Source organism: Gigantopelta aegis, chromosome 10, assembly GCF_016097555.1.
Source record: "Gigantopelta aegis isolate Gae_Host chromosome 10, Gae_host_genome, whole genome shotgun sequence".
In the NCBI taxonomy this organism is placed as follows: Eukaryota; Metazoa; Mollusca; class Gastropoda; order Neomphalida; family Peltospiridae; genus Gigantopelta; species Gigantopelta aegis.
Window position 1 is genome coordinate 20,483,305 of NC_054708.1, and position 72,089 is coordinate 20,555,393.

Below are 72,089 nucleotides of genomic sequence, written 5' to 3' on the forward strand. Positions count from 1 at the left end.
CCCTGCGGCTCTATAGCTACAATGTACCACCCCTGTTAAAACAACAGTAGTCTCTCTTCAGCCACCTCACTCGTCACCCTGATTTCTGTGCCAATAGACCCTGCAGCCAACCCCTTAGCAGGTGCTATACTTATACTACACGTACATGGACTGTCTTATTGACCTCAAGTTGGGCTTTTCTAATATAGTAATCTATTAAGAAACTCCATAATTAATTGTCGCATGAATATTAACCGTAATTGTTCCTTCAGTTTGAATAATAGAATTGATGTGAATATGCTGGGGTTTGGGTTAGTTTTCATGTATAAGCAATGCATATGCTGGGTTTTGGATTTGTTTTTATGTGTACACAAAGAAAACAGATATTCAATAGGTATTAAATGTGAAATTAGCGATTTGCAATGTCTTTCCCAATGAACACAACAATACTTTAGATGACTTTGACCTATATGCAGGCTCGCAAACACAATATGGGCACAATATCTAGTAGTGGGCATAAGACAGATATTTATCTTTATATAGAGTAGGACAGAAGAAGAAGAAACAACCCACGTATATTTTCGTCTTAGAGCAGGAGGGTGGCGTGGGGATTGTGTGTGTGTGTGTGTGTGTGTGTGGGGGGGGGGGGGGGGTGTTCCTATTGGTCTGATATGACATATCTAGTATATTACGTGAATGTGATCAAAAGGTTTCAAGTTTCACGATTAATCATATAGCTGTAATATTTTAAATAATTTAAGTGTAGAACCTGTCAATTTTAGGTTTCCTATTTTTACTGCTTTATATCGTAATGAACTGAAAACAGCAATATGAAGCGCAGTGCTGTCATTAGATATTTTAACATTAGAACTCTCCCCCCCCCCCCAACGCCTTCAGAGATTCATGTTCGAATGATCAACGTGTACCAGGACCAGTCTCACTCATATTCCATTGTCAATTCTGTTGTAGGCGACCCCAGGTCTGTCAGGCCTTGGTCATCAACAACCCAGGTAAACGTTAAAACTGTGAAACGAATTGTCATGGAGGATCGAAAAATGACAGCGTGACAGATTGTAGACATTACCGGTACCCCCCCCCCCCTTATTTAGGAAGGAGGGAAAATGTTTTATTTAACGACGCACTCAACACATTTTATTTACGGTTATATGGCGTGAGATATATGGTTAAGGACCACACAGATATTGAAGGAGGAAACCCGCTGTCGCCACTTCATGGGCTACTCTTTTCGATTGGCAGCAAGGGATCTTTTATATGCACCATCCCATAGTCAGGATAGCACATACCACGGCCTTTGATGTACCAGCCGTGGTGCACTGGCTGGAGTGAGAAATAGCCCAATGGGCCCACTGACGACCCCTATTTAGGTGGCCCTGTTTGCAGGACTGAGTGACTTCGCACGATAACATGGACTTGAGGTCTATCTGAATGTTAAATTTAGGCAAGACATAGAAAAACTAACATTGATAAATCATCGCAAGAAATAATAATAATAATAATAATAATAATAATAATAATAATAGTTTTAAAAAACCAAGCAGGCAAACCTAAAGACTTTTTGAAAATTACTTAATTCAATACATAACCAAATCCCTCTAACGAAGTAGATATAGAAATGAATATATTATCTGAATACGTTTTAAAGAACAAATGGAACTGAAGATGAAGAAACTAAAGTTATAAACAATTATTCGGACTCGGAGCTCTATTTCCGTGCCCATATACCTCGAAGGGTTCAGGCACGTCCGCCCCAGGTCCGGTCTCTGGCATGGCCTACCGGCCTCGGTGGCGCAGTGGTTAAGACATCGGACTACAGGCTGGTAGGTACAGAGTTCGCAACCCGGTACCGGCTCCAAAAAAAAGGAGCGAGTTCTTAAGGACTCAGTGGGTAGGTGTAAGGCCACTACACCCTCTTCTCTCTCACTAACCACTAACCAACTAACAACTAACCCACTGTCCTGGTCAGATAGCCCAGATAGCTGAGGTGTGTGTCCAGGACAGCGTGCTTGAACCTTAATTGGATTGAAATGAATGGCATGGCCAGTGACCTCTGACCTGGGACAGATTGATGTCATCGAGCAGTTACTGTTGTAAGCTGTTTTTAGAAAACTGTTTGCATCCATCTTAAAGGGACATATTCCTGAGTTTGCTGCATTGTAAGATGTTTCCGACTAATAAAATATTTCTACGATTAAATTTACATATTAAATATATTTTCTTATTTAGAATATCAGTACCTGTATATTCAATGTGTTTCTGGTCGTCTTAATATTTGTAAGAAGCCTAAACTGGATTTTGTCTTTAGGAAATAAAAAGAAATTTAACCTAGTACAAATATTAGAATGATCCGAAACACGTTTAATATACAGCCACTAATATTTTATGCAGAAAAATATATTTGATATGTAATTACCATCGTTAAAAAGTCTCTGTTAGTCGATAACATCTAAAACATTGCAGCAAACTCAGGACTGTCCCTTTAAATAAAAGAACGACCGTCTTTCTGCTTAACATTTATTAATCTCGCCTTCGGGAATAAATCACTCACTCCCTTTAGTACCATTCAAAATAACCTACCTTTTTTATAACAATTTTCGTCACGTTCCAAGATGAGTTGGGAATATTTAGTCAAAATTTTGATTATCCAAACAGGGCTACACAAATTTTAGTTTTTACACCTGTTATGATTACAAATATCTATTTCTCCCCAAGTATCCCTCTCTCTATATAAAAATGTTTAATGCAAACAAAAACAACAACAAAACCAGTTTAGTCCCGACTGACTGTAATGTATGTCTTACGATAAGCAGTAGAAAATGTGTCGCACACTATGACCATGATACAACCGGTTATAATACATGAATAGGCTATTCACCACACTTAACAGCTGGCTACACCGCTACCTGGAGAAAAACACGCCACCTAAATCCCACCGCACACGAGAGCTATCACTATTGCAAAAAGTGACATGCGACGTTTTGCTAAGGGGCTAGACTGGCTTTTATTCCAATGAATTCTGTCCTGTGCTAGTTTTGATTTAGTGAACTAGTCTGGAAGTGGCAGTCCTCTTTGTAATGGTGCTAGACGGATATATTGTTCAGTGGCTGGCCTCGTGTATAGAAAGAAGTGTTTTATTTAACGACGCACTCAACACATTTTATTTACGGTTATATGGCGTCAGACATATGGTTAAGGACTACACAGATTTTGAGAGGAAACCCGCTGTCGCCACTACATGGGCTACTCTTCCGATTGGCAGCAAGGGATCTTTTATTTGCGCTTCCCACAGGCAGGATAGCACAAACCATGGCCTTTGTTGAACCAGTTATGGATCACTGGTCAGTGCAAGTGGTTTACACCTACCCATTGAGCCTTGCGGAGCACTCACTCAGGGTTTGGAGTCGGTATCTGGATTAAAAATCCCATGCCTCGACTGGGATCCGAACCCAGTACCTACCAGCCTGTAGACCGATGGCCTGCCACGACGCCACCGAGGCTGGTGACCATGGAAAAAGACATTAAATATCCTGTGACGGTAAGAATGGGAAAGAAAGACGGTCGTTCTTTTATTTAAAGGGACAGTCCTGAGTTTGCTGCAATGTTTTAGATGTTATCGACTAACAGACTTTTTAACGATTGTAATTACATATCAAATATATTTTTCTGCATAAAATATTAGTGGCTGTATATTAAACGTGTTTCGGATCATTCTAATATTTGTACTAGGTTAAATTTCTTTTTATTTCCTAAAGACAAAATCCAAAAAATGTTTTATTTAACGACGCACTCAACATTTTATTTACGGTTATATGTCTTCTTTTTTTTTGTAGTAGCTCAAATCACGTTACCGTCCAATAATTTTATACCTACTGATATACACATTAGCACAACGAACATGCAGACGCTAATATTACAAACTAGGAAATGTTTATTAAGGAGTAGGTAACGTAATGCAACGTCAATTACTACTTTTAATGTAAATTATTATTGTAATTATTTTATGCAGATACGCCAATCCTTTAAGTATTGCAGGATATATGTTGGTAGATACAGTAAACCTAAATATGCCCGCCTTCGTATGAGTATTCTACAAGGAGAAATACATAGTGTACATGTATATTTACCTAAAGAATAGCATAAAGATCTGAAGTATATTGGAGAATGCTCATACTGTCATAAGTAAACATTATTATTGGAGCATCATGGTGTATACCCATAAACGAGTGGAAATTGAACTGGATAAGTCTAGTGAATGGTTTAACAACAAATTACAGTGTATTGCGTTCCTGAAAGAAGTTATGTAGTAGCATTATCGTTTTAAATGACTGACAACAACTACACACCAAGTATGTGACACCGGTGTTTAATGGAACTGGTCAATACTTAAAGGATCGACGTATCTGCACAAAAGAATTATAATAATAAATAACCACGCAGACACGTTATGTTTCATTAAATACATAATAAAATACAACAATCTCTAAAGTGTTCATCATCACAAACACACATTGCATTCATACTAAATTATGTTTATCACATATTTCAGATTTAGATTAATCCAATTACTGAATTAAAAAGAATTAATATTACACTGTACACTTATAAAGTTATGCAGAAATATAAAGCATTATTTAGTCAATTACATTTACTTTAAAGGCATACTGTCACAGATTTAAGGACCTCATTTCTCTAAAAAATTAATAATAAATGATAATTACATTAATGTTTGAAAACCAAATCTAGCTATCGCATCACCATAACTGAACCATGATGGAGTAAAATCCATGTCAACCCTCTCGGCAATATTAGCTTTTGAATTATGGACCACTGCCATAATTCAATTATTTTTACAAAATATCATTAGTAAGTGGAGTATGGTGGTTACATAGATGGTTGAATAAAGTACATTTAGGGACAAATCAAATTTATATTTGTTTAGGTAATACTTTGTTATGCCATTTAATAGGTCAGTGGTCTGTGACAGTATGCCTTTAAAGTAAATGTTATTACAGAGTAAGCAAATAATAAAGAACATTATAACTAACCTTAAATCTTCTTCGGGGATATCTTCAATAAACTAACCAACGTGAAGTGTTAACTCTAGATGAGCAAAATATAATGTGGGCCACAATACCAGACGTACACCAGTATTTAAGCAAACAGTGAACTATAGTAAGCCATCACTTCAGACAAGAAAACAAGAAAATTCATATCAGCTTACACTATACCCAAGCTGGAAACAATGGGACAAGCGCGGTGCATGGGTGATAGTGATATTATTAAAGGTACACAATCTGTTGTAATTCATTACTTGTTTGTAGAAATAAAATAATTAATTACATGAAAGAAATAAAACCAGTGCATTAATATAAAACAATAATACTATACAAATATCCACAAGTCAATATTATTACAGCTATTTCAAAGTGTATTGACATTCCTGATTGTTTGCGTCAGTTTTATTATTATATACACGCAAGAAGACTGTTTACTCCGTAGAAAACATGACAGTTATTACACACATGTAACAGTGTGACCTGCTCATATTTCATCAATATATGAATGTCCACACGAGTACATGTATAAAATAGTACAGCAATTAATATTCAAAGCATCTGATTTTAAGTGGATTAAATCTGTTCAGACTTCGTTTGACCAATATCCATCATGGGGTCAACATCATGTCCTGAGTATGGGAACAGATATGATAATATGCAAAGACACCGGCTACAGATGCACCAGTAAGAAACTTCTCCTCCTTCTCAATTCCTCTCTCATACCCCTCCTCCTCCTTCTCAATTTCACCCTCCTCAACGGTCTTTGTAATTCCCACAGTTAACAACATCAAGATTACCAACTGAACAATATTGAGAACCTTTTCAATTTACAGTACCATCTAATACTGTTTTTGTGGGCCCGAGTGGTTGTGGGAAGACTATGTTCATGTATCAAATACTCCAGAAAGGACTCATCAAGCCAACACGTAATGATATCATATGGTGTTACACAGAGTGGCAGCCGCTTTACGACACTATTCGTAAAAGAATGCCCCAAGTCCAGTCCAGTAGGTATCCCCTACAACCCACAGGACGACAGTTTCTTTAATGCCCGCAACAGCAATGTTTTAATTCTGAATGATCATATGACCGAGGCCAATGATGACCAACGCATCTCTCAATTATTTACAATAACTTCACATCACAAGAATGTAGTTAATATCCTCCTGTTACAAAACCTGTTTCCAAGAGGCAAGGAGTCGCGTGATATTGCTCTCAACTCTCACAATGTGACTTTGTTTGATTCATCCATTGACAGACAGCAAGTAAACTTGTTTGCGAGAAGAATGTACACAATAATAGTGATCGTCTATGAGACGGCTCTTCAGAAACCGTATGGCAATCTTACCATCGACTTGCGACCATCAACCCACGAGAATGATAGACTTAAGCCCAATGTTTTAGACATTCCAGCATGGATCCAACAACAGCAGTCCACTCCACCTAGTGACCACGAAAATAATCATTACAATAATACTTTAAAGACGTTTCTTCGCCGCCCGAAAGTCAGTAAATTTTTTTACACCAGTAATTTCGTCCTTAGTTGTTGATTTCCATAAGCTAAACTATGTAAAACAGGACAAAATACATCATCAATGTTTAGCAAAACGCATTTGAGTACTGAAATCGTATAATACATTGTTGTAAAATAATTTACTGATAAGCACAATACGTTAATTTCAAAATTACGTAGATTGCACCACTGGTGCATTTTCTTTGCTGTTCAATATATTTAAGCAGTGTAGTTTTGTCTCAAAGTAACACATACATTTTCGTTCGCCTGTTTTACGTCTTTTTTACATTTAAAACCAACCTCCTATATGACTGACACATAATTATCGTCCAATACTTTGCTAATAAACAGCAGGAGATTCACCAATTATCGCAATGTCATGATGTGACCGCAATATAATATCTTCTCAATACACATAACAGGTATGACTATTGTGCTATAGAACTTACAGATTTGATGGCATTTAAGTATATAGAACCGTGTAAATCGTTTATGCCTTTTAATTCAATGCTGATTGTTGAATCTTTTGAGAAATATTTCTTAAAGATACAGACTCTAGTTTTTTTTAAACACTAAGGCATCTTTTTCACTATTAGAGCCGTTTATGATCACTAAAATCAAACATTGCTTATATTTTATTGTTTAGATTATCCATTTCCGTACATCCGATCATACTGATGTTTCTAATACCACAAAATGCATTTCTTTTTAATATTTTTAAAAACGCACGTGTGTCTGAGAAATAACAGTTATGGAGTAGAGTTTTAGTCTACTATTTCACCGTTTCAACGTTACAGACCGATATTTCACCGTTTCAACGTCACAGACTCCTGTTTCACTCTCTTGTAACGTCATACAAATCAGTTACAGGTTTGTAACTTAACCAAACTTAAGTGTCCATGTTTTACGGATTGAAACTAGGGTGTGCCTCTTTAAATAGACGGCAAGTGAATGTATTCAGAAAATAACAACGTATTGCCTATTTTGGTGTGTTTGTTGTTAAAAGACTGTCAACCAGGTAACACAAATATTCGATCATGCATGACTGTTTAAAAGCGGCAAGTCGCTTACATGACAATTTTTTGTACACCCATTAGTGATCGTTCAAGCAGTTCATAACACGAAAATACTTATTATAAGTGGACTACCTATTTGTTAGCCATGCACAAGCATATAGACATAGCTCAGTCTGTTGAGTCCTCGCTTGGTGTGCTTGCGTCGTGTTATTCCATCACAACCGGTGTATAACAACTAGTATATTAAAGGCTTTGATATGTGCTTTACTGTTTGTGAGAAACTGCATCTAAAAGATCCCGTGCTGCTAATGGAAAAATGGTTGATGATTAATTAATCAACGTTCTCTATGGTGTCGCTAAACAAAACACTAAAACGTAAATTAAGCACCGCCCAGTTTGATCATATGACTTGTATTTCGCAAGTAATTGTCAACCAAAAAACTTCAATTTACACTATGTGCATTCAGATGATATTAAAAATGATAGGCAGCAAGTAACAAAGTAAATATATCAACATTTAAAGGGACATTCCTCAGTTTGCTACATTGTAAGATGTTTCCGACTAATAAAATACTTCTACGATTAAACTTACATATTAAATATATTTTCTTGTTTAGAATGTCAGTGTCTGTATATTCATTGTGTTTCTGGTCGTCTTAATATTTGTAAGAAGCCCAAACTGGATTTTGTCTTCAAATAATTTCGTACGTACGAAAAAATCTTTGTTTTTAGGAAATAAAATGAAATTTAACCTAGTACAAATATTAGAACAATCAGAAACACGTTTAATATACAGCCACTACTATTTTATGCAGAAATATATATTTGATATATAATTACAATCGTTAAAACGTCTCTGTTAGTCAATGACATCTTAAACATTGCAGCAAACTCAGGAATGTCCCTTTAAAATTTTGTTTGAGTTATTTATTGCTGAGTATTTCCCATGTTGTTTGCAATTCCCAAGTTACTTTTGATTAGTGCCATATCTTTTAATAACTCTATGATGGTTTACTTGGGGTTGATTGTTTCAGTAGATTGGAGTGTAGCTTTTTAAAGTTTATCTACATACGTGCATTTGGGTTTGACTTTTTCAGCTGCGATTATTGGGGCGGTTTTAGGTTTTGTTTGTTGACTTTCGGTTTTGTTGTTAAGTTGACGGACTGCTTATTTGTAGTGGTAGCACCGGTTGTCATGGGTCATGTGTTGGCACCCAGTTACGGCATTGGATTGGCCGGGTACAAGGGAAGTTTGATTAGCACTTCTCGTGTTTTTGCCCAGACAGGTGGCATGTGGGCATTTCCCTCTGGTTTCTACATTTTGGGGCACTATGTCCCCACTGTTGGCAATGATGGGATTTACTGGGTTTAATTTCAAAGGGTAGAAGGGCATATTTGTATCCTTGGACCCAGATGTAGTGGGCCCCGTTGGTTATTTCTGCGTTCATTTCTAGGTATCCGTTCGTCCATACCTTTGTACCTGTATGTATGTTTGCCCACATAAGACTGTCAGATCAAATGTCGGAATTTAACGTGCTTATATCAACTTAATGTTCAAACACGCTCACTGGGGAAACAGACTCTGACTTCCGCCAGAAAATGTGTCCCAAATGAGAAAAGGGGGTAGGGGTAAAAGAAGGCAACTGAAATTTGAAAAATTTGTTTGCGTATATCCAAATGCTTTGTTTTTGTTTCTTTAAATTTGTACGCAACTTAGATGGCTCTCGAGATGAAAACTTGGATCGCCATAAATTCAACTACTGTATATATTAGATTTATAATTAATAATGTAAGGAGCGGAAAGTAAGGCAAGTTCCACTTAAGCTTTCATCCTCAGTAATACATGGACCAGCCCCACTCCGCACCCTAACATAGACCCACAAAACATTTAAATTATTTACTAAAATTTCATATACCACTATATAACTAATACTATCGAGGATATATGTAAAGGGCGAGAAACTGGGCGGAGTTTAGCTATCTAATATTCTGTTATCCTAGTACCCGGCCCAGCCACGCACCCCAGCACAGATCCAAGATAATAATAAAATATACATACATACATACATACACATACACATACACATACACATACACACACACACACACACACACATATATATATATATATATATATATATATATATATATATATATATCTATATATACATACATCCATGGATGCCTCGATAGATCAGAGCGCATCGTGGTTAATCTCGCATTTTGCGGGCGATTCGGTGCCACAGGTTCGAGTCCCAGCAACGGCATGGACAATTTGTGAGGCCAAAAAGGATTTAATTATCCCCTGTGCCAGTGCGTTAATATCTATGTATGTAACAGTCAACCTCGACATACATACAATATATAGATATTCATACATCAGTACACACACACACACACACACACACACATATATATATTGTTGTGGCCGTGTCCCAACAGTGTCCAGAGAATACAAATAACATCCACAGATGTTCCAGTTTTCAGAATTACAAATTTATTTAAAAGTTATGAGTAAATGAAAATAAAGTTAATGTTCACAGGTAAGTTTTCAACATATAGATTGATAGATCTCTTCCTTTCAGATATAGTTATATTAAACCAGTGAGGACTGCATCTCCAATAAATGTAAACAGCTTGCAGTTGCTTATAAATATTGCTTTCATAAAACAAGTTAATTAAATAAAGATGGTAAAGTTAATAAAATTTGACTTTAAAAATATAAGTAAAAGTTATTCCAGTGTCAATTTAAATGTATGCAATGTAATAAAGTTCGAAAGTTGGACAAGGGGACATGAACTTACAAATTTGGTTGTCGGAGAATGAGTGCTGACGTCAGGTCAGGTCAGGTCATAGGGTTTTACATGCACATTCAGAACAAGCTGTTGTAGCGCACGCCTGTCGTGGGCACAAGAGCCGGCCTTGGCCGGCTCCTCCGTCCATGACAGGAAGGTTGGGGGGGAGGGGAGAGGAGGGACCGCCTGCACTGGCAGGTGCAAGGGAGCACCAGCAGCCCGATCAAATCGGTAGCAGGCGGGTGGGGGTGGTGGTGGTGCTATGGAATTTGAATGGAGCAGTTAAATGCCAAAGAGAACAGGGTGCGCAATTTTGATTGAGGAAATTTGGCGCAATTTTGAACGGTCGGTCGAAAGGTAAATTGCCGAGCTAATATAGGTTTTGATTGACGTCGTCCTTTTATACTTTTTGAGAAGTACCACGTGATGCCATAACAACCAATCAGAAATTACGTTACGCTAGGAAGAGCTCTACCTTTACAAAATAAATATCATTTCATTTAATAATTACCTTATGCACATAATTGCTCAATAAATAAAGTAATTGCTTTTTGGTCCAGCTTCCGTTTGCAATTTACAGTTTGTAAATGCACACTGTAGATCCTGAGAAACTTCAACTTTTATAAATACGTCAGTTCAGCCCATAGCAAAAGCATTACAAACTTGAAAGTGCATAGACATAAAACTAACATTTCTTAATTGCGTTTTTAGAATATTTATAAAAACGACATTATTGACCAGGCACAGAAACACGCTATTGTGCATTGCAAATATATTGGGAATTCAGGCTAATAATACAAACAAATTCTAATGTGCATAAACATGAGACTATCACTACACAATTGCTTTTTTGGTCTAATTTCAATATAAAATAGTTTTAATGAAAAAGTCTTTAAGGATATTATAAAAACAGCATTTTTATACTGTTGTTTACAAACATTGTGTACCGATATATCTGACCTTAGCAACCAGTGTGTGTAAACAGGTTCTCAGCGTACAAGGGTATAGTTCCTAAAAACACTAATATTACAGTAATCAGTTTTACAGTTATTATCTAAATTAATTAATAAAATGATTTGCCATAATGTATAAACAATATTAGGATTCGTTTAACTAAGAAAATAGCTAATCGATCGTACAAGTTTTGGAGGAAAATAAACTTTACTGAAGGGCAAGGTCGCTCTCGGCAGCCATGTCAAAACAGTCGATCAAACGGAAATTTATCCCAGGTTTATTTATGAGCCCATGGAATGTTTTCAGTGTGTAAGTACACACACTTTGCAATTATGGAAATATTTATATCAATAATATTAATGTCAACGTTGTGTCATAGCTTTTATATGCACAGGAATGTGGGAATTAAATAAAGTCGAAGACCGCAAGACCAAAACACGGACGTCAAGCATTAAAGCTGCAGTGTCTGGAATATGTTTTATTATTTAAGCATTTTGAATAGATGATCCAGTTTGGTACATAAAAGGCCCACCACATCGCTATAGTTTCGCAATGCTCGCTTATCTACATTATCTAGGTCAACTGCAAACCCAATGGCCAGCTTGTTTTTCTTCAATTAGCGGGACGCCAGTAGAACTGGGAATTTACGCGATTTGCGCAGGCGCTGAGCTTCTCACGTGATTTTGAACAAATTTAACTGTCTTGATTGAGGGGTCGTCTCATACCTCAAAAATAAATTTATATCCATAGAGGTATGGTACAATACCTTTCCAGGGGTCGGTGGGGGATTTGCCTTGAAATTTTGACAATGACCAGCGGTTGGTATAGAGGGTTCCGCGATATGTGCTAAAAATAGCAATATTACCCATATCTCTGTGCGGCCGGCCATTGTGGAAGGCAAACAATAGCGTGTCATTGTTGTATACAAATACGAGCTTCGCAGTTTAAGATTTATAACTTAACTCCTTTTAAATATTTGTTTTTACTGTTAGTAGACACTGCATTATTTTTATAACATGCAGAATTATTTTGATACACTGGATAAGATGGCAAAGAGCAGATATGGAAAAAACTGGATATATTGGTAAGCAGGATTCGTACACTACAAAATCGCCGGTGGAAAATGGCTTCAGGACCCCCATTTCTATCCATCATTTACGTATGCAGATCTGATAAATTATCTGATTTTTAGCCAAATCCTTTTTATACGCTGAAGGACTTCCAGAATTATAAAAGTTTGGATACATATGACCGTTTTATGTGTGGTTGGGTGAGGAATGTTGGTGTTTACATCCATGATTCAGTCCATGTGATACGTGCAAGGGTGATGCATTCACAACGGCTTAATAACGTACCGCTTTATTCGTGGATTATTTTCGATAAAGCTGGTAAAGTTCTTTGTGCCCATTGTAATTGTAAAGCAGGACTTGGCGAATCATTTTCTTATGTTATGCATCCACGTTATTTTATACTGAAGCCAGTGTAAGGTTAAGGGAAAGCAGAACTGTGAAACAGTAACCAGCCTACTGAATGTTGCCTGCATCACGAACTTATGTTGACTATGCACCACTTAAAAACATTAACCTCACTACATCAAGAACTTTAAAAAAAAACCCGGCTGGATGAGCAGGTAGATCAGCCTCCACCGAAAAAAGCAACGGAATCAACAGCTCATTCAAAAAAGGAAATTCATGGGGCCACATCAGCAGAGTTGGATGTATTTTTTAATGCAATTAAGGGCGAAAAACCAGCATGCTTAACTGTAAGAAGAGAGTACAATGAATGCTATATTCCACAGGGACTCGAACCCAAATATCCTGTTATCCTAACTCAGATTTATTCAGATGAGTTTCAGTCTGCATCCCAGTCTGAAATAATAACTCACTGCAAGTTACTGGTTAAGGACATTACTGTCACAGAGAAAGAAGTGATTAATGTTGAACTGGCCACCAGAGAACAGGCCAGTTAGAAACTGTGGCATAGATTTCGAACCGGTCGGGTCACAGCTTCTCGAATGAAGGCAGTTTGTAGTACCTCATGTGTGAAGCCATCTATGAGCTTGTTGGGATCCATTTGCTATCCAGTTGAGGTAAACTTCTCTACTGCAGCACCTAGATTGGAATGTCAACACGATTTGACAGCAAGACTGGAACAGGCGAAAACAGATCACCATAACGTTCAAATAAGTAGTTGTGGACAATTTCTGAGTTCAAAATAACCACATTTTGGTGATTCACCAGATGGCCTAGTCGAATGCGATTGCTGTGGTCTTGGATATATTTAAATAAAATGTCCATACTGTATGAAAGATAACGGCATAACAGATAGAAAAAAATCCTGCTTTAAAACGGTTGACGGCAGTCTTCTGCTGAAGAGAAACCATCCATATTTTTACCAAGTGCAGCCACAGTTGCATGTTTGTAATTTTGATTACTGTGACTTTATAATAATTATCTTTTTATCCAGAGGATTGAACCCTGCACCGAGCTTTGGGAAACCATTGCAGAGAAGTCAACAGTTTTTTTTTTTACCTACGTCACATGCCAGAGCTTGTGGGTCAGCTTTTTAGCAGGAAAGACACTACCATGATAAATACCACTAACCAGGTCGACGAAAGTAAACAGCTGGTGAGCAAGAAAAAAGTATCAACTGCTGTCCAGTCACTTTACACAAGTTTTAATGTGGAAAATGAAAAATCCTCAGATTACTTTGCTCAAAGACTGTGTACCAGAACTGCCGACTGATCCATCAATTCTGGTGCTACACTTGATAAATCAGATGAAGGTCCAGCACTATATTGTATATGCGATGATTCAATGATCGCATGCGATTCAGGAGACTGTCCCCACAAGCCATTTGAATGGTTTAATTTTTCTTGTATGAAATTAAACAAAGCACCCACTGGAAAGTGGTATTGTATTGGCTATAGGAAGGGAGTGGCAGTGAAGAAAGTGAAATGTTTTAATAAAACTAAAAGAAAATAACTTTTCAAATACAAACTACTGTACACATTTACAGGTATTTAGTATCACTGGTGATGGATTTATGAACATTGAATTTAATTATAAAACTATGTGTACTATACATGTACTTATTATAAATTATGACAAACTCACCAAAGAACTCACGAAAAAAACACGTCTGCAGTTTTCTTATCAATACTAATTGATATGAAATCCAAGCTGCACTGATGAGCCCTGGAAGGGCGAAACGTGTACACAGTCAAAAAATGGGATTTGTTTTTTACAGGTCTCAGTATTGCAAGTTAAATTCAGTTATGATGATTATAATTTAACAACACTTTTTTTAGTGATTAGTTATTTTGTCAGCACCTATATAGGTGTCATTACTTTGTTACATAGGGTCTGGGACGTAGTCCAGTGGTAAAGTGCTTGTCTGGTGTGGGATCGATCCCTGTCTGTGGGCACATTGGGTTATTCCGTGTTCCAGCCAGTGCACCACGGCTGGTATATCAAAGGATGTGGTATGTGCTACCCTCTCTCTGGGATGGTGCACATAAAATATTCCTTGCCAGTGATAGAAATAAGCACAATGTTTCACTAGTCCACAGGACAAGTACATCTAGAAATATACTTGTCCACCAATATTGTCACCTGTCCAACTAACTGGTTTGTTTTATTCAAGTACATGGACATTGGTTGTGATTGTTCGAAATGAAGATGCATTGAACAATACACAGAGGTACATTTTATCTCATTTTATTTCCATTCTTCAGTCAAATGGAACAACTGATGGGTACATATTTGTAACGGCACAACACACAAACACAATTTTATCAAACACTGGGTTTGGACTGTCAGTTTTTGTTATAAGATAATCAATAGGACATATCCTAGGTCCGATCGGTTTATAGCTGAAATTTAAGCCAAAGCCTCCTTCGTCTTTCACATTTTTCTTTAGTTTCTTCACCCTGGTGCGTGATAATGCTAGGAAGCCAAAAAAAAAAAAAAAAAAAAAAAAATCCTTTATTGTCTCTCCCGTAGCGGGCATTACAACTGACACTGCCACAAGTAGTCGGCATTATGTTGGTTCAGGACGAATGAAAACTAACAAAAAGGTTCGACAAAGTAGGCCTAGCTATTATTAGATGTTGATGCCTTCCAACATGGCCGACCGCTATGGATCGTGGGTAATCTAGTATGACGCGTAACCCTCTATACGCGTTACATGTAAGGGGGTGTTAATAATTACGTAGCGCTCTAGGGGTAGAGGAAAAGGGCGGTATGTTCGATATACGTAACATTTATGAAGACTATATGTTATTTCTATTCATTACATGGACCTAAAAATGTGCGGTTTTTTTTTTAATGCGCGGTCGGTCTAGGATCGATCCCCATCGGCGGGATTGTTCCAGCCAGTGCGACATGACTGGTATATAAAAGGCCATGACATGTGATATCCTGTCTGTGGGATGGTACATATAAATGATCCCTTGCTAAAAAACAAAAACAAATGTTTTTTTTTTTTTAAATGTAGCGGGTTTCCAAGGCGTGTGTGCAGGGATTTCAGCGGGGTTGGGGGTTATAGACTGCGTTGAGCGAAGTTTATATGGGGCCATGTTCCCCCAGCAAATATATTTCAATTTTTTTTATCTTTGTCAGGGAATGGTTTTGACCCCCAATACCCTCCCCCCCTGCACATGCGCCCGTTTCCTCTCTTAGATTATATTTCAAAATTACCAAACGTTTGACATCCAAAAGCAGATGATTATTAAATAAATATGCTCTAACACTGATGTTGTTAAACAAAACAAACTAACTTTACCCTTTCCAAATGAAATAATATTTATTTGAATTTGTCGATTTTACCACACGTAAAATTAAAAAGTGAAAACGGTCATTTTCTACTTTAGTATATTTTATTAAAAATATATACATGATCAGTGTTGTTATACAAACTAAACTTTGAAAGTTCTACTAACACTTTATAAAATATTAATTCTTAAATAGGAAGGTACGATTGTCGATAGTACGGTGTCAAGATCAAAACCAGTTTTAACGAAAGAATAGTACGTATCCTCAACCGAACGTTCTTTGTACAGCGCAAGAATTCTCATTTCATTTTTTGAGACGAACCCTACAATTTGAAATCCTCAAACGCACCTGTTAACTGAAATTGACAACAGGCTGTCGTTTGTGGTTTGCCGAGCAATGGCCGCACAGGCGACGAATCGAGCTTATACTTTTGACGTTCTCCATTCATAGCGAACACGCACGAATTTTTTAAAAGTGCAGTTGAACTTGTATTTCATATTTGTGCATGATATTACTATATGGTAACCAGCCACTGTATCTTTAAATTAACACATTTAGCGATCGTAATATACTAATATCCCATAAATAAATTACGGCAACTATTTACAAACATAGTTTCATACACTATAAACATATTATTTTGAAATACAACTTAATGTAGATCGCATTGTGCATCCAAACGATCGTTGTTACGCAATTTCGTTTTTGTCTATAGCGCGCGACACGACAAATGCACTACTAAGAATTTCATTAAACAATAACTGTAATAAATGGACTAGTTCCAGACATTACAGAATACAAGCAAATATGCAAATAATTACTACTAAATTACTGTCCAATATTAAAATTACTTGAGAAAAGTCCATGTCACAGCACACAGTTGAGGAAATTGTTGGGGCAGCCATGACAATATACACACACACACATACATATGTATATATATCTATAACTTAATATCTAAGGTACCTGCGATTTTCAGGTGCTTATTGCCCGCTTTCTCGGTGGCTTCTCTGTTCACTGAGTAGTGTAGTTTCGCTAACCATTTGTTGCCTATTGGCTGTTGTTGTGGGCGGGTAGGTTTACCTGATGTAGCGAAGTTGCCTGTTGTTGTTTCTTCCCGTCTAACCTGTAGGGGATTGCTTTTTGGTTATTCCATTTATTGGGTACTACTGTTAACGACTGACTGGTTTTTGCTCGTTTTGTTTTCTGGTTGGGCGGGTTTAGTTATTTTAGTTTTGACAAATTCAGCCACGGTGGGGTTTTTTTTTTTGACTGGTCGCGGGCTCTTGAGTTTACGTTTCTTGGTCTTAGCTGGGAGAAAGGGTGTGTCCGTCTCTGATTGGTGGGATTTTGATGCCCATTGAGTTACTTTGTCCTGAATGTTGGGAGAACCTGTTCACGTTGATTGATGATTAGTTAGTGTCTATAGCGAGGTAGTGGCTTCGCGGCTGGGTGATTTCGTCGCCGGTTTTAACTGTTCTGCTTTACTGATTACGGGGCTGCATCCAGCGGTAAATACACAGTTCAAAAAAGAATACCTGCTAGGACTACACCATGCAAATCACACGTAAGTTTTTTGATCATCAGTTCACTTATATATTTACCATTGTTTCACATCCAATAGCCGATGTCTTGTTTTGTGCTGGGGTGTCGTTAAACATGTTTTCATCGTTTCATTCATTCATTGTTTCATTCATTCATTCATTCATTCATTCTAAGGCGACACAGCTCAGTGGTAAAGCGCTCGCTTGATGCGCGGTCGGTTTGGGATCGATCCCCGTCGGTGGGCTTATTGGGTTATTTCTTGCTCCAGCCAGTGCACCACGACTGGTACATCAAAGGCCGTGGCATGTGCTATCCTGTCTATGGGATGGTGCATATAAAAGATCCCTTGCTGCTAATCGAAAAAGAGTAGTCTATGAAATGGCGACAGCAGGTTTCCTCCCTCAATATCCTTCACTATATGTCCGACGTCATGTAACGGTAAATGAAATGTGTTGAGTGCGTCGTTAATTAAAACATTTCCTTCCTTCCTTCTTTCCTTCTATTCTGTTATTAAATTAAAGCCATTGTAAAATGACCGGCCTCGGTGGCGTCGTGGCAGGCCATCGGTCTACAGGCTGGTAGGTACTGGGTTCGGATCCCAGTCGAGGCATGGGATTTTTAATCCAGATACCGACTCCAAACCCTGAGTGAGTGCTCCGCAAGGCTCAATGGGTAGGTGTAAACCACTTGCACCGACCAGTGATCCATAACTGGTTCAACAAAGGCCATGCTTTGTGCTATCCTGCCTGTGGGAAGCGCAAATAAAAGATCCCTTGCTGCCAATCGGAAGAGTAGCCCATGTAGTGGCGACAGCGGGTTTCCTCTCAAAATCTGTGTGATCCGTAACCATATGTCTGACGCCATATAACCGTAAATAAAATGTGTTGAGTGCGTCGTTAAATAAAACACTTCTTTCTTGTAAAATGTTTCTGTCTAACAGAGCCTTTTTGACGACTAAAAATTACATATTCAATACATTTTCTTGTTTAGAATACCAGTGTCGGTATATTCAACAGGGGCGCAGAAATAGAAAATATTTCATTCGCTCGCCGTACCAAAACAAACTAAAATTTACTAGCCCGCCAGAATTTCTTCCACTCCGCCAGCCTATAGAACAATATATTATTGTTTGACAATATTATAATATACACTGTGTCTACATGCTCTCTGGTCGAAACTTCCGTCGAGCGATCATCGAGAAGTTTAACTATTTCAAGCAACGTGGAGGAACATCATCAAATGACGTCATCAATATGGCTGCCTCGATTTTGATATTTTTGCATCTAGTTCCGATAGTCTTCATTCTCTTTATTTGCTTGGAATTTTAAGTCTTTACTAAAATGTCTTTACTAACTCTTGTCTGGTTATAGCTAATACAATGCCTTAATTACTAATACAAATTAATTTTAAAAACTATGCTCTGTATTTTGGATCCTGATATTTGGTTTGTGATTGTATCCTCACAAGAAATATGCCAGTGTTAATTGTGTTTTTCAAGATATCTAGCTATGTATGTAAATAACTTTCTATCACACACACACACACACACACACACACACACACACACACACACACACACACACACAGGTTGAGCAAATGTAGGTGCTGTAGTAAAGCATCCTAAGGTGATAAAATGTTTTTCATTGTTGTTCCATTCTGGCAGTACAACATAGTCCTTGCTACGTCAACATGTTCGAGGTCACTGGTCTTATCATAAACACTTACGATGAAGAGCTGGAGTGTGAATCAATTGCGTATACTTTGGTGTAAGACAAAGACACGGGTGTCAGTTAAAGGCACTGGTCACAACAGGGTAGCAGTTCCATGCACCCCGTGCGGTCCTTTTACCTTTTTCCAAAAAAAAAAAAAAAAAGCAGAGGTGGTATTATATCCTGTTAAGCTATGGAAAACAAGCAGGGACAAGTATCTCTTTACCCAGGAACCGGCTTCGGTGGCGTCGTGGTTAGGCCATCGGTCTACAGGATGGTAGGTACTGGGTTCGGATCCCAGTCGAGGCATGGGATTTTTAATGCAAATACCGACTCCAAACCCTGAGTGAGTGCTCCGCAAGGCTCAGTGGGTAGGTGTAAACCATCTGCACCGACCAGTGATCCATAACTGGTCATGGTTTGTGCTATCCTGCCTGTAGGGAGCGCAAATAAAAGATCCCTTGATGCCTGTCGTAAAAGAGTAGTCTATGTGGCGACAGCGGGTTTCCTCTAAAAAACAGTGTCAGAATGACCATATGTTTGACGTCCAATAGCCGATGATAAGATGAAAAAAAATCGATGTGCTCTAGTGGCGTCAAACAAACTTTACTTAATGATAATGATAATGATAAAGAGATTTACGTGCACATTCAGAGCAAGCTGTTGTAGCACACGCCTTGGCCGGTTCCCTCTGTCCAGGACAGGAAAGGGTTGGGGGAGGGTTGTAGAGAGGGAACGCCTGCACTGGCAAGTGCAAGGGAGCACCAGCAGTTCAATGTTGGTGACAGGCTATCTGTGATTTTGTATTTTTGCACAGTTCTTTACACTGTTTTTGATGTTGATCATCACTTTGTTTGTTTGCATCACCATAGTTTGACGCCCAATAACCGATGTATTTTTCGTGCTGGGGTGTCATTAAACATTAATTCATTCATTAATTCATTAATTCTTCCCCAATCACTAGAAGTGAATATGTGAACCACAACATATGTTACAATTATGAACTATAGTGGACCGTGTTGAATGAACTCTAAGCAGGCAGTGAACCTTGTAGTGAGACCGTAGATCAAAGTTTGGACTGACATTACATGTAAAGAACAAACACACCTTTACGTATAAGCACACCTGCAATGTGTGTGATAAGAGGTTTAATCAACGGGTGCAATACAGATTCCACGGCGCAAATCATGTGAGCATGTCATTAGAGAAATCTCTATTTTGCAAGAAAGAATTTACAGCATCTGGTCTGTCCCGGGTGGGGCTTCTGGCTATCCAGATACGGAACCCGGGACAGACATGCTCGAAACCTTCGTGGTATATGAGCATGGCAACATTCACACACACACACACACACACACACACACACACACACACACACACACACATCATCTGGATCACTAAAAGGGCATCAGATATCATGTGAACAACACCCATATGGGGTTCCGGAAGGCTAGTTCGTTTGCGAAGTGTGTGACAAGTGAATAAAAAGTAGGCAGAACCTGTATTACAAGAACAAAAAAAAAAAAACAGAAGTAAAAACAAGATGCATGCATCAACCCCCAAGCTACAGATGTAATGAATGCGGCAAGCAATTTAGATGGAGATCGAGCCTTAAAGTTCACAAAAGATGTGCACATTCATAAACATTTATATTTGGACTGTTTTTGACACAATATTATTAATAAACTTTTGTAATATATCATCATATGTTTCCATTAGTACAGAGACAGAAGTATGCTACATCACTTGGCAGTTTATTGCATATTTTCAGTATTGGTGAACGTTTAACGTATATTGATATTTCTAGTCACATCCTTACATTTGTATTACTACAAAGTAATGAACGCCATATCAGTGGATACTCTTTATATTTTCGTTTTCATAAATGTTATTTGATTCTTATCATTCATGTCTTTATTTCCAGTGATATATTAATTATTTGTTTTGTTTTTAACCTGTACAAGAATGCCCCATGCTAACATTATTTTTATTGAATAAAACACTGACGTCATTCGGTCCAGATCGATTCCTTCTCTTTTGTGAGGCAATACTGTAGATATTGTTTCATGCTAAAGGGCTTTTTCCCCGAAATTAATATTAAATACTAATTATTTATTTTGTTTGGAATAACAGTGTTTATGAATGTATGTATACTATAGACTTGTAAGTATGTACGTATGCGCCACCAACCCCCACCCCCCACGCGCACACACACGCACGCAAACACGCACTTATTTAACATTAATGTCAAAATAATCAAGGTCAATGGTTGCAACATTTATACTATATACTAGATTTAATTTTAAATATATTGCTATTGTGTTCATAAATCTGAGACAAAGAGTAGCCTATTGATAGATACATCGATGTATTAAATAGCAGCATTTTCTATTGTACTGAGAAGAAAACAGTTTTAATAAAAAAAATTAGTCACTGATATTTAAAAGCTCAAATATCCAAATCCATGCATCAGTTAAAGTTTGTTTAACGACAACATTAGAGCACATCGATTTAGTAATCATCGACTATTGGATGTCAAACATTTGGTAATTGTAACATTGTCTTTGAGAGGAAACCCGCTACATTTTTTTTCATTAGTAGCAATGGGTCTTTTATATGCACTATCCCACAGACAGGATAGCACATATCACGGCCTTTGATATACCAGTAGTAGTGCACTGGCTGCAACAAGAAATATCCTAATGGGCCCACCGACGGAGATCGATTCCAGACCGATCCCGCATCAGGTGAGTGCTTTACCACTGGGCTACGTACCAATATTATCAGGTGTGGTTTTTAAGTATTTGAGATTACATTTCACTTACTGGACACACATGGTAGTAGTGTACAGTGGCTAGGCAAAGTGTGGTTCTTCTGATGACTTGCAATCATCTTCCATTAAATCATTAATGGGCTAGACTCTGGCTCTTGACAGTGACATATGAAACTTGCGATCTGACATCAACATTTGTATTTAGCAGTTGGCACGAGTTCTCCAGAGCAGATGGAAAATGTCTTCTGCTTTAATGACACCACTACCTTTGGGATCAAGATCTTTAAATTGTCAAAGTATATTTTCTATTTCTAAACAGCCAATTGATCTGACGTTATATTTTCCAGACCAGAAAATATTTGCCGTCTTCTTTCAACATCAGTAAGAAAGCCTTGAAACATTATACGTGGTATGCCTTTAGTTTAGGATAAGCATGAGCAGTTTCTGCTGTCGACGTTCTATCTAGCTCACGGACTACAAATACAAGAACGTCGCTTACACGCTGAACGCATTAGATGTGGCAATTTATAACGAATTCTTTACATGTCATGTAAGTTTTTATCAACTCCTTTATTTCTTGCTCACGATTTTACTGCCTTATCTTTTGTGTGCATATCTTTTGTGTGCATCCACACTTTTATATATTGGGTTATACTTGTTATACCTGTTATATACAGGTTATACCTGTGCATGATCGTATTTCAGCAACACACTTGACATTTGACTTTGTATAATCTAGTATCTTCTGTTTGATGGACACAATGATGGGTTTGGATGTGTTCAATCTAATTAAAATTAGCTCCACAATTACATGTGGATCTAACACCAGCCAGTTGGAGCTCATGTCCACCAATCAAAACCTTACTTGCAGAATCCTGCCAGTGATTTAAAAATAATTTGAAAACATTTCGAATTATCCTGAGGGTATACGACATGTTTCGTGTGAATTACGAATGCCTTAAAACATGTTTTATTTTATAAAATAAATAATTTGTAATGTAAAACTGAAGACTGATTTTAAAAAAAAAATTTTATAAATAAATAAATAATTTTTAATGTAAAATTGAAGACTGATAACCCACCCCGTACGTATTGGTATGGTTCGCTGTACTGCGGCCACTAAAATAGACTCGCCCGATATTTTTAGAATTTGTATGCTCCCAAATAACGTTATAAAAGGCGAAGTGTGATTGGTCAATATTTAAATTATTATTTACAGACGAAGTGTTACCTGGACATTGGGGACTACGCAGTGCTGTTAGTTTTAAATCACTGGCAGGATTCTGCAAGTAAGGTTTTGATTGGTGGACATGAGCTCCAACTGGCTGGTGTTAGATCCACATGTAATTGTGGAGCTAATTTTAATTAGATTGGGTTGTGTTGGACATCTCTACTTCTTGGTAAATCAGATCCCAAAGTTCTCTATGAAAACTTGCAATCTGAATCGTCATGGACTGTTTTGTATATTAAAGAGAGTCTGGATGATGTACACCTATAACATACATTTCACTAAGACTCTGTTGTGCCACGTAGTACACTGGACATAAGGCTGGTAGGTACAGGGTTCGCAGCCCGGTACCGGCTCCCGTCCAGAGCGAGTTTTAACGACGCATTGGGTAGGTGTAAGACCACTACACCCTCTTCTCTCTCACTAACCGCTAACTCACTGTCCTGGACAGACAGCCCAGATAGCTGAAGTATGTGTGTCCAGAACAGCGTGCTTGAACCTTAATTGGATATAAACACGAAAATAAGTTGAAATGAAATGAAATGAAATGAAATGAAAAGAAGAAGAACATTTTGCCTTGAAATGGGCACTTTATTTCAATACCACATATCATGTTTTCTTCCCTACCTTTCTGTCTGACACTGCCGTTTAATTTGCCCATCTGAATGGAAAACGTAACGCCCTTCCACAAAAAACACACCCTCTAAGCAAAATATGTGACGTTAACCATATGTCTAACGCCATATAACCGTAAATAAAGTGTGTTGAGTGCGTCGTTAAATAAACCATTTCCTTCCTTCCTTGTCTCCAATCTCCTTCATATTTGGTTTGGAGGTTTCGCAACACTATCTCCTTTCTTACTTTGAGCTTCCGTAAATGTCTTATTCTTTCACTTAAAATTGTAACTGATGTGCGACGTCCTTTGATGAGTGATTGCTGATCGTCTTCGCTAAGATTCGATATAACCACATGGTATAATTCGATATGTATTTCAAGTTCATAAAGTAACTCTTGAAACAATTCTTCTTCATTTTTCAGCCTCTCTTGTTTTATTTCAAATCCCCGTTCATTTCTCCAGTTGATGATGGGGTAAATGTTTTAACCGTCAACCCATATTTTGTGTGTAATATGTTCTTGAGCAGCTAATTTGAATATAGGAAGAAAATGTTTTATTTAACGACGCACTCAACACATTTTATTTACGGTTATATGGCATCAGACATATGATTAAGGACCACACAAATATTGAGAGAGGAAACCCGCTGTCGCCACTTTATGGGCTACTCTTTTCAATTAGCAGCAAGGGATCTTTTATATGCACCATCCCAGACAAGATAGTACATACCACGGCCTTTGTTACACCAGTTGTAGAGCGCTGGCTGGAGCGAGAAATAGCCCAATGGGTCCACCGACGGGGATCGATCCTAGACCGACCGCGCATCAAGCGAACGCTTTACCACTGGGCTGCGTCTCGCCCCCTATTTTGGATATAGTCTCGATCATGCAGCAAGTGATACCCGGTGTTCTACAATCCAGGGGCGGATGATGGGGGTTTCCCAGTTGCACCCCCCCCTCCGGCTAAAAAAACCCAACCCCATCACGTAGAACTAAATTGATGTCCACATAAAATTTATAATTTCAAATTATAAACATTTACATTTCGGACCCCCCTCCCCCTCCCCCCTTCCCCCGACCTAAAACATAATCCATCCCTGCAATCAACAATTTTCTCTTCAGGATCCACAATAATCCCCCTGTCAGGAACAACAAAATTGATATTGCATTTTCTGCAATGAAAGAAAGAAATGTTTTATTTAACGATGCACTCAACACATTTTATTTTACGGTTATATGGCGTCAGACATATAGTTAAGGACCACACAGATTTTGAGAGGAAACCCGCTGTCGCCACTACATGGGCTACTCTTTCTGATTAGCAGCAAGGGATCTTTTATTTGCGCTTCCCACAGGCAGGATAGCACAAACCATGGCCTTTGTTGAACCAGTTATGGATCACTGGTCGGTGCAAGTGGTTTACACCTACCCATTGAGCCTTGCGGAGCACTCACTCACGGTTTGGAGTCGGTATCTGGATTAAAAATCCCATGCCTCGACTGGGATCCGAACCCAGTACCTACCAGCCTGTAGATCGATGGCCTAACCACGACGCCACCGAGGCCGGTTTTGTGCAATGAATAACCCCAGTGAAGTAGATGAATCAGTAACCTGAACTGTATTTGTTGGACCACTTATGAATCGTAAAAATCGCCCATAGAACAGCAGCAAAACCATCCTCCAAAATAATGTTACGTCGTCACTGTATCTCGTAAGTGTTGTAGATTTTTATAAAAACTAAACCAGGGAGCAACTAATTCATTGAAAATACCTCAGTGGTACAGCGCTCGCCTGATGCGCGATCGATCTAGGATCGATTCCCGTCGGTGGGCGCATTGGGCTATTTCTTGTACCAGCCAGTGCTCCACAACTGGTGTAACAAAGGCCGTGGTACGTACTATCCTGTCTGTGAGGTGGTGCTTATTGTTTTTGTTGAGTTTAAAAAAATGCTTGGCTTCACTGAAAAAAAGGACCATGAACCACGTATATTTAGTGTGGGTCAAGTTAAGTATGGGGTAGCTAATAATAATTGTAACTAATTTAGTTTAGAATAATTTTGAATTTTGAAACCCGCCTCAACAAATGTCTCAACTGGGAGATGGGGGGGGGGGGGGGGGGGGTCACGTCACGCCACCGCCGCACGGACAGTCTGTGTTTAGTGCACACGTACACACCCGCATGTTATTGAGCAAAGGGTGGAAACGAGAGAAGGCGTGTGTAAATATATTACCTTACATTTGGCTGGCTGTAGTTATCTGGTTGGTTATGTTTGTAGCTCGGTTGCAACAAAAGAAGAAGAAAAAAAAGTTTGTTTTATTTAACGACGCCTCTAGAGCACATTGATTTTTATCTTATCATCGGCTATTGGACGTCAAACATATGGTCATTCTGACATATTTCTTTAGAGGAAACCCGCTGTCGCCACATAGGCTACTCTTTCCGATAAGCAGCAAGGGGTCTTTTATATGCACTTTCCCACAGACAGGACAGCACACACCACGGCCTTTGAATGAACCAGTTGTGGACCACTGGTTGGAACGGAAAATAGCCCAAACTGCAAATGGGTCCACTGAAAAGGATGACCGACCGCTTCACAGGCAGACACACTACCGCTTGAGCTACATCCCGCTCCCTCTCTGGGTTGCAGTGCTAGAACATATTTCAACATGACTCACTCACATGACTCATGTTGTTGCTCTAATAAACATGGTTCTGGCATAGTTATTATACAAAAAATAAAACTTTGAAAAGGCTTCACCGGCCTTATATACCCTCCTAAAGTAGATGTATCCATCCCGGGTGTTCCAGTTAACCGGAGATCGTGAGACCGAGCGAACGCAGACGTCATGGGTCGCTGCATTGTGCTTCAGAAGAATGGGGTCAAATACAAAGACCTTGAAAAACCCCGGGGCGGACATGCTCGAAACCTTCGTGGTATATGAGCATGCCAAAGTGTGACGGTACATGCTCCTAAATTTGTTTCGCCTGTGGCGATTTTAATTGTGTTAGAGGGCCGTGTGCAGTTTCATTGCCCGTAGCCCAGGTGGGCAACTTGTTACGTAATACTTCGCGCGATCGGACATTCCAATATGCACTTAGTCCAGCTGTGGAGGCATGTGGCGAGTAGTTACGTAATACCTCTGCGACTGCGGTTTCGACGACCGTGATTTGGCGACGATGGCGTCAGTAAGTCTGACGATCAGAGAGAAATATATCGACTCTAGTAGAGGTGAAATATCAGATGATAGGGGGAGGTACCGCCTTGTACCCCCAGGCGAATTCTGATTTATAATAAATAGCTAGTTTTAGAGATATCGAGAAGAAACGGAAAAGGAAGCTTCCCGGGAACGTTAGTCCGTTTGGACTTTGGTAAATATCATTTCTGCTCTGTGTATAACCTTGATGTGATTGATGTGACTTTATATATTTTGATACTGTATTATACCAATATTCTTTAGACAGTGTCTTCGGTCATCTGACGAAGTAAATCGTAGACTTTTAGTTCTAACATTATACGAGTATTCGGTAATATAAAGCTTAGCCAGTCATCCTAGACGACCTAGGTAAACTGTAGGTTATTGTCTTTATTGTGATAGGTACCAGTATTAATTCTGTGTTACAAGATTACTGAAAGAGTAGTTAAGGGTTAATTAAAAATTAACCCGTTAGGAATAGAGCTGTAATTCCTTTATTAATTAAGTTCCCCTGGAAGCGTTCCTAAATTATCACACGTTACTGAACGAGTAGTAAGGGTTAACTAAAAATTAACCAGTTAGGAATGGTGTTGTAATTCCTTTATTAATTAACTTCTCCTGGAAGCGTTTCTCAATTATCACACGTGTGGGTGTGGTGTAACGGTGAAGTGATTCGCATATTGTGTAACTAGACACCTAGAGATTAACTAATTAAGTGATCAGTTCTGGGTTGTTATTATTGTTGTTATTAATTAACTACTACGGCTGTACATTTGTGACCGATAGGGGGTGACCGATCGAGGGCGCAAAACAAAGTTTCGGGGGGGGGGGGGGGGGGGGGAGGTAATACCGTATGCTTCCCCGTGAAATGTTGAAAACTAGATGTCCTGAAATGCAATTTCCTGCATTCTACAAGTAAAATTAAGATTTACTTAGAATAATATTTTTGATCGAGAAATATTGGGGTGGGGTGGGGGTGGGTGTGTGTGTGTGTGGGGGGGGGGGTGCTCTACCGTGTCTGCTAATACTCATAAGATATACTGCAACTATATGTACTGGTTCATCAAGATAAACGTCTCCGGCAGGATATTAAATATTGTGATGTTTATTGCTGTGCCCTCAAAATGTTAAAAATCAGACCGTGGATGTTTACCCTGGGGTGAACTACTCAAAAGAATTTAAGGGTCAAAAATTTATAACCAAATAAGTTTCAGAGTGTATTAGATTGATGATGTAAACTACACCAATTTTTTAATTTATTGTTCCATATTTACAAAAAACCACAAATAAACGTCACTGTATACAAGAAAGTCACATGACATGCTGTCAAAGTTGAAGGTTGTCAAACATGGATTTTACACATTAGAACATTCGTTTAATAGTGTGTGAATCCACCCCTGGCGCGAATACACTCGACACATCGTTGCCTCGTGCTGTTGATCAGACGTCTGAAGAACTCTTGGGGAATGGCCTGCCACTCTGCCATAAGAAGTTGACCCAGATCATGAAGGTTGGCCGGTGGGGCATGGTTATCCCGAACTCTCCTGCCTAATTCGTCCCAGGCGTGCTCTGTTGGGGCCAAGTCAGGCGAATATGCTGGCCAATCCATCCTGGCGATACCTTGTTGTCTGAGAAAGTCCGTTACCACCCTGGCGCGGTGGGGTCTGGCATTGTCATCCTGCAGAACTGCCCCGCCGCCAATCTGCTGAAGGCCTGGGAGAACCAACGGCCGGATAATCTCATTCAGATAGCGGATTCCATTCAGATTGCCATCCACCACATAGAGGGGGGTCCTGTGGTGGATAGAGATGCCGCCCCACACCATGACGCTGCCACCACCGAACCGGTGACGTTGTCTAACGTTAACGTCAGCGAAGCGCTCCACAGGACGTCTGTAGACACGAACCCGACAGTCGTTGAACTGGAGACTAAACCTGGACTCATCAGTGAACATCACTCGACCCCACTGAACACGTTGCCACCGCAGATGAAGCGTGCACCAGTGACGTCTGGCCGTTCTGTGACGTGGTAGGAGTGGTGGTCGAACAGCCTGGCGACGGCAGCGTAGATTAATGGCTCTCAGACGATTGCGTATGGTTTGATCAGACACTCGAGTTCTAGTCGCAGTCCGCAGATTGTCACGTAATCGGCGTGCAGTGGTTGTGCGTTGACGTAGAGCCATATTGGTGATGTAGCGGTCCTCTCTATTTGTAGTGCTTCGGGGTCTTCCCGAACGTGGACGATTTCGAACAGAATTCGTTGCTTGGTACCGTTGCCACAGTCGGCCAACGACACTCTGACTGACACCAAGTCTCAGAGCAACATTTCTTTGCGTATTGCCATCCTGAAGCCAAGCAATAGCCCTTCCTCGATCTTCGATAGTCAGTTGAAGTCGTACCATTGTCGAATTTGGAGTGTGCACCGTACACGAACGCAAGCTCCAATTATACGGAAATTCAGCATTGGGAACATGGAATACACGTGCAAAGCGTGCAAATGAAGCGCTTTGTGAAAAAGCAAGTTATGGGCACTTAGCAGACTTTTCGCTTTCGCCCTAATTTACGTGCAAATGTAAGCATGTTTTCGCCATTAGAACTAGTCGACAGTGTCAATGACAGTGGATTTTAATTCATTTATGGGTTGCTTAGACCCACTTTCGTCAAAATGGAACAATACCATGCGTGACATTATGGTCTAGCTAATTTAATTGACATTCAGAAAATAATGTCGAAAATATCATCTGACCCTTAAATTCTTTTGAGTAGTATATTATATGTAGCCTACGTGATAGCTACAAACAAATACATGACAATTATCTGGATGGCATGCAAATACGGGCACAGCTGGAGCAAGTAGACATTGGGAGGGGTGGGGCTGACTGAGATGAGGGTGCAAAGCAAAGTTTCTAGGGAGTTCAAGGGTATGCTTCCCCCGCCCCCTCCGCCGTGCCTGAAAAAGCGAATGTTAACTTTATCCTCAGTAGGGGCCTACAACAGTAATCACTAAGGCTTTGTTTTATCCCCAAACAGTGTTTCTACCAGAAAGAAGTTTTTGGTTATGGTGCTATGGAATTGAATGCAACCACAGTCAGTAGGGAGTGAGTGTGTGTGTGTGTGTGGGGGGGGGGGGGGGGGGGATGGGTCTTCTGTTCTGTTCAGGTAACTGAGACGTAGACAAAAGTTTCCGTTACAATATCGTGACTAGCAGAAACCCTGATGATCGGTGTGACCTCACGCGTCTCCTAGAATGGCAGACGATTTTGTGTAATGACATCGACACTTACGTGCAGACTTTGATTTATGTAAAGATCCTTGCTAACAATACGGCATGCGGTTCAAAGGTCACAATGAATAGTCTCGGCCATAACAACAGTTGAGGTAATGATGTAGAATCTAGCCCCGTCTTATTTCAACGTATTTTCTAAGTTAGCCCGAGTACTTTGACTGTAAGAGTTGACGTTTGTTTTCTTTAACACCACCACTACTAGTGTGTCTTTTCAACAGTACCACAGGAGATAAATATACCTTATTATTACAATAAACCATCGCAGGGCTCGAACTTAAGAATTTGTCTCCCACGGCAATTTTTAAAAGACATTCCAATGGTGAAACAGCCCACCGACGGCAATTTTGAGTCTGCTTATGGCAATTTTTAAAAAGTGACATTTGCAGCAAATACACATGATTAAAGTGTTATTTTGCTCTATGTAGACATATTTCAAATGTGCAAATCTTAAATATTGGCAGATAATGTACGCCAGGTGTATACACTTTGCCATTGTTGAGGAGCTTTACCGATGGCACAAAAGTGCCGTCAGCGGTTGCTCTCTACCTACGGCAATTTATATCACAACGGCGGCAATTGCCGTCAGTAAGTTCAAGCCGTGCATCAACATTTAAATTAACGCAGCGACAATTCAAAACAGCTAATTAAATTATGTAAATATTTGACCACTGCTGCCACGCATAGAACAGACAACATTGATACATGACGTGTTATTATATTGTATATTATTAATATGCACATTATATTATTTTATTTATAAATATGTATGTATGCCTACAGAATGTATGTTATTAGTATGCACATTATATTATTTTATTTATAAATATGTATGTATGCCTTATAAAATGTATATTGTTTTGGCAAAATAAAATGTATCTATGTGACTACCTAACCGCCTGACTAATTAGTACGTTAGTTTGAAACCCAATAGCCGATGTATTTTTCGTGCTGGGGTGTCGTTAAACATCTGTTCTATTCTATTCTATTTTAATTAGTACGCCTTTTGATTACCACGCCCATTTCCCATCGATCAAATTTATTATTATGCCAAATATGTTCAACACCAATTACATATTATTATATTAGTATTAACTATGGCTTCTAGGTATTTTTAGGTCACCTGAGTATGGGGAGGGGATGTAGTTTAATAGTATAGTTATATAAAGAAATGTATTTTAAATAAATAATACTACATGAGTGGCCGTTAGATACCATTTATCTCACAACGATTTGTTTTAAAATGTATCTAACGAGTGAAAGTGAGTTGGATACGTTTTAAAACGAGTTGTAAGATAAATGGTATCTAACGGACACGAATGTTGTATTCTATTTCTTACATATCCTGAAAAAGTTTAAAAATACATTTAAATGCCTTTTCCAACTAAAACCTATGTACGGCCCTAACGCTTAAGTTAATACTAACCCAAATAACTTCCGGCTGGGTCAAAGTTCGAGGTGCACTTTTGTCCTGTCACAAGTCCTGTGATTGGTGATAAATGTGAGTGTGTTGGTTGTAAAAAAAAATAGTTTCATCTGTGCAAAAAATGTATGCAATTGTATTTCATCTAGTACCACTGTGCCAAGTAGCCTTGTGCTTGAAACATGTATGGGGTACCTGTAAAAAAAAGTACTCACATTTTGTGCGGAACTAGGGTAGCCATTGACGCTACCCGTTATCTCAGAAATGAACAGCTTGACCCCCATTTTTCTGATTCACTTTAAGAGTGAGGGGTGGTAGTATTTATATCCGTGGCATTTATGTCGATTGATACGCAGCAGGTAGGAGTGTTAGCCACATATGTTACTATTGTCGTCTATGGGATTTGATTTGGTAGTATACACCCTTAAAGTTTAGGTCAACTAGTACGTCACGGTGTGGTCGTTTCTTTTTCATTGATTGGTATGGCCATGGTGACTTGATCATCACCTAGGAGCAGCCAGTCGTATGTCTTTAAAATGTTAACAGACGTATATCTGTTAACAAGTATGTGTTACCAAACATAACGAATGGTATTCTCACCAACGGGTGCGTAAGAAACTAATTTCTTCAGATCTACTAGACCATTTACAACCAACTTTGGTTAGAAACTTCATTGACCCATGGGGAAACAAAATTATGAATTTGATTGTTCTGATCCCCTCTCCCTCCATCCGGGGTCCTGAGGGGTGGGGCCCAACAGAGGAAAACTAAGACTATTTTTAGAAACCACCTCTTTTTCCATAAATGTTACGCCTTGACACATGGAGAAATAAATTTGTGAATTTTGTCATTGTGATATCCCCCTCTCCTGGGAAACAGGGGTGGGGGACAAAAGGGACAAATTAAACCAATTAAAAATATTATCATCTGTACTTTCAGAAATGCTATAATATAATTGAATAGTCTTCATACATGAACAAGTCATTAGGTAATTTATCAGGTTTACAAGTTTATTTATTGTCTTAAGTTTTACTTCTCATCAGCACACATAATAAATACATGTCTATATACAATATGTACAGTATAATGGTGGGGAGTGATTTTTACATAATATGGTAAATGTCAAAACACAGTACAAATGCAGTATGAAACAATATTAAATCAAATTATTTCTTAAATTGTTTGCCCGAATTAAATATTTTCCCAAGTTATTGAGCTCTTTAATGTTTTCAGTAGTTAGTAGTTGAATTAGCTTAAAAACTATCAAAATACTGACGCTTTCGTTATTTAGTAGACGCAGCCATTGTTTTACCCATTAACAATGAACGCCACCTAGTGAATGCGCGGCAGATTAGTTCTGTGAAGAGTATTGTCAATATGTTGTGTTTTTTTCTGACAGAAACACATTGGATTTTAGTCAGCATAGGAGCACAGCAAAACTTTGAAAATTGCAAGAACGATCGTTTCGTTCGCGCGATGCTCATGCAAATCTAATTTTGCGTAACCTATTTTTTGTTCGCGCAAAATTTGGAGCACGATTTACTTGGATATAACGGGTTACCGCAAAAAGGAAATGGGTTAACTGGATTTATTTTTGCGTAACCGATAAATGCGTCACGCAGATTTTAAATTCTCAGAGGCTTACACAGTAACTAGTCGTTGGGATTTCTTAGGATAAACTGACATTATCACCTCATTGAAACTCGCTAAAAGAAATCTGGCTTGTGTCTCAACAACTGATCATACAGGCTCCAACTGAAACGACCGTTGTCTGTTGCCAATACACAGTGTTATCATAACAAATTCACCACGATTGCTGTTGCTTGGCAAGTCGGTTTCGGAATCAATTTTTTATTGGTAGCTTCATTGTCATTCTGTGTAAATCTCCTCTACGTCAAGTACTCGTATTCCGGCATACACGTCACATCCGCTTTATGAGCGGTAATTCTTTTCGTCAAGATGGCTATAATCATAAAATGGAAATATTCCGGATTTATTTTTTGTTAATCGATTCTAGTATGCCTTTTGTTATATTTCTAAAGTGTGCTTAAAGGTGCATGTCATGTCATGTCATGTCATAGGGTTTTACGTGCACATTGAAGCTGTTGTAGCGCACGCCTGTCGTGGGCACAAGAGCCGGCCTTGGCCGGCTCCTCCGTCCATGACAGGAAAGGTGGGGAGAGGGGAGAGGAGGGACCGCCTGCACTGGCAGGTGCAAGGGAGCACCAGCAGCCCGATCAAATCGGTAGCAGGCGAGTGGTGGTGGTGGTGGTGCTATGGAATTTGAATGGACCAGTTAAATGCCAAAGAGAAAAGGGTGCGCAATTTTGATTAAGGGAATTTGGCGCATTTTTGAACGGTCGATCGAAAGGTAAATGGCCGAGCTGATATAGGTTTTGATATTAGTAAATCGAGAGTAGCTCGTTAATTTTAGACCTCTACGATGCTGTGGTGTCTTCCTAGGTTGCCCATAGGGCCCTTATAAAGGGCCTGACCGCTTCTGGTCGTGGCATCACCAAGTACCAAGTTATTACCAGCAGCAAGTATTGGGGGTTTGGGTGGGGGAGGCCGATATACTTAAAGGTGCACTAGTTTGGAGTTTAAGTAGTAGTCACTCGTGTCTGCTGGAATTATCTATTATATTCAGCCATGTTTTATCACGTAAGAGTTCCACGATTCAAAAACGAAAATTGCCGAGAGGTTTGACATGGATTTCCCTCCATCGTGGTTCAATGAAATCGTTTTGGGTGAACCAATAGGGACGTTTTGTGTCTCAAGTTAATGTAATTTTCATTTATGATTCACTTTTAGAAAACTAAAGTCCTTAAATCAGTAACAATATACCAAAACCAGTCAAGCGAGCATTTCGAAACGATATTTAAAGCGCTCGCGTCAGTTATAAGTAGGACCAAAGAATACCGGTGTAGCATTGAATTTGCACTCCCCAAGAATATGCACTCCCCAGTCATTATTATACATATAATTTGCACTCCCCCAGGCATTATTATACGAATACTACGCACTCCCCTTGAATAACAAAAGAACAAAAGAATAGCGGCTCACTCTACCCAATCCCAAAAGGTTCCAGCATGGAGCTACCTCTCGACCAACCAAGTCTAGTCAACCAGTTAGCTCCATTTTCAATTTTGATGAACCATTCTAAATTATGCGTCAAAATTACCTTCTTTGGCTTTAATCCTACGGGACATTGGCAAATTCTGTAGCACCAAAACCAACCCTCGCCCGCTTCCGACCCTAGTCGGGACCCCCTCTTCCCCACCCACCCCCCAAACCCTTTCGTGTCCTGGACGGAGGATCCGGTGAAAATCGACACCTACGCCCCTGACCTGTTATAAGTAGTACTAAACAAAATAACATCTGGCTGGGTCGAAGTTTGAGGTGCTCGTAACATTTGATAGAGCAGTTAATACCACAAAGCCTGCCATTGGTGATAAATGTGACAGTGTTTGTTGTCAAAATAGTTTCATCTGGGCAATAAATGTATGCAATTTTATTTCATCTGGTACCACTGGGTCAACATAGACGTACGGGCTCCCATTTTTGTAGGAGGATAGGCTGGCTTTTACCCGAATTATAATGCCCGAATCTGGTTAACAACTTTTTCATATTAACATTACTGCTACACGGCTATATATAAGGTTGCAAATGAATCACTGCTCATTTTGTACATGAATTACAACTACTTTTGCTGGTAGAATGATGGAAATACATGGTAAAAAACATCTTCAGATTAGCACATTTTGCCCGAATATTATCTCTATTGTATTTGCCCGAATATTATCTCTATTGTATTTGCCCGAATATTATCTCTATCGTATTTGCCCGAATATCTCTATTGTATTTGCCCGAATTTGAGGATTTGTTCCAGCTCTCGTACGCTTGCGTGAACCCGTAAAACTAAGTACTACAATTTTAGTTGTAGTTCTGATATTTATGTGTCATAGTTTGGTTGATAACTTGATATAAATATAACCACATACGTTACGGTAACATTGTCGACTATGGAATTTTATTTGGTATAGTCCAACCAGTGTATAGTCCATGCCCCTTCCCCCAATCAATTCTTTTTCTTTTTAACTGTATTAAATTTGGTAAACCTAAATGCTTGGCACTTGCAGAGTACAAATGTCATGATATGTGCTGTCCAGTTTGTGTGATGGTGCATATAAAGGATCCCTTGCTATTAATGTAAAATGTAGCGGATTTTCTATATGACAAGAGCGAGAGAGAGAGAGAGAGAGAGAGAGAGAGAGAGAGAGAGAGAGAGAGAGAGAGAGAGAGAGAGAGAAAGAGAGGGGGAGGGAGGGAGGGAGGGAGGGAGAACTCCGTCATACAAGATCTTTTATCTGCATTATCCCATAAACAAGACATTACATACCACAGTATTTGGTAACCAGTTGTGGGGTTCTGTTTGAGACGGGAGTAACACAAGGCTGTTGTAAGCAATCAGTCGTAAAACGAGCGCTTTCCCATTGAAGAACACCCTGCCCTTTTTAGTACATCGCCACGATTAGTAGTATCAGTACTAGCAGTGGCAAAGTTTTCTTTGATGAAAGGAAAGGAAATTATTTATTTAACGACGCACTCGACGCATTTTATTTACAGTTATATGGCGTATGGTTAAGGACCACACAGATATTGAGAGAGGAAACCGGCTGTCTGCACTTCATGGGCTACTCTTTTCGATTAGCAGCAAGGGATATTTTATATGCACCATCCCACAGACAGGGTATTACATACCACGGCCTTTGATGTGCCAGTTGTGGTGCACTGGCTGGAACGAGAAATAGCCCAATGGGCCTACCGACGGAGATCGATCCCAGACCAACCGCGCATCGAGCAAAGGTTCTACCACTGGGCTACGTCCCGCCCCTCTTCTTTGATGATTACACTCGTAAATAACCCAGTCTTTGGAAATTATTAGTCATTGTTATTAACTAACTAATTTACAACATTTCTAAGTGTGGAGATACCCGTCGGTGGACCCATTGGACTATTTCTCGTTCCAGCCAGTGCTCCACAACTGGTGTAACAAAGGCCGTGGTATGTACTATCCTTTCTGGGATGGTACATATAAATGATTCCTTACTGCTAATCGAAAAGAGTAACCCATGAAGTGGGGACAGCGGGTTTTCTCTCTCAATATCTGTATGATCCTTAACCATAGGTCCGACGCCATATAACCGTAAATAAAATGTGTTGAGTGCGTCGTTAAATAAAACATTTCCTTCCTTGTCTTTTCTGTGTTTATGACCGGCCTCGGTGACGTCGTGGTTAGGCCATCGGTCTACAGGCTGGTAGGTACTGGGTTCGGATCCCAGTCGAGGCATGGGATTTTTAACCAGATACCGACTCCCAAACCCTGAGTGAGTGCTCCGCAAGGCTCAATGGGTAGGTGTAAACCACTTGCACCGACCAGTGATCCATAACTGGTTCAACAAAGGCCATGGTTTGTGCTATCCTGCCTGTGGGAAGCGCAAATAAAAGATCCCTTGCTGCCTGTCGTAAAAGAGTAGCCTATGTGGCGACAGCGGGTTTCCTCTAAAAACAGTGTCAGAATGACCATATATTTGACGTCCAATAGCCGATGATAAGATAAAAAATCAATGTGCTCTAGTGGCGTCGTTAAATAAAACAAACTTCTTCTTCTTTCTGTGTTTATGGTTACCATTAAAATTGAATAAAATCGCGTCAGTGGCTGGAGATAGAAACCCGCTACATTTTTCAATTAGTAGCAAAGGATCTAGTATATGCACCATTCCACAGATAGGATAGCACATACCATGGCCTTTGATATAACAGTTGTGGTGCACTGGTTGGAACGAGGGAAACCTAATCAGTTGAAGGATCCACTGAGGTGGTTCGATCCTGCGACTTGAACACCTCAAGCGAACACTCTACCGATTGAGCTAAATGCCACCCCTATTCAACTACAAAGTCGATAAACTGATAAAAAGAAAAAGAAAAGAAAAATTCACTTCAAAACATGTTGCGCCACAGCTGGACAAAGGCCGTGGTATGTGCTTTCCTGTCTGTGGGAAAGTGCATATAAAAGATCCCTGGCTGCATTAGGACAAATGTAGCGGGTTTCCTCTGAAGACTACGGGTCAGAATTACCAAATGTTTGACATCCAATAGCCGATGATAAATTAATCAATGTGCTCTAGTGGTGTCGTTAAACAAAACAAACTTTTTTTTCTTCAAAACATTTTGTCGCTTTGTTCCACTACACACACGGTGAGTAAAATCGATACATTTGGACACTCTAGTTAACAGGAGAACATTTGTAATTAATGTTTAATTATTAACAGAATAATATGTCTGAAAATGGGAATTTTCTTTTTTAGGTTCAGTATATGTCAGAAATACCAAGGTTTTGGATCGATCCCCATCGGTGGGCCCATTGAGCTATTTCTCGTTCCAGCCAGTGCACCACGACTTGTATATGAAATGTCGGAGTATGTGCTATCCTGTCTGTGGGATGGTGCATATAAAAGATCCCGTGCTACTAATGGAAAAATGTAGCGGGTTTTCCTCTCTAAGACTATATGTCAAAATTGCCAAATGTTTTGACATCTAACAGCCGATGATTACTAACTAAATCTGTATGCTGTAGTGGTGGTGTCGTTAACGCCGATGATTACTAACTAAATCTGTATGCTGTAGTGGTGGTGTCGTTAACGCCGATGATTACTAACTAAATCTGTATGCTGTAGTGGTGGTGTCGTTAACGCCGATGATTACTAACTAAATCTGTATGCTGTAGTGGTGGTGTTGGTAAAGAAATAAAAACTTTAACTTTTGAACTTTTCCTTCCAGGTGGCATTATGAACGGACGTTACCTCAAGGTGCTTGTTCTGTGTATCATCGGCGGGGTTGTTCTCCATGTATTCTCCACGCTGCTGGATATGGTGAGCATTAAGTCTGGTTTTCATAAAATCTGTAGCGGGACAGATCCGACGCAGACCGTCGGAGGTTATGTTTCCTTTAAGACAATTTATTTGGTCTGCGTCGATATGCGACGGTGAGCAACCTGCAACAGATTTTGAGGAAACAGACTTTATTACAAGTTGTATGTTCACAGTGATATAGGACCGACACTTTATCAACAGGCGGTGGGGACGAGCTAGTTCATCTTCTAATTTATGACTTTATGACACACACCCCCAACCCTCACCGAGTCAACAAAGCGAGTCAACATTACCAAATGGTTGAGATCCATAAAGAAAACGCGAGAGACGTAGCGTGATGCGCGGTCAGTCTGGGATCGATGCCCTTTTTCTCGTTCCAGCTAGTGCATGTAAATGTAGGTGTTTATTTTTTTATTTTATACATTAATTAAATAATTCGGCGTTTTGAACGTTACAGATGCATACAGGACCTTCAAAATGCACATGTAGGAACAACTTGTGATGACGGTGTGTCGCGTTCTATTACTAGGTCACTGTAACCTACTTTTCACGGTCTACTGCAGATAACAGTAAATCCTTGTCCGTAGGAACAACTTAGGATGGTGGTGTGTCGCGACTATTACTACATCACTATAACCTACTTTTCACGGTCTACTGCACATAACAGTAAATCATTGTCCAGATCATATCTTGATTACAGGTGCATACAGGACGATCTAACCACATGTAGGAACAACCTAGGTTGGTGGTTGGTCCAAAAGCAAACCGTTCATCCATTCCATTGCAAACATTTCACATCATTAGAATTGAATCTTACCTGTAACGTATTCATTAATATAGATATGGTTTTCCACCAAACTCCTGATGGGCGTATCATGTACCTAACCGGTACTCTTGTTTTTTTTTGTGTTTTTTTAAATTGGTTTTGTTTTTGTTTCAGAAAAATACATCTAATAAACTCCAGACATTGCTAACGGAACTGTCAAAAGAACGGAAAGACGTCCCGTTTCCGAAACCGTTAACTAGTCGACCGTTCTCAGGTCGTAAAATGCCAGATGTTGATACCTCGGTCCTTGCCGGTGTGAGGAAGAAAGGACTGGTCAGTATTGATATGTTCTCTTTGTTTGTATGAAGATGCTAGTGTTAACATGCTGCGGTCGTATTCTGTAGCTAAACATAGTCACATTTTCCTGAGAAAACGTCAGACGTCCTAATGAAGACGCTGTACTTTTAGAAGATAAACAGTACTGAATTATTTAAATCAAGTTACATTTATGTTCATCAAATATGCCTAGCTGAGAGCGTTACCACCATTTATATATGGTGAACACTGTTTGGAAATATCTTTGTTCAGCAGGAGAGGCAATGCAGGCTGCTGGACTGTGTCCCCAGGACAGCGTACTTGAATCTGTAATTTGGACATAGGCACACGCACTGCTATACAAGTAAAAGTTAGAAGTTTGTAAAATGACAATTGCAGTCCAGTTGTTATGTTACCCCACCCTTGTTAGGTAGCGGGATGTAGCCCAGTCGTAAAGTGCTCGCTTGATGTGCGGTCGGCTTCTGATCGATCCACGTCTCTGGGTGCATTGGGCTATTTATCGTTCCAGCCAGTGCTCCACAACTGGTGTAGCAAAGGCCGTGGTATGTACTATCCTGTCAGTGGGATGGTGCATATGAAAGATCCCTTGCTGCTAATCGAAAAGAGTAGCCCATGAAGTGGCGAAAGCGGGCTTCCTCTCTCAATATCTGTGTGGTCCTTAACCATATGTCCGACGCCGTGTCAATTGTTAATGATGTTTACTAATAAGAAGTGATTTGAACAAAATAACTTCCATAGCTTAAGGGGCGGGACGTAACCCGGTGGTAAAGCGCTCGCTTGATGCGCGATCGGTCTAGGATCGATCCCCGTCGGTGGGCCCATTGGGCTATTTCTCGTTCCAACCAGTGCACCACAACTGGTTCAACAAAGGCCATGGTTTGTGCTATCCTGCCTGTGGGAAACGTATATAAAAGATCCCTTGCTGCTAATCGAAAAGAGTAGCCCATGAAGTGGCGACAGCGGGTTTCCTCTCTCAATATCTGTGTGGTCTTTAACCATACATCTGACGCCATATAACCGTAAATAAAATGTGTTGAGTGAGTCGTTAAATAAAACATTTCTTTCTTTTTTCCCTGGCTTAACGACCTGGGACGATATTTTCGGAGCTATCTTAGCGCTACGAAATCGTAAAATCATCGTACGCTTTGACGTCACTATGGTTAAGAATTTCAATGTTTATTATATGACAATAAATATAAATTTTAAATTGATGTTTAGAGTAGAAATGTTTGAAAAGAAGCTCAAGTTATCAAATGGATCAGCATTTTCATTACAACAACATATTATCACAGGATAAAAGCTACATGATGGTTAATAAGGCAACACGGTAGACTGTCGGAGAATATCGTGTCAAGGATACACGTGAAATATCCTTTGCTACCAAAGGTCAATTCATACTTTGACTGCGGACCTCACGCGGAACGGGATTTTATGTTTTACTAGGTCGATGCATTTTAAACGAAGAAGCATTGAACGAACGCGCACTAAAATGTAATATGAACTGCGTTAAAATCACATTGACTAATGAGGGTTAGGCTTGAACAGAAGCAGAACTAACAAAGAAAGAAAGAAGTGTTTTATTTAACGACGCACTCAACACATTTTATTTACGGTTATATGGCGTCAGACATATGGTTAAGGACCACACAGATGTTTTTAGAGGAAACCCCCTGTCGCCTCATAGGCTACTCTTTTACGACAGGCAGCAAGGGATCTTTTATTTGCGCTTCCCACAGGCAGGATATCACAAACCATGGCCTTTGTTGAACCAGTTATGGATCACTGGTCGGTGCAAGTGGTTTACACCTACCCATGGAGCCTTGCGGAGCACTCACGCAGGGTTTGGAGTCGGTATCTGGATTAAAAATTCCATGCCTCGACTGGGATCCGAATCCAGTACCTACCAGCCTGTAGACCGATGGCCTGCCACGACGCCACCGAGGCCGGTAACTAACAAAGAGTCGACGGAAAAGTATAAATCCAGATTTATGGAAAATTGTAACGAGTTTTTTCGTCTAAGACATTACGTCAAAATTACCAACTGTTTGACATCCAGTATCCGATGATTAATAAATCAATGTGCTCCAGTGATGCTGTTAACAAAATTTAACTTTAACTATCAAACTCCTGACGGTCTTATCATGTAATGTACCTCACCTATTCTGTTGTTACAAACTGACCATGCATCAACTATCAAACTCCTGACGGTCTTATCATGTAATGTACCTCACCTATTCTGTTGTTACAAACTGACCATGCATCAACTATCCAAGTATTTTACGATTGTTTATTGTTATGTTTATCATTGCTTTATCAAGGTTAAAAATCTGCCACGTGGTGAACAGTTGAAAGCCATGGATGCAGATGGAATTTGGAAAACGTATCACAGGTAAATCATAGTGCTAAAAATAAGCAGAGGGTATTTGAATTGAAAAATAGGTATGGAATGAAAAGTAAATGCAGCTGTAACACTTCAACACATTACCATGCATATGGCCAGCCCTGACACCAGATCTTTGCCTCATTAAACACGTGTGGGACACACACCATCAGTCGAGTTATCCCCGACAGAGGGGAGCATTTGGGCTATTTCTCGTGACAGCCATTGCACCAAAACTGGTATATCAAAGTTCGTGGTATCTGCCATCCTGTCTGCGGGATGGTGCATATAAGACACCTTGCTGCTAAATGTAAATGTAGCGGGTTTCCTCTCTAAGACTATATGTCAATATTACCAAATGTTTTACATCCAGTAGCCGATGATTAATATATCAATGTGCTCTAGTGGTGTCATTAGACAAAACAAACTTCTTTCATCAGTTGAGTTCGTCAACGTAAATCAAGTCCCACAAAATTTGCTTTTGAGCAGCTGCAGTATATTTGAAAAATTCCCACTGGACATTTAGTCCGGATGATATCGCGTTTAGATAACCGTTCAGAGTTTGTGCGTTGCATTACTATTCAACTTGAATTTCAGAAGTTGCCTCGCTTCCTGTGTATGTTTTGTTCAGACCTCTTATATCTTGGGATAAATGTAGATGATAATGTATCACGTTAATGTTGTTTTTTCCTTGCTAATAACTACACTTAATGTAAATCTTACATTTATCGTAGCATTGGGAAACGGTCCGATATCAGGATCGATCATCGGTTAGCAACAGCCGATCATCTTTTGATGATACAACCGTTAGCATTATATTAACACAAGAAGGATTTTAATTATAAGAACCATACCCCTATTGTCGGAATATCCTCTACAAATCGCTACCTTTACCTGTAATAACTATTAATATCGTTTTTCTTTGTGTACACATGAAAACCAACACCAAAATCCAATATATTTGCACCAATTCCATCATCTACACTCGAGGAACAATTACAGTTAACAATATCCACGTCCACAATATCCGCGTTCATTTGGCTTCTAGGTCATCATACAATGTAGGTGAAATAACAGAAGTAATAGTAGGATATAATAATTAGTTAATGTCGTAGGATATCGCTTTAATCCTGTTCAGACCGAATGGAAAATTCGCGAAATTTCCAATCCTTATCATCACAGGATAAAGTCTCTATCCTACGTCATTAACTAGTTATTCTCTATTTATATGTGCAATATCGATCCAATTGTTTAATACAGAGCTGAACAATTGTGCAATCGATACGTACATTTACACATGTACACACAAACATATATATAATTTGAACGGGGTGTTTTTTTCGTTGCTAGAAAGAACATTTTTGGTACAAATGCCGTTATCACCTACTGTGAATGAAACATAACACTGTCATGTGAACATTTGCATTTTCAGTTACACGGACAACATCGATATTATTTGTGAACGTCGACTTAGGATGGGTAAAATAGGAAATGGAGGCTGGGAAGTGTGTGATGATCCACCATACAGACCCATTAAACCATGCATAGTGTACTCGTTTGGGTAAGTAAAACAAATCACATCTTTTCAGAAGTTTCTAACAATTCAACTGTTCCAAGGACCAGCGGTTAGAGCTCTTCTCACTAGACTGGTAGTTTTTCTAGACTACTCAAAATTGACTAAACCATGGTCTTCTTTCATAAGGAAGCACCAAAGGTGCAGTTATCGAGACCAAATAGATTTAGGGCCGAATTTACAAAGCCTGTTTATGTCTTATACGCGTGTAACTACATACATTTACAATGTATACACCTGTTTATGTCTTACACGCATGTAACTACATACATTTACAATGCTTAAACAACTGCGTTTAAGAAAAACCGGTTTCGTAAATTCGGCCCTAAAGTGTTTATTTCGTCATAGTCCACTGAATCTAATTCAAAATTTAGGTTAACCTAGAACAAATTGCAATAGAAGATATATATATATATATATTTTATTATACTTTGGTACCAGTTAAAAATTAAACGCACTGAAACTGAATCAAATGCAAATGTAACAAAAGAACTACAGATCTGACAGGAGACGATATTATTGAACGTTCTATATTTTGACAGCACTAGACTCAGTCTCAGCTTTTACGATTTTTGTCTGTGGCTGTAAACAAATATAGTTTAAAATGTATTGTAGACACTTGAAATTCCCCCCCCAAAAAAAATCAAAGTCGTCGTCGTGGACTGGATACGCATAATTATCTAGCAGACCTATTTTTGGACATTATGAAATATTATGGTACAAATAAATCCTATTTAATTAGCATACTCGTATTTTATTCTGGGACAAAATCAATCTTGTAGTTTTTACTCACACTAACAATGAAATTTTTCATTACTACAGGGATTATTCCAAAAGTCAAATAATTGGCATGTAAATATAAAATTCATATAAAAACATAGTAATTTATTAAATTGTATGGGTATTTGGGAAAATAGTTGATGATTCCATCAATCTTACCTAGTGCCTTGTCTATAGGAGGACAGCCAGTCCCGAGGAAATCCTTTACTTGAGAGTTCATCCCTCTTTAATCGCCATGAAGAGGACTGCCACTCCCAGACTAATTTACTCAAACATGCGCAGTTCTACCTTTTAAGGCTTTAGTCTCTTTATACTTACTTATCGATTACTGCAGAGACAATGTAAGTCAAGCTGCATAAATTGGCTGTTCTAGCATTTTTCTTTACTCCTGTATTAAACATTATATTTAATCTATATCATTTAATTGTAATTTGTAAAGAAACCCTTTTTTATTTATACTGGAATTCTTTTTCAAAAAAGAATTTTGGGTTGGTATGGGTTTAAAACTTAATAATATGTTTTTTAATATGAATTTTAACTTCATTCGTTATGAGGTTACATGCCAATTCGTCGTTTTCCTTTTGACGCAAACGGACTATATATATGGTTAACATACATGGTTATTATTCAATAAAGAAAATTCTAGTTTTGATTTTTTGCTGTGCAGATAACTTGGTGGGCTAGTTAATTTGAGAAGGACCAGTAAGATGTTTCTTCAACTGGCCCGGTTGGCGACTATGGTTTTCATGTCAATGTATGGCCTTCGTGGATTAGGTCCAGAGTGAGGTTTCCTAAGTAGCATTTGGATTTCAATATGAGTAATGGTACGTCCGGTTATGGGCTACAAATAAATGGTAAAAAGGTATGCAAACACACGTACCTACTATCACCCCCAACAAATGGGTTGTCTCAACGCACCCATGTCTGATATTTTGTATGTTGTGCCCGTGCAATGCGTTCTCACCATGGGTATAAAAGTGTGCATGATTACCATCCACATATTCACGCACATTTCAGTTGAAAATGCGTCGTGTTTTTACTAATGTTGAGAAGGGCAATGGAGTAGGTCGGATACAGGTTGAACACAGTCAGCGACAAGTCGCGAGGCACTTTAATGTCAGTCAGAGTATGATTGGGTGGATGAGGCAACGACTTCAAATGACTGGATCCGTTTCCTATGCACAAAGACCAGGGCCACATGGGTCCAAAAATAAAGTTTAATTGTGGTACTAAAAATTTATATTTTTCTGATGTATAATGTTTAAAGTTTGTACGTCCAAACTTTTGTTCAGCAAATATCACTGACAAAAACGTTATAACTCTTTTTCATCTGTCAACAAAGGGTGGTTACAGACACTACACTGGTACTATAACACAATGACACAATACACAAGACTATACAAACACAAACCAAATGAATGGTTATTTACTTCTTTTAATGTATTCCAACACATTAATGGTGTAATTATTGTTGTAAAACTTAAATATTTTATCTTTGCCATATACTTACTACTAGTGTCTGTCATATCCATAAAATGTTTCACACTTCATTTCGGTTTGTTTAAACAGTTCATGGTAGATCTAACTAATGTTTATTTCAATAAAAGTATGCCCATTTCTCAAATGAAAAATGTACCAATGGGAATGATAATTCCAACTTTATGCTTATTACAGTAGCTTCTTTCTTTTACACGTTAAGGTTACGGACACTACAGCCTTATATATAACAAGATATAAATGTACCAATATTGTTGTATTTATATGCCAGGATGTTTGATTCATGAACAATTTTAAACATAATATTTATTTTATTTAATATTTAAATGACTGTTAATGAAAGCACATATGATTTTATGCATCACATATCAAATGCCTAATAAATATGAATGTAAGAGATAAAATAAAACTGCCATTTGTGCTGAGATAACTTGAAATTATAGTTCCATATCCAGGTATTTGTAATAGGGTTGTTTTAAGGCACACTATACTGATTAACACTCAGTTTAGACAGCCAAACAACCTGAAGTAGTAAAGTCAGATATATCTGGTTATAGACAGCACGAAACAAAACCTGGGTTTAGATATAAAATCATAATGTACATGTAAACATAATTTATACCGTCAAAAAGTAATAATGTACATGCAAACATAATTTATACCGTCAAAAAGTAATAATGTACATGCAAACATAATGTATACCGTCAAAAAGTAATAATGTACATGCAAAAACATTTATACCGTCAAAAAGTAATAATGTACATGCAAACATAATGTATACCGTCAAAAAGTAATAATGTGCATGCAAACATAATGTATACCGTCAAAAAGTAATAATGTGCATGTAAACATAATGTATACCGTCAAAAAGTAATAATGTACATGTAAACATAATTTATACCGTCAAAAAGTAATAATGTACATGTAAACATAATGTACACCGTCAAAAAGTAATAATGTGCATGTAAACATAATTTATACCGTCAAAAAGTAATAATGTGCATGTAAACATAATGTATACCGTCAAAAAGTAATAATGTGCATTCTTTAAAGGGACCGACCCTCGTTTCAGGCCATGAAAATTAACACTAAGTTTAGTAAATCTACAAACCTGTAACACATACAATTGAGTGAAATATGAGTTTGTGACTTTGAAATGGTGAAATACCCTCTAAAAATAAACTAAAACTCGACTCCACAGCTGTTACGTCTCAGACGCACGTGCGTTTTTAAAAATATGAGAAATGCATTTTGTGATATTAAAAACACCAAGATGACAAAAAACACTTCGAATGTACAGAAATTGATAATTTAAACAATAAAAACTAATTTCAGTTATCAAAAACGGCTCTAATAGTCACAAATATGCCTTTGTGTTTAAAAACTAGGGTATGTCCCTTTAAGCTTAAAACATTAAATGCTCAAGACACGGTCGGAAAATAAATGGCATTTTTGTTAACACCAAGAAAACAGTAACCTTGTTAAAACCCAAGGGTAATCATAAATTTGAACACAATCATTCAACTTTGACTATAACATGACAGGGCTTGAAACAAAACAAATAAAATTTCACATATTTAAAATATATAGTTTTAAAATGCTTGAGACGATTATTAATAGTTTCCATTTCATCAGCTGCAAATCTACTCTTCATGGCGAGATGTGACATCTGATCGTGTCCGTAACCAATCAACTGAACAATTGTATTTTCAAAATATTAACATTTCAGTATCTAGCTTGCTACTTGTATGTTTCAGTGTAACTTAATTTGTTTACTATATATGACTTGTTAGTAAAAGTAAATTTTAGGAAAGATTTGACTAAAATGTTTTTTCCCATCAAATATCATCTTCAAATCTAAAACAAAAAAGTAATAAAATGGTAATTTGCAAAAATATATCATATGAAATCTATATCTCAGTGGTATTACTGTTGACATTTAATCACTTAGTTGTGGGAAAGTTACATTTTACCACAAAATTTCTATATTACTTGTTTGGTTACGGACATTACAGGTAATCCTTACTGAATGTAAAGCACCCCTAGTAGTATGTTATTGGTTAGATTCTATCTTCAATGATATGTCTCAATGTGAACGTAATTGGTTATGCAAGTTAAAAAATAGCTAAACACTCAACACAATTCAGAAATAATTTCCGCATGAAGAATGTTCTGCTAGTCATAATTTTGTTATTTTTAGGGTGAATGCTGGATGAAATAACAATTACCAATTAAATTATATTATTTATGTTTGTTCTTATTTTAACATGTTGTAGTCTTACAAAATAAAATACAAGAAAATGTAAGAACATATTTTGGTATTTTTTTAAAAATAAAGTATCTAAATGTATAATTATGATTTTTGAAAGGTTACGGACACTACAGTTACAGACACTAAAAATCCACGTTCAGTGTGTATTCTTTTCAAATCCTTCAGCTACTTCACATTTCTATTACTTTGCAGAGTTTACCCGCACATCCAACTTGTAAACCTCAGTTGGATGTAGAATATTTGTGATCAAGTAAACAATTAGTAGATGGTTACGGCCACTACAGATTTTTTTGTCACAAACCTATAAGTTACCTTAAATAGTTGTAACATTAAAAAAATAGTACACTTTTTATTCCTAAATCATAAATACCAATTACTTGAGAGAAAATTCAGTGCGACATGATTTAATTTCACTTAACTTTCAAAGACTTAATGTCCATATAGCATGAGGTATAGACTGTCTTTGAAAAAAGCATAAGGAACTTGTACATTTACATAAACTGCAATAACTTTTGAACCTGATGACCAATTTTTATAAACTAACTCACATTTTAAAGACAACTGAATTGTCTGCAAACCATTGTCATTTTAACTGTCATTTTAACATAAATATTTTCAATACATATTTACAACAAAGGGATGATTTCAGTGACAATTAAAATGAAAATCTATAACGATAAAACGTACTCTAATTTGACCCACTAACTGACTCAGTGTGCAATTTGTTATTGAAATGAGAGATCTGAAAATAAGTGTGACCCATATGCATCAGCACAAACCAAACAGTGATGTGTTGGGCTAAAATATTTCATTGTAGGATAGCAAAACATATTGAATCATGATTTGGTCCCTTTATTGTACAAAAAGAGCCGATAGTAAGACCACAACGACATAGATCTGCATTTAAGGTACTACAAACATATCTTAATCTTACAATTTTGAATATGTTGTTATTTTTGCAATGTTTCACCTATGGACCTAAACGTTTCAGTAATGCTGTACCCAAAACGGACGCGAGCGACGTGAGCGATGCATTAATATGTGTTAATATCCTAACCAGACGCGAGAAAAATAGAAACAATGTCGCGCCGTACGCGTGCGGTTAGGATGCGGCAATTGAAATCAATGGTTTCTAAACAAACTCAATCGCGTCGCTCGCGTCAGGTTAAGCTGTATCCTACTTGGCCGCGATGCGAGCGATTATTTTAGAAATCATTGATTTCATTTGCCGCATCCTAACCACACAGATAAATATGTCGCGTCGCACGCGTTCGGTTAGGATATGACAACTGGCCGTGACATGTGCTATCTTGTCTGTGGGATGGTGCATATAAAATATCCCTCGCTAATAATGGAAAAATTTAGCGGGTATGTTAAAATTACCATGTGTTTGACATCCAATGGTCGATGATCAATAAATCAATGTGCTCTAGTAGTGTCGTTAAACAAAACAAACTTTAAAACAAACAAACGTTATTGTTTGGTACACAAATCACTGTAAATTCATTACTAATATTTACTTTCAAGTAACCTAACTTAATTCGATACAAGAAGGAAAACCAAATGAAGTAAAACATCTGTTTATCTTCCGTCACTTTGTTTTCCCCATTACCATAGTTTGACACCCAATAGCCGATGTATTTTTCATGTTGGGGTGTCGTTAAACATTCATTCATTCATTCATTCTGTTTATCTTCCATCGGTGTTTTGCAGAATCAACTTCGACTTCAGTTTTGACGACGATGTGGTGAAGAGTTACGAATGTGATGTCTATTCGTTCGACCCAAGGCAAGTGATGTTCACTTTACTCTATAACCAGTCCGTGGTATCTGTCCTTAAAAGATCACTAAATTTCTTTCCGTGTTAACAGCCATAGGAGTACAAGATTGGGGGAGGGAGTGGCAGGGGTTTACCCCCCCCCCCCCCCCCCCCCCCCCCGAGCTGGAGCAAATCCACAAATTCGGGCAAAAACGATAGAGATATTCGGGCAAAATGTGCTAACCATGTTTTTCCAGTATTCTACGCACAATTTTGGCTGTAATCCATGTAAAACTGCGTAGTAGTTCGTTTGCAACCTTATATAGCTGTTTGGCATATAATGCAAATATGAAGAAAAAAAAAGAGTTGGCATTTTTGTTTAATTCGGTCAAAAACCAGCATGAAGACTTATACAGGCTTTGTAAATGTATGCAGTTCCACGCGTGGAAGACTTATACAGGCTTTGTAAATGTATGCAGTTCCACGCGTGGAAGACTTATACAGGCTTTGTAAATGTATGCAGTTCCACGCGTGGAAGACTTATACAGGCTTTAATGTATGTAGTTACACACGTGAAAGACTTATACAGGCTTTACCGGCCTCGGTGGCGTCGTGGCAGGCCATCGGTCTACAGGCTGGTAGGTACTGGGTTCGGATCCCAGTCGAGGCATGGGATTTTTAATCCAGATACCGACTCCAAACCCTGAGTGAGTGCTCCGCAAGGCTCAATGGGTAGGTGTAAACCACTTGCACCGACCAGTGATCCATAACTGGTTCAACAAAGGCCATGGTTTGTGCTATCCTGCCTGTGGGAAGCGCAAATAAAAGATCCCTTTCTGCTAATCGGAAGAGTAGCCCATGTAGTGGCGACAGCGGGTTTCCTCTCAAAATCTGTGTGGTCCTTAACCATATGTCTGACGCCATATAATCGTTAATAAAATGTGTTGAGTGTGTCGTTAAATAAAACACTTCTTTCTTTATACAGGCTTTGTAAATGTATGTAGTTACACGCGTGTAAAACACAGACAGGCATTGTAAATGTATGTAGTTACACGCGTGTAAAACAGACAGGCTTTGTAAATGTATGTAATTACACGCGTGTAAAACATACAGGCATTGTAAATGTATGTAGTTACACGCGTGTAAAACTTCGACAGGCTTTGTAAATATAAGTGCTTACAGTACACGCGTGAAAGACACAGACAGGCTTTGTAAATGTATGTAGTTACACGCGTGTAAAACACAGACAGGCATTGTAAATGTATGTAGTTACACGCGTGTAAAACATACAGGCATTGTAAATGTATGTAGTTACACGCGTGTAAAACTTCGACAGGCTTTGTAAATATAAGTGCTTACAGTACACGCGTGAAAGACACAGACAGGCTTTGTAAATGTATGTAGTTACACGCGTGTAAAACATAGATAGGCTTTGTAAATGTATGTAGTTACACGCGTGTAAAACATACAGGCATTGTAAATGTATGTAGTTACACGCGTGTAAAACTTCGACAGGCTTTGTAAATATAAGTGCTTACAGTACACGCGTGAAAGACACAGACAGGCTTTGTAAATGTATGTAGTTACACGCGTGTAAAACATAGATAGACTTTGTAAATGTATGTAGTTACACGCGTGTAAAACATAGACAGGCATTGTAAATGTATGTAGTTACACGCGTGTAAAACTTCGACAGGCTTTGTAAATATAAGTGCTTACAGTACACGCGTGAAAGACACAGACAGACTTTGTAAATTTGACCCCTGACGTTTCCTTTCTATAGCCTTCCTTTTATATCTTTTGGTTGCTCGTATACACAAATCTGACCGGCTATTTTCTATTAGCATTAACTGTGGATTTGTTCCGTCTTCGATGGTGATGTACAGAAGGGTGTAGTCCGTTTGCGTGAAAATGGAACCGATTCATTTAAGAATTGACCGCAATTATTTTTTGGTTCATGCAAGTATGAACCGAAAAAACAATTTGCACACTGTATGATCATCAAGTGTGAGAGTGAGAACGGTGGGAACAACATCTTAGTAAATACTTTCAAATATATCTCGTCGTTATAAGACACACAGTTTTCAAAACTGATTTCAACATAATACAAATTTAAAGTTAAGATAGAAACTGGAACATCATCTTAGTATATAAACTCAAACAATTATCATCGTTATTATTAAGAAATTATTGTACGACCATGTGCTGTAAAATTCGTGTAATACCTGTCTGTCTGCCAGCCCATCTCTGTCTGTCTCTGTTTGTCTGTCTCTGTCTGTCTGTCTGTCTGTCTGTCTCTAATGTTTATTTATTTACAGATGGGGTTTGGTGGATTTACACTGTGCTTTACGCCCAAAATATGACTGCGATATAGAGATAGCCACCCTCTCGTTAGCCAAGGGTATATACACAGACGTCATGTATCTAGTCACTTCTACGTTAAACTACCGGCCTCGGTGGCGTCGTGGTTTGTCCATCGGTCTACAGGCTGGTAGGTACTAGGTTCGGATCCCAGTCGAGGCATGGGATTTTTAATCCAGATACCGACTCCGAACCCTGAGTGAGTGCTCCACAAGGCTCAGCGGGTAGATGTAAACTACTTGCACCGACCAGTGATCCATAACTGGTTCAACAAAGGCCATGGTTTGTGCTATCCTGCCTGTGGGAAGCGCAAATAAAAAATCCCTTGCTGCCTGTCGTAAAAGAGTAGACTATGTGGCGACAGCAGGTTTCCTCTAAAAACGTGTCAGAATGACCATATGTTTGACGTCCAATAGCCGATGATAAGATAAAAAAAATCAATGTGCTCTAGTGGCATCGTTAAATAAAACAAACTTTACTTTTTTTTCTACGTTAAGTGACAAAGATAGCTGCGTCCAGTGACGTTGTATTTATGGAATGCATCTTTGTACGCAATATTTAGTACAAGCTATGTACGGTGGACGTCTGGACCCAAGTACCAAAATATCCTTGCGAAGTGTGGAATCGGGCAAGTACAAAGAAGGCGGTCGGCAGTGCAGATCAAAACAGGACAAGCTATCATAACGATCGGAGACTGCTAAAGAGGCCTTGCATATTATATTCTAGGTTTATTTATTTACAGTTGCTACAGGCCGTGGTTATATTCTAGGTTTATTTATTTACAGTTTGGTTTTAATTTCAGTATGTCTATCGGAAACTGCTAAAGAGGCCGTGCATATTATATTCTAGGTTTATTTATTTACAGTTTGGTTTTAATTTCAGTATGTCTATGAAGACACAGAGAAGGAAAAGAAAAAACATGTTTTATAAAATTGGTATTGGAGGTAAAGACGAAACAAATGATAAAAAATGGCAGTTGATGACTCTAACTTCAATACGCAAGATGTTGAATCATTCTAAGGTAAGACTTGTCACACTGGAGTATAAATACTGTATTTGAAGAATAGAGTAAAACCAGCCACGGAGACTAAAGGCTCTTAGGTACTGGGTTCGCATCCCAGGTTTAACGACCCGATGGATAGGTGAATGGCTGGAACACTCAACACATGTACACGCATACGTACACAAAGGCATTCCATACACGTGCACACAAGTAATCACATTCACTCTCTCTCTCTCTCTCTCTCTCTCTCTCTCTCTCTCTCTCTCTCACACACACACACAGAGAGAGAGAGAGAGAGAGAGAGAGAGAGAGAGAGAGAGAGAGAGAGAGAGAGAGAGAGAGCGAGCGAGAGAGAGAGAGCGCGAGAGAGTGGACACAGAGACAGAGGACGGAGATAGAGAGAGGAGACAGAAACAGAGAACGGAGAGAGAGATAGGGAGACACTAGACAGACATGGAGACAAAGAGACACATACACACACACACACACACAGAGAGAGAGAGAGAGAGAGAGAGAGAGAGAGAGAGAGAGAGAGAGAGAGAGAGATGTTTTATTTAATGACGCACTCAACACATTTTCTAGAGAGAGAGAGAGAGAGAGAGAGAGAGGAGACGAGAGAGAGAGAGAGAGAGAGAGAGAGAGAGAGAGAGAGACGGAGAGAGAGATAGGGAAACAAAGAGACACACAGAGACAGACAGAGATTAAGAAAAAAATCAACACCTGATCTATCCATTGAAAATATTATAATAGATAAAACCGTCATAGTAATTGAATCTTTTCACTAAAGGCGCAGGACGTAGACCAGTGGTAAAGCACCCGCTCGATGCGCGGTCGGTCTTGGATCGATTCCCGTCGGTGGGCCCATTGGGCTATTTTTCGTTCCAGCCAGTGCACCACTACTGGTATATCAAAGACCGTGGTTTGTACTACACTGTCTGTGGGATGGTGCATATAAAAGATCCCTTGCTGCTAATTGAAAAGAGTAGCGCATGAAGTGGTGACAGCGGGTTTCCTCTCTCAATACCCGTGTGGTCCTTAACCATATGTCTGACGCCATATAACCGTAAAATAAAATGTGATGAGTGAGTCGTTAAATAAAACATTTCCTTCTTATTCCTTTTCACTAAAAGTTGTGATGGATTACTAGCAGGTGCTTCGCCTACTGTTAGTCAGTACTATTACAAGTTTCGCGTGGAATTTATTTTCATGAATTTATTTCAAACGGTAAAATCGCGAAAATAAAGGGTTTTTCTGTGATAAACTTGGTGTGTGTAAAGGGAGATAAATGTGACTTAACGCCAGCTACTAATTTTTTACAGTGGTTGCCATTAAAGGAACAAAACGGAATGAATGAACGATGCACTCATCACATTTTAATTATGGTTATATGGTGTTGGGTATATGATTAAGGCGAGAGGAAACCTGCTGCCGCCACGCACTGGGCTACTCTTTCCGATTAGCAGCAAGGGATCTTTTATATGCACAGAAAGGATAGTACATACCACGGACTTTATTACACCAGTTGTGGACCACTGGCTGGATTGAGAAATAACCCAATGTGCCTACCGACGCGGTTCGATCCTATACCGACCGCACATCAATTGAGCGCAATAAGTGCAATATTTCGCCATTTTTTAAATCCTTTTTTATTATCAATCAAACACATAATATTTGCATTAAAAACTCGAAAATATTTAATTTGTATTGTGAGGACAAAATACTTACACTAAATATATTTTGAACACTTTATAAAATTAATGTTACTCATTTCAATAATTAAAATGAGTGATGTATTAAACAACTTGGCCCCCGACTATGCCAATGATTATCATTACTAAATTATCTCTTCTTTTTTTTCAGTCCATTATTGACGTTTTAAAAATGGATGTTGAAAAATCAGAATGGGCTTCTGTACCTTCTATGCTCGAAGCTGGAGAGCTCAAAACGGTTAGACAACTCTTACTGGAGTTCCACACAGGGTGGCAGAAAACGTACGAAGAAGGCCTCTCCAAGCTGAAGTTGATGTCAGATCTTGAACAACATGGATTTAGAAGATTTGCAGTAAATAAAAATCCAAGTTGTATGTTAAGAATTCCACGCATATTTCCTCTGCTAAGGACTGGATGCCAGGAAGTTCACTTTGTTAATATTAATTTACTACCCTAGTAACTGTATTATATATAATATATGTGATATATGAAGAACAGTGTTACCTGTATTGATTTGTGAAACTGCTGGAGAGAGATCACATAACTTAACCCTTGATCGATAGGCTTGAAAAGACTCAATCTGATCAGAAATTTGTGCTAATTTATTGACGGAATAATCCGTTATGCTAGGCTCAGACTACCAACTTCCAGCAGAAAGTTGACCAACTTTCTGCTCTCACGACTTCTATGACTGTCCAGTTGCTAGTCTGTGTGCACACTTATAACTTAATTGTCCTCGCATACAACTGCTACGACCGATTAGTTGTTAATCTGAGCACACCCCAAGTCGAAAGTTGGGGAAAATTACAAACGCAACTGTCCAGTGGGCCAACTTTCTGCTGCAGTTAATAGTCTAACCCAAGCATTACTCGCTCAATAGCTGATGTGTGTTTTTGTGCTGAGGTGACGTTAATCATTCATTGATTCATTCATTCGGTCGTGTGCAGATCTACTAATTTAGCATTCCTTATTTGTTATGCAAATTACATTTGTCCCGTCAAAAAGGTTCGAGTCAAATGACTAAATCATTGTTAACATCTTCATATTTTGGGTGCAATGCGTATATTTCATTAAGGGCATGAAAAGTATCGATCGCATTGAAGAAGTGGGTATATATACACATATACATATACACATACACATTTCTTTCTATTTTAAATTGATCGCAGTAGCTACAAAAGGTTCATCTATACCAGAAATAATGTCGCACTGCCTCAATTAATAATATTGTGACGAACCATGATATTTTGGGGTCATTTGGGGACAAAGTCGAAGTCATTATTTAATATAGAAAGTACCTACCGTCTCAATATTAAGATAGTCCGTCCGTGACAAAAGGTCAGTATGATTTTGTGGGGTTTTTCATGTTAGCCTTGTTTTGTGCTGGTACTGGAATACATTTAACATTAACAGAGGATGTATGTCTGTATGTGATACTTTTTCACGATGGCAGCTCTCTACTTACATTTACATTTCAATTTATTTTCCTGCCTATATCAAATTAAGGTTCAAACACGCTGTCCTGGGAACACACCTCAGCTGTCTGGCCCTGCGCTTATAAAACGTAAAGTCCAGACTTTAAAGTAATGCTATTTGAATGGCGTTGCCATGACGTTAAAGTCTGGACTTTAAGGTTTATAAGCACGGGGCCTGGACAGTCTTTCCAGAACAGTGGGTTAGTTATTAGTTGTTAGTGGTTAGAGAGAGAAAAGAGGATGTAGTAGTTTTACACCTACCCAATGAGTCGTTAAAACTCGGTCTGGGTGGGGGCCAGTACGGAGATGCGAACCCAGTACCTACCGGTCTTACGTCTGATAGCTTAACCACGACACCACCGAGACCGGTAGCTCTTTACTAATTATGTACATATGTATGATATCTAACAAACATACTTTAGTTTGTTGTAGCACCTGTTCAGCGATTTATTATTATATACTATGAGAAGAAAAGCATTTGCTTGTTGTAAACTGAATATCATATGTATGTAAATAATAGTGTCCTGGGTCCCGTATTACGAATCGATAGTGCATAGCTACCCAAGATGATTTTAGTGCTAAGATCGCTTCGTAAAACGGGCCTAAAAGTTTGCATTTGTCTATGCGTGCGTGTGCGTGCGTGTTTTGGGTTTTTTTTTTGTCTTTTTTGTAATACATGTACATTAGTCATACCTTTTCGGGTCTGTGTCTTTTTGCAATCATGTATATAAATGGTTTTGTTTGTAGCAATTTGATTAAAATTAGCTCTTCTGGTCTACGAGTAGATCTAACAGCATTGCATGGACACCCATGTCCAGGTGACATTTCATCTATAAATAACAATTTAAATATCGACCAATTACACTTCGCCTTTTATAGTGTTATTCGGGAGCATACAAATTCTAAAAATATCAGACGAGGCTATTTATGCAATAGGCGAACTTGTTGGTCTATTTCAACATTATAAAACAGGGGAAAAGTGCAGTAATAAACTCTGGATTGTACACTAGTATAAACAGATTTTATGGCTATACCAACACGGGTTTTTTTTCCGTCTTGAAACGAATTTTATATAAAATGTTATATTGAAATTAGTTTCCGGCATACTTCGTAATTCACCCGAATCATTTCGTATACCCTCGGCACAATCCCGAATGTTTTCAAATTCTTTTCAAATCACTAGCATGATGTTGCAAGTAAGGTTTTAATTGGTCGAATGAAAGGTCAACTGGACATGAGCTCCAACGAGCTACTGTTTGATCCACATGTAATAGTGGAGCTAGTTTTAATTAGATTGAAATATTGGGTTCTACAATGGATTAAAATTATGAAATTGTATTGTATTTTGTTGTAACTGTTGTGGTTAATAGAAAAAAGGGAAACGCCAAAATTAGATTGTTTTTGTTTTGGAAATAAATGATCAAACAGAGCCATCTTATCAGTCCAGACAGTGGTTACTGAGAGAGAGGTCGGCGTATTGGCCTTACACCTTCCAGAACCACCCCGGTGGATCCATTCAACTGATTGGAAATGTTTCTCGTACCAACCAGTGCATGACAACTAGTTAAAGGCCGTGGTATGTGCTTTCCTGTCTGTGGGAAAGTGCATATAAAAGATCCCTTGTTTAAGAAAAATGTAGCGGGTTTCCTCTGATGACTGCGTGTTAGAAGTACCAAATGGTTGACATCCAATAGCGGATGATGAATTAGTCGATGTGCTCTAGTGGTGATCTAGTGCTTCCTGTATAGGACAGCCACTCCCAAGAAGATCCTTTTTGCGCCGCTCGAAAGAGGACTGCCACTCCCAAACTGGTTTCACTAAAGCATAATTAGCACAGGACAGAGCTCATTGAAATAAATATAGCTGTGATGATATACACTCATGATTCACTGTCAAAACAGTGATTGTATCAGGTGTTCGCGAAACGAGAGCATATCCTGCCCCACCGGTGCCACACGTCAAAAGCATTGCCAAGTCCGTGAACGAATGAAATGGTTCTCCGTTTCTGAACATTACAAGTTAACTCTGTGATAAACTGTGTCACATTGACACATATTTAGTAGTTGCCTAGCTGGCTTCAGATTAAAAAAAACACCCCTACCTCTTCAAGTATTATGATTATAGTTTTATCGTGGTTAGCTAAATAGACCAAATTGAATGGCATACATGGCAAACAACTCTAATGTTATCGATTTTCGAAACCCGTCAGTGAACAGAACGGTAACTGTTACAATTTTGTGGAGATTGAAAAAAAAAAAAAATTGTTTTATTTAACGACGCCACTAGAGCACATTGATTTTTAATCTTATCATCGGCTATTGGACGTCAAACATATGGTCATTCTGACACTGTTTTTTTTAGAGGAAACCCGCTGTCGCCACATAGGCTACTCTTTTTTACGACAGGCAGCAAGGGATCTTTTATTTGCGCTTCCCACAGGCAGGATAGCACAAACCATGGCCTTTGTTGAACCAGTTATGGATCACTGGTCGGTGCAAGTGGTTTACACCTACCCATTGAGCCTTGCGGAGCACTCACTCAGGGTTTGGAGTCGGTATCTGGATTAAAAATCCCATGCCTCGACTGGGATCCGAACCCAGTACCTACCAGCCTGTAGACCGATGGCCTGCCACGACGCCAATTTGTGGAGATTGTGTGTTAAAGGGACATTCCTGAGTTTTCTGCATTGAACGATGTTTTCGACTAATAAAATATTTCTACGATTAAACTTACATAATAAATATATTTTCTTGTTTAGAATATCAGTATCTGCATATTCAATGTGTTTCTGGTCGTCTTAATATTTGTAAAACCCCAAACTGGGTTTTGTCTTCAAATAATTTCGTACGTACGAAAAAACTGTATTTTAAGAAATAAGATCACATTTAACCTAGTACAAATATTAGAACGATCAGAAACACGTTTAATATACAGCTACTAATATTTTATGCAGAAAAATATATTTGATATGTAATTACAATCGTTAAAACGTTTCTGTTAGTCAGTATAACATCTTGAAACGTGCAGCAAACTCGGGAATGTCCCTTTAAGCTGTAGTTGACAGAAAAATATCCTGGATTACTTTAGATACAACCCCTTGATTTAAACATCACCGCGAAAGTAGTCGCTCTTAAGTTAACAGGGCTATGGGTCGTGTAGCTAAATGATAAGTTTGTTTTGTTTAACGACACCACTAGAGCACATTGATTTATTAATCATCGGCTATTGGATGTCAAACATATGGTCATTTTGACACAGTCATAGAGAGGAAATCCGCTACATTTTTTCCCCATTAATAGCAAGAGATCTTTTATATGTACCATCCCACAGACAGGATAGCATATACCAAGGCCTTTGATATATCATTCATGGTGCACTGGCTGGAACAAGAAATGACGGGATCGATCCCAAACCGACAAGCGAGCGTTTTAGCACTGGGCTACGTTCCGCCCCGGAATCTGTGTGAAAAGCTGTATTGGGTCAGTGGAGAAGGCTGGTTAATATGAATAATGATGACGTAAGTAGTTTAGTTTTTACCCGGGCTGACAAATATCGACTATCAGTTATCAGCATAACAAGGTTCATATTTATCGTACGAGTTTACCCGACTGTCCTCTTGGCCCTATGGGCGGAACTTAGCCCAGTGGTAAAGCGCTCGCTCGATGCGCTGTCGGTCTAGGATCGATCCCCGTCGGTGAGCCCATTGGGCTATTTTTCGTTCTAGCCACTGCATCAAAGGCCGCGGTGTGTGCTATCCTGTCTTAGTGCTGTAAAAACACTTATTATAACATCAATGACATTGATTTATTTATAACTTGAAGAAAGCATAGCTAGATATTCTGAGTTAGGTAACATTGTTGTTATTGGTGATTTTAATGGTCGTACTGGTACCGGTTCTGATTTCATTGCCTATGACAAACTAGCAGAATTTCCAGGTCATATGTTATCAAACGTTGCAGATTACTTACCTGGTGTTGATATAATAACAAGAAACAGTGAAGACAATACTATTAATCAGTTTGGTAGGAAACTTGTAACTCTGTGTAAGACCACTGGACCAATGGTAGATATTCTGGAGACAGAAAAGGGAATTTTACTTTGTTGCAGGACAAATGTCATTCCAGCCAACCCGGCGAGCTCGTTTCGGCGGGAATTTTGTTTAAATAAGAACACATATTGAATTGAAAAATGGCCGTTTATTTTTAAACGACATTATATTGATACACAACATTGAAAAATTAACTAATTTAACAAAAATTTCCCATCAATGGTGGGCATTAAATAACCGCCACTAATACTTGCAAATCACGCACTACAAGTATTCGCCCGCCCACCTGAGCTGGGATGATGAGTATATAATGCAGAACCGCCTGTCTGAGACGTTAACTCTGAACATAAGTAGTGTAAGCGTCTGTAGTTATCTAGATGAAAAGAAATGTAGCTACCTTACATGTATATAAAAGCAAACCAATAATCATAATAGTCCCACAAAGAACTAAATATCCCTCATCACCTCTATCAATATCAAAACAATAATATATATATATATATGTATATGAGACGGGCAAAACCCCATGTTCCGATGAATACTTGAACGTATCAATATTCTTTAATGGCAAGCTTCTTTGTGAAACAGGAAGGAAGGAAATGTTTTATTTAATGACGCACTCGATACATTTTATTTACGGTTATATGGCGTCAGACATATGGTTGAGGACCACACAGATATAAAGTTAGGAAACCCGCTGTCGCCACTTCATGGACTATTCTTTTCGATTAGCAGCAAAGGATCTTTTATATGCACCATCCCACAGACACGGTAGTACATACCACGGCCTTTGTTACACCAGTTATGGAGCACTGGCTGGAACGAGAAATATTCCAATTAAGCCACTGACGGGGATCGATCTTAAACCGACCGCGCATGAAGCGAGCGCTTTACCACTGGGCTACGTCCCTCCCCTTTGTGAAACAGAGACATGTTTCTCGATCCATGATAATCTCAATAATAAGAACCGGCCTCGGTGGCGTCGTGGTAGGCCATCGGTCTACAGGCTGGTAGGTACTGGGTTCGGATCCCAATCGAGGCATGGGATTTGTAATCCAGATACCGACTCCAAACCCTGAGTGAGTGCTCCGCAATACTCAATGGGTAGGTGTAAACCACTTGCACCGACCAGTGATCCATAACTGGTTCAACAAAGGCCATAGTTTGTGCTGTCCTGCCTGTGGGAAGCGCAAATAAAAGATCCCTTGCTGCTAATCGGAAGAGTAGCCCATGTAGTGGCGACAGCGGGTTTCCTCTCAAAATCTGTGTGGTCCTTAACCATATGTCTGACGCCATATAACCGTAAATAAAATGTGTTGAGTGCGTCGTTAAATGAAACATTTCTTTCTTTCTTTCTCAATAATAAGAGACATTACCGGAAACACTACAGCTAAGTAATGTCCATAACTGTTCCACCATGGGTTAAGTCTAACTACCCACATATATACATGACTGTGAGACAGAGACAAAGCGTCATGTCCCAAAGAAAAACGTTACCATCCAGGGCTCATCAATAGCCATCAATTAAATGTTTCCTGTCTACTACTGTATATTCCCAAGACATTATAAAATCACATTGCACAGTATACGAACTTCCCACCAGCAAACCACAAAAACATCTCTGTTTATACCTAGAGTTGATTAAATATAAATAGCTTCCTCGCCAAATGCGGTCACATTATATTAATACCAGACAGAGGCAATGCCCCATGTCTGTTAACTAGTCATAAGCTCGAGACATAGACAGTCATAACCCAACTATTGAATGGTATATTTTGAAATTTTCAACTTGCTTTATAGGCCATGTAAGACTGGGATTATGATGTACTTTTTAAAAGCGTCGGATGTACACCTACCCATTGCTTGAATTTGAGAGTATTTACTAAGATGTTGTTCCCAGCGTTCTTACTCTCACAAAAATATTGAGAATCTATGAACTCATCACTGAAAATACTGAGGGTCCACTACAAACGTTGAGTTCCAGTTTGTGACAATAGTTTAAATTTGTATTGTCTGGAAAAATAAATAAATTGAAAAACAAATTTAGTGTAAATAAAAACGTTTCTTTACAAATTATCATCAAATTGCAGAGGTTAGATCTAAGTTTACAATACAGGTATGAAGACAGCTGGTGGAATTGTCAAGCTATTACACGGTTCCACCTTTAGTCTCCGTGTACTGCTTCATCAATTATTTCAATAACAATGCAACTAAGGCTTCAACCCCGTATTAAACATGAGATTAATCTATACTCTTAAAAAAATGTAAGGAAACTCTAATAGGAATTTATAATTGCAAACATTGTAAATATATTACCTGTGGGGAATGGTTATATGATAATAGTGAATTAACTGGGCAAACATTACAACAGATAGTTCAGTATTACAGTAGGTTTTATGACCACCAAAGATCTTGAAGGACGATTGGGGTCAGAAGTGAAATTTGAAAGTTGACGGGTTTTTTTTTTTTAATCAGTAAATCGCAAATTCAATCAATAATAATGACTAAAAGCAAAACAATAACAACTGTATAATTAACAGATGGAAAAAGATTGACAGAAATAGTGTTCCACAGTGATTAATGGACCTTCATGGAAATTGTCAAAATCGAGAATGACACCCCATGCACTTGTGCGTGATGCATGTGCAAACGATGGAATGTGTTTCGGTGTGTTGATAAAGAGACCTGACGTTCTTTACTAGGATGTCTGTGGTCAAAACGTATGTTCGGTCTAATAACTATATATATTTACAATGCTTCAACACTTGCGTTTAAGAAAAAAACATGCTTCGGTCCTAACAGTTTATTTTGTTTAACGCCGCCACTAGAGCACATGGATTTAGTAATCATCGGCTACTGGATGTCAAACATTTGTCAGTTTTTATACGAAGTCTCAGAGAAAACTCTCCAAATGTTTCCAATATTAGCTAGGGATCGTGTACATATGTACTTTCCTACCGACTGAACAGAACATACCACTGGTCAGGCTGGTTTTTGCCCGAATTAAACAAAAATGCCCGTATTTGGATAACAAATTATATGCCAAACAGCTATATAAAGAAGGAAATGTTTTATTTAACGACGCACTCAACACATTTCATTTACGGTTATATGGCGTCAGACATATGGTTAAGGACCACACAGATATTAAGAGAGGAAACCCACTGTCGCCACTTCATGGGCTACTCTTTTCGATTAGCAGCAAGGTATCTTTTATAGGCACCATCCCATAGACAGGATAGCACATACCACAGCCTTTGATGTACCAGGCGTGGTGCACTGGCTGGAGCGAGACATATTGCAATGGGCTCACTGACGGAAATCGATCCCAAACCGAGCGCGCATCAAGCAAGTGCTGTACCACTCGGCTACGCCTCGCCCCAAACAGCTATATAAGGTTGCAAACGAATCACTACGAATTTTTACATGGATTACAGCTAATATTGTGCGCAGGATACTGGAAATACTTGGTTAGTACATTTTGCACGAATATCTCTATCGTGTTTGCCCGAATTTGTGGATTTGCTCCATCTCTCGCCCCTCCCCACATCTTGTACTCTTATGACTGTCAACACGGAAAGCAAATTAGTGATCTTTAAGGACAGATACCAAGAACTGGTTATAGAGTAAAGTGAACATCACTTGCCTTGGGTCGAACGAATAGACATCACATTCGTAACTCTTCACCACATCGTCGTCAAAACTAAAGTCGTTGTTGATTCTGCAAAACACCGATGGAAGATAAACAGATGTTTTACTTCATTTGGTTTACCTTATTTTATTACATACCTGTTCAATCTTACTATAGTGATAAAGACATTTTAAAACCGTGGGACTTTTAAATGGCGAATTCCCTTTTTCTTTTTACTGCAGTTAGGTCTCAATACACAGATGACATCTACCATTGAAATCCATGTTAAACTGCCCAACTTCAAATGAAGATTGGCAATAGAACGGGTTCTCGTTGGCACTAACAACATACACCATTGCGAACATACATTATATAAGCATTTATTTTCACTCCAAAATTGAGAACATTTCCTTCTCAATTTTTTGCTATACGACCGCATCTGGCTGTAGTACCGGTCCGAACAGGTGGTTCATTAACCGATTCACTCCGGCTGTCTCTTGCACTATACACCCATGTCCCAAAAGGTCGATGCACAATATTACAAAATAACATGGGTGAAATACAGCCAGAAAGCTTACCATTAAACAAACATTGTTTAAATTTTTCACCATTTCCTAGAAGTGAATATGTGAACCATAACCGTAACTATAGTGGACCGTGATCAATCAACTCTCATGCGGAAGTGATCTGTGTAGGAGACCTTAGCCCCTTTTATTTACTGACGCCATATATGATTTACAAATGACGTCACATCGTATTTGAAACATTACACAAGGCTGCAACAGAGTATGATTCTTAACGTTAAGTAGATTTAACAAAGTTATGACTTATGGTGCTGCGTTATGACAGAAGACCATGGCTTAGTCAATTTTCAGTAGCCTAGAAAAACAACCAGTCTAGTGAGAAGAGCCCTAACCGCTGGTCCTTGGAACAGTTGAATTTTTAAAAACTTCTGAAAAGATGTGATTTGTTTTACTTACCCAAACGAGTACACTATGCATGGTTTAATGGGTCTGTATGGTGGATCATCACACACTTCCCAGCCTCCATCTCCTATTTTACCCATCCTAAGTCGACGTTCACAAATAATATCGATGTTGTCCGTGTAACTGAAAATGCAAATCTTCACATGGCAGTGTTATGTTTCATTCACACCAGGTGATAACGGCATTTGTACCAAAAATGTTCTTGCTAGCAACGTAAAAGAAGAAGAAAAAACGTTGAAAATTTTAATATATTTGTATGTACGTATCGATTGCACAATTGTTCAGCTCTGTATTAAACAATTGGATCGATATTGCACATATAAATAGAGAATAACTAGTTAATGACGTAGGATAAAGACTTTATCCTGTGATGATAAGGATAGGAAATTTCGCGATGTTTGCCTAGCGAAATTTCCCATTCGGCTTGAACAGGATGAAAGCGATATCCTACGTCATTAAAGGGACATTCCTGAGTTTGCTGCACTTTTAAAGATGTTATCGACTAACAGAGACTTTTTAACGATTGTAATTACATATCAAATATACTATTCTGCATAATATATTAGTGGCTGTATATTAAACGTGTTTCTGGTCGTTCTAATATTTGTACTAGGTTAAATTTCATTTTATTTCCTAAAATATATTTTTTCATACGTACGAAATTATTTGAAGACAAAATCCAGTTTGGGCTTCTTACAAATATTAAGACGACCAGAAACACATTACATATACAGACAATATTCTAAACAAGAAAATATATTTAAAGGGACATTCCTGAGTTTGCTGCAATTTTTAAGATGTCATTGACTAACAGAGACGTTTTAACGATTGTAATTATATATCAAATATATATTTCTGCATAAAATATTAGTGGCTGTATATTACACGTGTTTCTGATCGTTCTAATATTTGTACTAGGTTAAATTTCATTTTCTTTCCTAAAAAAAGAAGATTTTTTCGTACGTACGAAATTATTTGAAGACAAAATCCAGTTTGGGCTTCTTACAGATATTAAGACCACCAGAAACACATTACATATACAGACAATGATATTCTAAACAAGAAAATATATTTAATATGTAAGTTTAATTGTAGACATATTTTATTAGTCGGAAACATCTTACAATGCAGCAAACTCGGGAATGTCCCGTTAATATGCAAGTCTAATGGTAGAAATATTATATTAGTCGGAAACAATGCAGCAAACTCAGGAATGTCCCTTTAACTAATTATTATTATCATACTGTTACTTTTGTTATTTTATCTACATTTGTATGATGACCTAGAAGTCAAATGAACGCTTTTGTAATGTGTTGTAATGTGTTTTTATGTGACATAACGTGAAGTCAAAAGTCAAAATCTGCTAGTATACGATTATCACTTTACTTTAATCGGTCAGCATAATCGGCCAGTAATAATAGTGGTTGCAGGATAAATCGATTTATGACGCCTCAAGGAATGTTTACATTATGTTACAATTGGTAAGGATACTAGTATTAAGAGTTGAAACATAATGCAAGATCAGTTATTGATTTACCAATGGTAGATTATAATCGAAAAGTGATCGGTTGGCCCTGGACTCTACCGATGCGATGATCGATTACAACTCCATAATCGATAATCGCGGATATTGTTAACTGTAATTGTTCCTCCATGAAATGGTGCATATATATTGGATTCGGTGTTGGTTTTCATGTGTACAAAAAGGAAAACGATATTAATAGTTATTACAGGTAAAGGTAGCGATTTGTAGAGGATATTCCGACAACAGGGGCATGACCCTTATAATTAAAATCCTTCTTGTGTTAATATAATGCTAACGGTTGTATCATCAAAAGATGATCCGCTGTTGCTAACCGATGATCGATCCTGATATCGGACAGTTTCCCAATGCTACGATAAGTGTAAGTTTTACATTAAGTGTAGTTATTAGCAAGGAAAAAACAACATTAACGTGATACATTATTATCTACATTTATCCCAAGATATAAGAGGTCTGAACAAAACACATAGGAAGCGAAGCAAATTGTGAAATTCAAGCTGAATATTGATGCAACACGCAAACTCTGAACGGTTATCTAAACGCGATATCATCCGGACCAAAAGTCCAGTGAGAATTTTTAAAATATACTGCAGCTGCCCAAATGCAAATTTTGTGGAACTTGATTTACGTTGACGAACTCGACTGATGGAAGAAGTTTGTTTTGTTTAACGACACCACTAGAACACATTGATTTATTAATCATCGTCTATTTGGTACATTTGGTAATTTTTACATATAGTCTTAGAGAGGAAACCCACTACAGTTTCCATTAGTAGCAAGGTGTCTTTTATATGCATCATCCAACAGACAGGATAACACATACCACGGACTTTGATATACCAGTTGTGATCCAACGAGAAATAGCCCAATGGGCCCACCGGCGGGGATAACTCGACTGATGGTGTCCCACACGTGTTTAATGAGGCAAAGATCTGGTCTCAGGGCTGGCCATTTGCATGGTGATGTGTTGAAGTTTTACAGATGTATTTACTTTTCATTCCATACCTATTCGTATCTTTCTATTCAAATAGCCTCTGCTTGTTTTTAACACTATGATTTACCTGTGGTACGTTTTCCAAATTCCATCTGCATCCATGGCTTTCAACTCTTCACCACGTGGCAGATTTTTAACCTTGATAAAGCAATGATAAACATAACAATAAACAATCGTAAAATACTTGGATAGTTGATGCATGGTCAGTTTGTAACAACAGAATAGGTGAGGTACATTACATGATAAGACCGTCAGGAGTTTGATAGTTAAAGTTAAATTTTGTTTAACAGCATCACTAGAGCACATTGATTTATTAATCATCGGATACTGGAATTAATGAATGAATGAATGAATGAATGTTTAACGACACCCCAGCACGAAAAATACATCGGCTATTGGGTGTCAAACTATGGTAATGCAAACAAATAAAGTGATGATCAACATCAATACAAAAATTCAAGATTTAAATAAAAACAGTGTAAAGAACTGTGCAAAAACACAAATATCACAGATAGATACTGACTTTTACTCAAAATTTCAATTTTGAGCTGTATTGGCCATTCTCAAAGACAATGTTACACCCCTGCACCACGGTGAAGTTACAGCACGCGCAGGGGCGGATACTGGATGTCAAACAGTTGGTAATTTTGATGTAATGTCTTAGACGAGAAACTCGCTACAATGTTCCATAAATCTGGATTTATACTTTTCCGTCGATTCTATGTTAGTTCTGCTTCTGTTCAAGCCTAACCCTCATTAGTCAGTGTGATTTTAACGCAGTTCATATTAAAGTTTAGTGCGCGTTCGTTCAGTGCTTTTTCTGTCCATCTTTTTCATTCTGTTGATCATACAGTTGTTATTGTTTTGTTTTTAGTCATTTTTATGGTTTGAATTTACGATTTACTGATAAAAAAAAGTCAACTTTCAAATTTCACTTCTGACCCCAATCGTCCTTCAAGATCTTTGGTGGTCATAAAACCTACTGTAATACTGAACTACCGGTTGTAATGTTTGCCCAATTAATTCACTATTATCATATATTCCCCACAGCTAATATCCCTTACGATTTTGGCAATTGTAAATTCTTGTTAAGAGTTCGCCTACTTTTTTTTGAAGAGTTCTATATTATATTGTAATGGAAATGTTGATCTATTTGATAACGAGCTTCTTTTCAAACGTTTCTACTCTAAGCAGCAATTTAAAATTTATATTTATTATCATATAATAAACACTGAAATTCTTAACGATAGTGACGTCATAGCTTACGATGATTTTACGATTTCGTAGCGCTAAGATAGCTCCGAAAATATCAACACAGGTTGGTAAGTAATGGAAGCTATTTTGTTCAAATCACTTCTTATTAGTAGACATCATTTACAGGTGACACTTAGAGTTGGATTGTTAGCTTTGACAGGGCTGGAAGGAAGAAATGAAATGTTTTATTTAACGACGCGGTCAACACATTTTATTTACGGTTATATGGCGTTGGACATTATGGTTAAGGACCACACAGATATTAAGAGAGGAAACCCGCTGTCGCCACTTCACGGGCTACTCTTTTCGATTAGCAGCAATGGATCTTTCATATTCACCATCCTACAGACAGGACAGTACATACCACGATAAATAGTCCAATGGACCCACCGACGAGGTTCGATTCGAAACCGACCCCGCATCAAGCGAGCACTTTACCACTGGGCTACATTCCGCCCCCCTAACAAGGGTGGGGTAACATAACAATTGGACTGCAATTGTCATTTTCCAAACTAATCGACTTGTATAGCAATTAATGTGCCTATGTCCAGGTTAAAGATTCAAGTACGCTGTCCTGGGGACACAGTCCAGCAGCCTGGATTGACTCTCCTGGACAAAGAGATTTGCAAAAGTTGTTCACCATATGCAAATGGTGGTCACGCTGTCAGCTAGGCATATTTGATGCACACAAATGTAACTTGATTTAAATAATTCAGTACTGTTTATCTTCTAAAAGTACAGCATCTTCATAAGGCGTCTGGCGTTTTCTTAGAAAAACGTGACTACGTTTAGCTACAGAATACGACCGCAGCATGTTAACACTACTATCGTCATACAAACAAAGAGAACATATCAGTACTGACCAGTCCTTTCTTCCTCACACCGTCAAGGACTGAGGTATCAACATCTGGCATTTTACGACCTGAGAACGGTCGACTATTTAACGGTTTCGGTAACGGGGCGCCTTTCGATGCTTTTGACATTTTCATTAGTAATGTCTGGAGTTTATTAGATGTATTTTTCTGAAACAAAAACAAAAACAAAAACAATTTTCTTTTTTATTTAGTATTTTGAGCTGCAATTCCATGTATTGGCAGTTCAAAGGGGTGGGGGTGGGATGGGGGGTGGGGGTGGGGGGTGGGGGTGTTACATGGGTCCCTACGCTTTTTGATCTTACTGCCTTTACAAGCTCCGTTTATTTGCCTTCGACAAACTAAAATTTCTCTTTAGAATTTTTATTAAAAAAGTACATATAAAAATGTTTCCACTGAAACCACCTTAAAATTTTAAATTACATAAAAATATTAAAAATATTCGACGTGCCGAATTCTGTAATTAGAGTAACCCCCCCCCCCCCCGAAAAAACAACAACAACATAAAAACCCAAAAACCCCAATCACCCCAAAACCCTAACAAACAATCCCACCTATATTTACATGCACTGGCTGGAACACGAAATAGCCCAATGAGCCACTAACAGGGATCGATGCAAGACTGACCGCGCATCAGGCTATGTCCCGCGCGTTTGGTAATTTTGACTCGAAGTCTTGAGACAAAACCCTCTTCATATTTCCATTAGCAGTAAAGGATCTTTTAAATAATGCACTTTCTCCACATACCAGACAGCACATACCACGATCTTTGATATATTAGCCGTGGGCCACTGGTTGGGACTTGGTCCACCGAGGTGGTTCGATCCTACGACGCAACCACCTCCAGGAGCGCTCTACCGAATGCGCTAGGACCCGTACCTTGTTTTATCACGGCAATATATCTTGTGGTTCTCCGGTTCTCCGGTAGCGTGCAGTCTTAGGCTGCGTTTCGGCGCCATACGGTAATATAATATTATACTCTATCCTATCTGTACATCGCTGTAATACTAATCTAATTCCCTAAAGTATTGAAATAAATGAGGCGAGTCATAGTCGTATCTGCCCACTGAAGTAATCAGGAGTTTGTATTCGTGGGTAGGGGAGTGGGGGAGTGGGGGACCCACATTCGGAGGACCTACCATACTAGCTACGAGTAGTGTTATGAGGCGTGGTTTCTTGTTTGGTTGTGTGTGTGTGTGGGGGGGGGGAGGGGGGGGGGGGGGGGGGGGGGGACGGGGGTGATAAAGTATTTAATTAATGTTCAAGAATGGATTAAATTAGAAGAAGAACTAGCTCGTCCCCACCCACCGCCTGTTGATAAAGTGTCGGTCCTATATCACTGTGAACATTCAACTTGTAATAAAATCTGTTTCCACTAAATCTGTTGCAGGTTGCTCACATTTCGACGCAAACCAAATAAATTGTCTTTAAAGGCATACTGTCACATATTCAAGGACCTTATTTTTCTAAAAAATTATAATAAATGATAATTACATTAATGTTTGCAAACCAAATCTAGGTATCGCATTACCATAACTGAACCATGATGGAACGAAATCCATGTCAACCCTCTTGGTCTGTGACAATATGCCTTTAAGGAAACATAACCTCCGACGGTCTGCATCGGATCTGTCTAGCCACAGACTTTATGGAAACCAGACTTAATGCTCACCATATTCAGCAGAGGGAAGAACACCAGGAGGGCAGCCCCGCCGATGATACACAGAACAAGCAACTTGACGTAACGTCCGTTCATAATGCCACCTGGAAGGAAAAGTTAAAGTTAATTTTTTTCAACGATACCACTAGAGCACACGGATTTAGTGACAACGCCATTCAAATAGCATTACGTTAAAGTCTGGACTTTATTAAAGTCTAGACTTTAAGGTTTATAAGCACGGGGCCTGGTGTATCGTCAAACCATATCACGTAACGAGATTGGTTTTATAAGCACGGGCCCAGAGGCCTATTTCACTAAACATCGTAAATTTACGTTTACGTGTAAAACTTACACTTGTCGTACGTCTACGTCGTGCACGTTTAC

General features: G+C 38.6%; 2 protein-coding genes across 3 annotated transcripts in view; one reads left to right on the forward strand and one right to left on the reverse strand.

The window, feature by feature from the left end:
• LOC121384506 (methyltransferase-like protein 24) overlaps positions 1–6,434 on the reverse strand; it is a 21,340-nt gene extending 14,906 nt beyond the window's left edge. The window contains exon 1 of the mRNA XM_041514914.1: positions 6,403–6,434. Within this exon, the coding sequence (XP_041370848.1) occupies positions 6,403–6,419 (17 nt within the window). The 5' untranslated portion in view covers positions 6,420–6,434. The remainder of the gene's footprint in view (positions 1–6,402) is intronic.
• A 10,771-nt stretch (positions 6,435–17,205) lies between these two features.
• LOC121384507 (methyltransferase-like protein 24) lies at positions 17,206–56,836 on the forward strand. Of its 2 annotated transcripts, none has more exons than XM_041514915.1 (8): positions 17,206–17,673; positions 38,716–38,807; positions 39,748–39,906; positions 42,228–42,298; positions 43,722–43,850; positions 50,125–50,199; positions 53,413–53,551; positions 55,394–56,836. In XM_041514915.1, the coding sequence occupies exons 1-8, from the start codon at positions 17,661–17,663 to the stop codon at positions 55,697–55,699; spliced, it is 984 nt and encodes a 327-aa protein (XP_041370849.1). In that variant the 5' UTR covers positions 17,206–17,660; the 3' UTR covers positions 55,700–56,836. The 2 variants fall into 2 exon arrangements, with proteins under 2 accessions (XP_041370849.1, XP_041370850.1); XM_041514916.1 differs by lacking the exon at positions 17,206–17,673 and adding an exon at positions 22,439–22,683.
• The last annotated feature ends 15,253 nt before the right edge of the window (positions 56,837–72,089 follow it).

What these genes read in the sequence shown, in the direction of transcription:
- LOC121384507 (XM_041514915.1), top strand. An exon ending in TCTCCACGCTGCTGGATATG is followed by an intron (nt 38,808 to 39,747) that starts GTGAGCATTAAG and finishes TTTTTGTTTCAG; the next exon opens with AAAAATACATCTAATAAACT. An exon ending in GTCTATTCGTTCGACCCAAG is followed by an intron (nt 50,200 to 53,412) that starts GCAAGTGATGTT and finishes TTTTAATTTCAG; the next exon opens with TATGTCTATGAAGACACAGA.